The sequence below is a fragment of the Asparagus officinalis genome, chromosome 7 (assembly GCF_001876935.1).
Source record: "Asparagus officinalis chromosome 7, Aspof.V1, whole genome shotgun sequence".
Lineage (NCBI taxonomy): Eukaryota > Viridiplantae > Streptophyta > Magnoliopsida > Asparagales > Asparagaceae > Asparagus > Asparagus officinalis.
Window position 1 is genome coordinate 27,408,210 of NC_033800.1, and position 72,089 is coordinate 27,480,298.

Here is a 72,089-nt window from a genome sequence, read left to right on the forward strand (position 1 = left end):
CAGCCTGCTTGACATAATACTCAACTCCATGTTTCTCAGTGACCTTGGGAATCTGATAGGTATGAGTCCGCTGCAGGGAATAATGCGACTCTGACATAGGCAATGAAGCAAACACAAAGAAAAGAATTATCGGCAATATCTGAAGCAAGACGATCCAATTAACCCCTACTTGCTGAACATTATGTTCCCTTTGCTGACCAGCTGTTCCTCTTGCCCTATATACTCTCTGATTTCTAAAGACATTATCCTGAGTGCCATAGAAAAAGGACCTAAATATCTCATCCGGGTCAAACTCCTCTTCGAAAAAATCATTTCTAGTAGCCCGTCTTCTCCGTCTCCTCGCATGAGTGTGATGATGCTCAAACTCATAATCATCAGCAAAACCCATTTGATCGTATTGCCGTCTGCTCTCATCCTCACTCAAACACTTAAAAGCCTTGCTAACAATCTTAAAAGCCTCATCGGCCCCCGGGGCTTTGTTCTTGTCAGGGTGAACCTTAAGAGACAGCTTCCTATACGCCTTTCGAATCTCTTCACCTGAGCAACTCTTCTCCACGCCAAGAATCTCATAATAATCTTTACTCCTCTTAATCTCTCGAATCAATTTCACATTCTCCTCGGTATAATTTCTACCCCCATTTGACGATTCTGACGCATTAGAGCACGTCGGGACTTCACGAACCCTATTTACTTGAGATTGGGACTTAGAACTATCAAGATTCTCACAGGCGCTCAAAAGGGCGTCGAGTTGAATCGATGGATCCAATCTCTTCGCTATTCTAATGAATTTCAAAGCTTTTTCCTTGTTTTTTGCAGCGAGAGCTGCTTCTGCGAGCTCGAGGCATCTCAGTGCTTCGTCTTTGTTACCATCCATCGATCTAATTCGAAAAATCAAGATGTAAGATCAGAACTGAGTCTGAAATTGTAAAAAAAAAACCCTAAAAAGAACTGAGTGCATGATCGAGTTAGGGTTTTGTACCGGTCGATGAAAAGGAACGAGAAGAGCGCCGCTGTAAGTGGGAGGAAATCGATCGCGGAGATCGAGCGAAATGACGACGAGAGAAATTTCTGAGACGACGAAAAAAAAAAGGGATTGTAATCGGGGGCCGTCTTGGCAAAGTGAAAGACGACGCGAGAGTGATGAATGAGAAATTCAATATTGTACGGGGTGCGAAACGTGAAAAACAAATTCGTTAGGGTCTTCGTTTGGCAGTTTCGTGAATGGTGTTGGCCAAAAATAAAATGTTACGGGTGGCATCGTATCGGTGATTATAGACATCCGATGCTGGTTTGGCGTTTTCCCCACTTGAAAAAAAAAAAAAAAATAGGCCTGGTTGGAGTTCAATATCTTATAGTTTTTTTAGAACAAATTTTCAAAGCAGCCCTAAACTTTTTTTATTTTTTAAAATCGACCCATTTTTTTTATTTACCAAAATCGACCCGGTTTTTGCCACGTGAGTTTAATGACGTTCCTAAACAGTCGGGGTTGACAACCCCGACTGTTTAGGAGGGTGTTAAACCCCAATTAATGTCCTTAAACCCGAAATTTGCATGTCCTAAGCAGTTTAGGAACGTCATTAAGCCCACGTGGCAAAAACCGGGTCGATTTTGGTAAATAAAAAAAACCGGGTCAGTTTTAAAAAATAAAAATCTTTTTTGGCCTGTTTTGAAAATTTGTTCTTTTTTCTACTTGGCGCTTATATATAATGGTTTATTTTTAGTTGCACTTGTATTGACTAAAGTTTTTAAAATTTGTATTTTAATATCTCAGTTACGTAAACGGGAGAATTTTTTTTCTTGATAATTCTCGTTTGAATAGCACATGCTAATTTTAGTATTTTTTATTCTTATTTTTTGTTAAATTTATTGTGAAAACTATCATAATTTTATTTTAAACTCACCATAAGTCTAGTTTAGAATAGGATTTTGGTAGGTTAAACAAATTTAGACAAAGTTAAGAATTAAAATATTATGTAATAAGCCTATGAATTTCACATGGGAATTTTCAGTTTTTTTTTGTTGGCATAACTCAAAGCATTAAAACTCGTATTTTAAAAACTTTATGATATTTAAGTGAAATAAAAAACCAAATGATGCTGTGGAAGGCGAAACTACAGGGTATGAATGTGCAATTAAGCCAAAAAAAATAATCACGTCAATGGAATTTAGTTAAAAAATAACATACCATCAAATATGGCTATGCCATTCACACATGGCTTAACTTGGTGAAGATAAATCTATTGTAAAAAATTTTGAATTCGTATGTAAAGTCTATAATTATGATTATTTTGAGTTTGAACCGATGAAACTGATATCTACACTCAAAATGTGTTTGTTCAGTTTTATAAAATATTTTCGATTCCTTTGATTTAAAAATAATCTAAATTTTCAATTTTTTCTTCCTAGTGAATCACCAAATTTATTCTCACGTTTTTTTCATTTTAATTATTTTCTTAATTGACTCCTTAATTCACATTTCTTTTCTTTGGTGAGATAGTTTATGTTATGATGTTTTCAGTCAACAAATTATGATCCCTTGTCAACAACAGACAAATATCCCCCATTACGCCCAATTCAGTTAACTTGACCATTTGGGACTGCCAGGGTCCTGATCTAGCCAACTAGCCGAGTCGACATCTCGCTATGCCGTCTCGAATGACGACACTTGTCGGTCCTCTCGTCAAAGACGACTCGCCACAAGTCTACTCAACTAGTTAATTAGCCGGCATCTCATGGGAACAAACTCGAGAGGCGGTACTTCTCGACACCACTAATACAAGTCAAAAAGCGGCTTTACCTCGAACCCCCGCTGACAGCGCTTCGACATCACATTAAAAGCTTAGCAGACACCATCATTTCTCTATCCCCAACACTATTTACGACACATCGGACCACGTCGGCTTCATACGCCGCCTATCCCATCTTATAAATGCCGAAGTGACCGCGCTCATTTTATGACCACTCCACATTCGACACCTGTAAAGTCAACGCTGACTCAACCGCCAGCTCGGACTCGACCAAAAAAGACCAAAATGTCCCTCCCACATGACTATAAAAGAGAAAAGTATTCCCAATGCGATGATAAGCAATTTCTTTGCATTTTCTCCATTCCACCGCACTCAAGAACTGTAACAGTTCGCTATTTTCCCCCACTCCAGTACCTTGCTAACTTGATCGTCGGAGGAACAATGGGGGAATCAGACCTTGCCCTCTTACGAGTTGCTACACATGTGGTGAAGAACACCTCAACTCCAAACCAGATATTCGGAGAAGTTAGCAACCGCTAATCAACCTAATTACCATCAGTTTAACTGTGATTATATAACATCAACAGTTTACTTCTAAACAAGAGGGGCCCAAGCCTAAACTGAATAGATCTAACCTAATGTTTTAGGCCAATTTGGTTTTCTAATCTAAGATGGTTCAGTTTGGTTTGAAAAAAAAAATCTCATAAAACTAGTCAAAAGCGACTGTTTGCTTGCCAATTTCGAGAGCTTGTGAAATTTAGTGATTATGGCTACGAATTCTTTGTAATCACTAATTTAATCGACTATTTTCTAAATCACCAATAACATGTTCTGAATGTGCACGTTAATCTATACTACATATAAGAGGATTACATTGTCAAAACTTTTGATTTTCATGTTTACCCTTTTCAAGTTTGATAATTCTCAAGTATGTTATTAATTATAATTAATCATTCACTAATTATGTATAACCTCTTATTAATTATACATTTCCTCTCTTTTTCAAAACCTTTGGGCACACTATTATTTTATTATTTAATTATGTTATTTAATAAAAAGTTTGAAATTTATCTCTAATTTATCTTCACATAATATTTAAAATTCTAGAAAAATTAAAAATAACAAAAATTCATTAGGCTTATGATTCTAGAAAAATTAAAAATAACAAAAATTCATTAGGCTTATGCCTTACAACTTTGGGTTTCACCTCTTATGGAGGACTACCTGTTACCTTACATAAATTCATTAGGCTTATGCCTTACAACTTTGGGTTTCACCTCTTATGGAGGACTACCTGTTACCTTACATATTATTAGCCTTTCAAAAATATGATTATAGCATGCAAAACAATTTACATTTATTATAATTGTAATAGTTTTAATAGTGTTAATGATTTTAATAGTATATTTGAATTAATAAATTACGTTGGAATTTAATAGTTATACAATTTAGTAAAATATTTACTTATAGTGTAATAAACTTATTATTAAATTAAAATGTAGTTACTAATAGTATTATAATTATGCCAAGTATAATAATTATTATATTTAAAGGAGAAAAAACTATTTTATATATTATAATTATTTTAATAAATTATGAATAAATTACAATAATTATCCAAACTATAATTGATCATATTATCATAAAATTTATTCATTTACATAAAATTGTAATTGTTCAGAATTATATTGCTATACAAGTAATTTCATTTTTTTAGCTAATAAAAAAGTAAAAAAACATAAAATAAAGCAAGGATGCTCTCGTGCAAAGCACGTGCACTATATTAGTAATATGAAAGCTCTAATAAATCCAACGTTTTATGGGTGGACACGTCTCATAAATTCTACATTAAATTATTTATACTGCATAAATTGTTAAACATCAATGAATTTATAAATTAAAAGCTTGGATAATCAACAACGTATTTCTAAATTTCTAAAAACTTTGTTTGTTGATGGTTATATAAAGGCTGAATAGCACTTATAACCCCTAACGTTTCACCTACTTATCACTCATATACTCTTACTTGTACCTTACTTGTACTAGGTGGAATGCACGTGCAATGCACGTGGTCAGATACCATGATTAATTTTTTTTAATTTTTTTTCCTAACTAAAATTTGTTCATCGGTTCCACTTTAATAGTTTGTGCTTACTTTTGTCTTTAAAATTTAACATTGCGATTATTTATTTTCTTTGACGTTTGTTTAAATGAGCTATATCTAACTTAAATTTTCATGTTGATATTTTAATTGATAGAAAAAAAAATCTGAAGCTAATTTAAATTTTCATATTACTTAGACTGACATAAAACCAAGCTTTACTTGAGAAAGTATAGTGTTGTGAAAGTAAAAAATATTGAAACAATGTTATACAAGAAAAGTAAATATTTAAAACTAATAAGGCAAGGTGATTGATTAAAAGTATGCTAAAATGAAACAAAAGATAATATAAAATTTATTCCTAATCATTAATAGACTTCATAAAAATTATAAACTAAATATTAATGCTAACTCTAGTATACTTTTATATGATAAAATCATCTACATAAGCATATAAAAGTACTGAAAAAATTCATGAACTCCCTTCTAAAGATTCCTAGTTTCACTCAAAACAATTAAACTATTCTATAAAATAATCTAAAAATATTATCTTTTATTCCTTCTATTTTATTTTATTTTTGGGCTAAATACCCATATTGTTATTTTAATTCCACCCCATTTACCAAGAAGTTATTTTAATTAGGCAAACATACTTTAAGACATTTTAATTGATTCAACTTACCAACAAGACCATTTTTCTCGTCGGCGACCAGTTTTCCGGCGAGAACTCGTCACGTGCGTGGTACATGATGATTTAAACTGTTTTTTAGCTGCTGATGTGACACGGATTTTCTGACGTGGCAGTGTTTAATGGTAGGAATTAACCCTCTAAAAATCCTAATTCACCCAAAATAGGATAGATCCGTGCCACATCAGCAGCTAAAAAAATAGTTTAAGTCATCATGTGTCACACACGTGACGAGTTCAAATCGAAAAACTGATCGCCGATGAGAAAAATGGCCTTGTTGGTAAGTTGAATCAATTAAAATGCCTTAAAGCAGGTTTGCCTAATTAAAATACCTTCTTGATAAATGGGGTGGAATTAAAATACCAATATGGGTATTTAGTCTTTTTTATTGAGTTAAGATCAATCATTCTTCACATTTATATTTTTTCTGGGCAATTCTATAATAGTGTCTTCATCATCTATATCAATTGTGACATCAGGCTGGAGTTTGTATTTTTTGCACTATTATTTTTCCTAGCCTCGTTATTCTTTGATTTTTTTCGTTTAACTTCACAAAGATGTTGGATGTATTTATAATGTTCAACACAAACTTCTTGAAATATAGACTTTGATTTTTCTTATTTTAATGAGAATAAATTTTAATTTCAAATACATATATAATTATTTGTGTTCCAAATTTATTACTTAAATAAGATTAAGAGTTACCTCTTTTTCATCAACAATGAATTCTTCTGATATGTATCCAATAAGAGTTTCTACTATGTCAATTATATTACTTTTGCTCTATCTCTATCATTTTTCACAAAGATCTGAACTAAATACATGCATTTTTCATAACCAATTTGTCTTAGATTATAGTATTAATATTTAATTTCTTTAGTATTTGAAAAACGAAGTATAAAATTTATGAATACTTACTAATTTTTTTTATCTTCCATAGAGAATTCTTCTTTGATTGATATAAAGTTGTTAAATTATTCTTCAATAAAACTCAGTCTGTGTTTTTTTGATTTATTTCAGTCGCTTTATCATTTACAATGGAAATATTTTAATTCTTTTGAATGATATATTCGAACATTCTAAAAGTTTCTCCATATGTAATTCATTGTATTATTTTACCTTATAAATATTACTAACATCATAGATTAATGTTTCTAAATTATAATCAATCGATGCTAAGCTATCATTTTTATGGATTTAAACATCTATCAATTAAATGTTACTAATGTGTTTTTGCTACTCCAACTTATTAGTATATTAATGAAAGAATACCAAATATTTACACATTTCTTTACCAAGTTTTAAATTTTAAACCCTTTTTTTGTTTTGAACTTTAAGGGTGTGATTTGTAATTTTTAAAACTTTGGGAGTGTTTTTAAAAAAAATACTTTTAAGTTTGGCAGTTGTAACTTCTATGTTTTATGTGTCGGTAGTAATTTTTAAATATCAGAATATTTCCTACAACTCTAAAATTTAAACATTCATTTTGTAATTATTAAAATTGTAGATTAATTTTTGAAAAACTCAAATATCATCAGTTTGTAATAATTTCCAGATTTAATGTGTACTTGTTAGAAATTTTGAAATTTTAGAGTTTTTTCGATTTTTAAATTTTGAAGATGACTTTTGTTGTAATTTTTTATAACTTTAAGGTTAATTTTGGTAAATTTTAAATTTTTAGGTGCATGAAGGTAATCTCTTGAATTCATCTTTTGTTGTTTACAGATTTTAAAATTTTAGAATTTATTGGTGGTTTTTTATAATTTGAACTTTGAGGGTATTTCTATAATTTTTGAGACATTGAAGGTGTTAATTGGAAATTTTAAAGTTTTCAAAGGTGGTTGTTAATTTCTTAATGTTGTGTTTGTTATTCTAAGTTTGAAATGTTAAAAATTTTCAGGTGCAGGTGGTTGTTAATTTCTTAATGTTGTGTTTGTTATTCTAAGTTTGAAATGTTAAAAATTTTCAGGTGCATCATGGTAATCCCTTGAATTCATTTATGTTGTTTGAAAATTTTGAAATTTTAGAATTTTAGGGTGCTTATTTGTAATTTAAACTTTTGAGGGTGTTTCTATGATTTTTTTTTTTGACATTCAAGTGTTAACTGTAAATTTTAGATTCTTCATAGACTGCTATTAATATCTTGATTAATATTTGTTGTTTTAAGTTATGAAATGTTAGGATATTTTTTATAATTTTAAACTTTTCAGGGTATTGTGTAATTTTAAAATTTTAGGTTTTTTTTGTAATACTTCATGTATTATAGTATATTAGCTACATATAATTTCTTTATCTTAACAAACTAATACCGTAAAGCTATTTTATATATTTTATTAATATTTTTTAAATTGTTGAGCTATAGATAGTTCTCATATGATTGGGATATGATATAATTATAATTAGGATAGATTTAAGATATAAATAAATATTCAAAATAATGAAGGGCAATATTGATCATGAAAAGATTTTTCCGAATTTGTGCTTTTAAAGGGAGTGTGACTAAGTAGAATGCACGTGCACTACACGTGGTACGTGCCTACACGTGGTCAAATATTATAATTATTTACTTTACGTTTATTTATTTACTATAACATGGTTGTACAAAACTTTATAATTATTATAATATATTAATTTTTTTTGGATATTTTCATGTGTGACTTTAACATTTTGTGTTCCAGAAAAATAGTGATGTTTAAAGCCTTAAAATATTAATAATTTAAGATTAAATAGTAATTTCAATGTATAGTTTCAAAATATTAATGATGTAATGGACCAATATGGAAAAACCTATTATTATTAATAAAAAATAAATTCTTGAGTTCATTAAGGAAAATGGTAGGTTTTATCTAGTCATTAAGGATTTTGTTTAGTTATAAAAAAATCACTTTCACCTGTTGTTTACTTTCACTTGTTGTTTATCTGGCGATCGAGTATTATAAATATTCAAGAATTTTTTTCCAAAAATTTCTAAGTTAGAATGTGCAAATTCAATCAATAAAGAAAATATAAATTATGTGATCAATTCCAAAATCTGATGTTGTTTTTATATATTCCCAAATACTAATTGATCTATCAAAATGATTACTCTCTGGTTTCAAAAAATTATAAAATATAGTCTGAGAATGATTTGTACATATTATGCACTCATATTGATTGAATTTTAATAAAATAATTTATATCTATCCAATGTCAAACAACATTCAAAAATCTAGCATAAGGAGTTAGAAGAATACAATATTTGCAATAGTAGTTATATCCAAGCTATGAGCTTCAAAAACTTATAAGAATATGAGCAATATAAAATGACAACTTAATATACTTTGTCAAATAATTTATTATAAATTATGAAAGACAAGGGGAATCAGAACGATCATATACCCATCCTAAATAAATATTAAATTTCTCTTAGAGATTCTTATAGCAAAAGATTTTTAGAGTTGATGTGTAGGATAAATTTAATGATAGGTGTAAGGACCATGAATTTTTAATACTAATTAAAATAATTTTCTGATATTAAAATATTTAATTATTATATTTTAAAAGAGTATTTGTATTTTCTCGATTTTCTATAATTTTCTATGATTTAAAAATCTGATTATATATTTATTTAAATGATTTTGATATTTATAAATTTATAGAAATATTTTTATTATTAATTATTCTTGTTTAATTATACAATATGGGTATATTTTGACTATTTCGTATTAACTGTTATATTAGCACAACATGTACGTTTTAATTGTAGATAATTATTCTGTAATTAGTTTAATTTTTAAGTACACGTAATTATTTATTTTAATTATTTTTGGTTGAATTTCCTAACTCTAAACCCTAATATCCTGCATATATATATAATTTCCCCCCTCTCTCTCTTCGTTTTTCATTTTCACGTCGCCTCCCTATTTCTCTCTCTCCTCCATCGTTCTCTCTCTTCCAACTGCACCCAACCCACGTTCTCCTCCTCCGACGCCCCGCACGCCCGCACTCCTCCTCCGCTACCTCTACCACGTCCCCGTCGGCGCGCCTGCTCCCAGCACTCAACCCGAACTGCTGCAACGCCACTCACCGCTATCAACAAGCTGTCATCCAGGGCGCCCTTCTCCTGCCGAGCCGAGCACCTCACCACTGCTGCCTCCCTTGCGCCGCAACCGGCATTGCCTCGGCCGCCATTGGGCCTTACTCCGCGACGGCAGCGACCTACCTCCTCCCCTGTCCTCAGCCTGCCGTTTCCACCTCAGGCCGCCATCCCGCCCCCCCACCCCCCAGCCTCAGGTCACGCTTCCGCTCTTCCCCGCTGCGCCACCTCCTCCACATCCGAACCTGACCGCCGCCTTGGCCTGCAGCCGCCCCTACCCGCCGCCGCTCGCCTCCAGCAACCTACAGCTCGACCTCAGCCGTCGCCTTGGTTATCGACGCCGACGAACTCGCCTCCGGCCTCCTCCCCGATGACCCCCCTGCGCTGCCACACCTCTCGAGTCGTCGTCGCCACGCCAAGCCAGCAGCCCATCGTTCCTACGCGCGCTCAGATCAGATCCATCGTTAGCGTCGATACGTTCGACGAACCCCGAGGCAAGATCCCGCTCTCCTGTTTCGTAGTTTGATTATTTGTATTTATTACGAACCATTTACGTAGTTTAATTGTGACGTATTTATCTGTGTGGGATTGTTTGATGAATAATATTAGATAAATCATGATAATATGATACATAGCATTTTCAGAATATTTATGATGAGTTAAAAGAATTTATTTTGGCAGCGGAATCACTTTTGGATAATTATATTTATTAAAAAGAAATTATCTTGAGAACGGAATCATTTTAGGAAATTTATAATAATTTAAAAGGAATTATCTTGGAAAAGAATCATTTTAGAATAACTATAAATAAATTAACGGAATTTATTTTGGAAAAAGAATTATTTTCTGAATTTCATAGTTGTTGTTCCTGATTTATAATTCTAAATTTGGATTATTCGATATGCTATGATATTATTGCACATGATTAGTTGCATTGATTGTCTATGTTGTGTTGAGAACCCTTAGTAGTTCATGACTTAGTGGCCTCGTGCGTCATGAACAGACTTAGTGACATGTGTGAGTGTGTTGATTGAGTTTAGGTGGTGAACCCGAGTTTTAATGAGGATTATGGTTGATTTAGAAAAACGAGAAGAGTTGGGATGGGGAAGTTAATGTTCATGTGATCGGATAAGGCTGTTGATGTATCTTCCAGGCTCGCTCCCGTGGTTGGTGTCGCCACCGGGGTTGGTTTGTAGGGCTAAAGTGAAGTGTGTACATCACTTTAGTCAGTGAAATCGTTTCGTCACCCGAGTTCTGTTTGAAGTTCGAACCAGGCAGAAAACGGTTTATGTGTAGTCCTCTAGGCCGCATGTGTAGCAGGATTGGATGCACGTAGGGGATTTATGAACAGTCACTTGGAGATGCGCCAGAGCCGGAGGATTCTCAACAAGAGTGCCTTGTAGACGGAGCAGAAGAAGGAGTCGAAGCTTATTCTTTGATGGTTCCAGTTTACTTTGTAGTTCTTTCTTTTTTCATTGATCGATGTATTTTTGTATCTCTCCTATATTCATTTGTTCATTTTTATATAAGGGCATGTTGACCTATATCATTATGTCTCGGATGTTATCTCATTTGCGATATGATATTTTTATTCTGAGTTTGTCTATTATGTTCTTGCTGATTGTGATCGGGGACCTGTGACTTCGCATTGTATTTATTTCCAGACGCTTAGCATATTAGATTGAGAAGACGGGGTTTAGCACTTATCTCTTCTCAGTCTAATACGTCGCGAGCTTGTTCACGTTCTGATTCCCCGGTATTTTGGGAAGCGGGGCGTGACAATAGGTAACCCAAACTAATTCATTGAATGATAGACTTGCTATAAACTCAACTCTTATAAAATTGATATCACATGTGTCTTAAGTTGTGCTTTTGTTTAAGAGTTAGTTTTAGAAAACTCCCCCTCAACTATGGAGAGCATGACAACCCTAACCCCCCCCCACCCCATCGGGGAAAACTATTTAAGACTGAGTAAATCTCTGCCAAGTTTTGTAGATAATCTATCTCAACTTAAAAAATTTTGATTTAACCTCAGTGAACTTTTCTCACTTAAACCTAACCTCTCAAAACTAACATCATAAAATATTATCTATTATGTGATAAGTAATTGACTTGGAAAGACCAAAATATCAATCAATCATAAAAGAATTACATTGGCTTTTGCCAGATAAAAGAGGTGATATAGAGGAAAAAAATTATAAATTGGTTGTGATCCTTTTATTGTCGGTTGATGGTTTCTATTTAACTAAAATTGCTTTCTTCAAGAGGGTATTTTTTCCAAATCATATATCGAAGTAACTATGTTAAGGGGGTTTGTTGATAGAAATGTAAAAGATTAGGGAAGTTTTTATGAGATACGCTATAGTTGAGAGATATTTTCTAAAATTACATCAAAATTGAAAGGGTTATTTATAACACCTCACATAATGAGGGGGTTTTGTCAAATTGAATCAGTTGAGTGGGTTTTTTAAGACAATCCTCATAGTTGAGAGGGTTTTTTAAAAATTAACACTTCTTTTAATATGGCTTATTTATAATTTGACCCTCAAATTTTTAATAATTTAATATTAGTCCTTAAAATTATGAGCAATTTTAAAAATTTGTGGGAATAACATAGAATCATTAGATATTTAAAATCAAGGAACTAATATCTAAATAAACTTTACATATTTGCTCTTATAGGCAATTTATTAAATATTGACCAATATATTGCTATATCGGCCAATATATCGGGTTAAAGACTTTATCTTACTAATATTTTATATTAGTTTCTTTTGTTTGTTGACTTTTTTGATAAATCGACCGTTATAAAAAATATGACCGATATATCCCTTTGAAGATATCGAGAAAATCATGTCATTTTTCAATTTGATTGTGGGCTGGGGTTTGGATCGTGTTTGGGAAATAAAATTAGAACCTGCAAAACCCACAAATGCCACAATTCTCCTCCCAAATCTCTCCACTCTAGGCTCTCCCAAATCTTAAACATATATCTTGATGCAAATTCTTATGTTTAAACTTCATAAATAAGTTAGATTGTATATTACAATGTCATGTTATGTATGAATATTTACTCATATGACACCCTGTCTTACATACATATCCCTAATTTTTGCTACCCGATATCATGGAATTTAGTTTTTCAATATTTATTTGATGCCAAACACTTTGTAGTAATCCTTCAAAAGTCTCTTCTAAAGTTTTCTAAGCGAAGTATATAATTTCAAGAAATAATTCAAAATCTTGAGACTCATTCAAAATATGATGCTTTAATGTTTCAAATAGGAACATATACCATCGTTTATAAATATAAGCTAAGCATCTGGCCTCATATTGTATGATAAATATTATTTGTCAATAGGAACATATACTATCGTTTATAGATAACAAATGTTTCAAATATTTTCTAGGCTTAACTGAACTTAAATACCTTGTAGTTTATCAAATTTATATTTATATACCTCCACTTGTATCTTGCTACACTTTTTTTAAAATTTTAGATAATGTATCTTGATGCGCTTAAATGTCCTAATGTTTTCTAAAATTTAATGATTGTACCTTTTGTCTTGTTACCTAAATATAAGAATGCTCTTTGTAATTTTCCTATATGAGTTTCATGGTATAATTTTAGGAGAATTCTATGTTTTCTATTATTTCCATAACTACTTTATTGACATGCAATTATCTATTAATATATTATTATACATTACTAATAATTAATATGATGTAGAGTTTTATAATAACGTTGGAAGTTCTGAAGACCAAATTATGCAAACTTAAAATTATGTAAACTTAAAGTGACATATAATATAATTAATTAACAATAATAATTAATTAAGTTTAGTTAGTATTAGAATGTAATATCAAAAGAGAATAGGGGTAATATAGTCCTTCGAAAGTTTTTTTCACAACTCCCTCTTTTAAATGGAGTATGATATGATTTAGCTAATAAATCCAACGTTTTATGGGTGGACACGTCTCATAAATTCTACATTAAATTATTTATACTGCATAAATTGTTAAACATCAATGAATTTATAAATTAAAAGCTTGGATAATCAACAACGTATTTCTAAATTTCTAAAAACTCTGTTTGTTGATGGTTATATAAAGGCTGAATAGCACTTATAACCCCTAATGTTTCACCTACTTATCACTCATATACTCTTACTTGTATTTGATAGTGAAAATATACCATAAAGTTAAAAAAGTTGCACTTATATAACCTAATTTTTTGGGGCACTTAAATACCCTAAGGCCCCGTTTGGCAAAGGGTTAATGAAGAGGGGTTAAAGAGAATGATTAATGTACTTAGTCCATTTGATAATCCGAAGGACTAAATTATTAACCTGTTAAATAAGTTTTATTTTAGCCCTTATGATCAGTTTTAGTGTTTGGGAATAACAATAATTTTGACTATTTTCTTTATAATTAGAAGTGTTAACTCTTATTCCATCTAAATAGGAGTATTAGTAAACCCCTCATTTTGAGGGGTTAACTCATTTTAACACCTCTAGAGGGGTTAACTTAACCATTCTATATTTTTTATGTTTGGCAAATTATGGAGGGTTAACTCACTTTAACCCTTATATAGATTTGTTGTGTTTGGCAGGTTAAGAAGGGGTTAAGTCTCCTTAACCCCTCACTTAACCCTTTGCCAAAAAGTACCTAAAGTTTTTATGACTAGCACTTAAATATCTTAAAGTTCTTAAAATTTGCACTTAAAAATCCTTAGTTATGCAAACTTAAGGGTATTTAAGTACAAGTTTTAAAAACTTTAGGGTGTTTAAATACCGGTTTTAAAAACTTTGAGGTACTAAAGTGCAAGTTTTAATAACTTTTGGCCATATAGATGCTATAAAAATAAATAAGTGAGGGCATATATAAGTACAAAATTATAAAAATTTATTGTATTTTCTAGCTATCAAATATAAGTGAGAATATATAAATAAGAAATAGATGAAGCTGTAGGGCTATAAGTGCTATACAGCCTTGTATAAATATGGATGCTTTCATAAAGTGATCGTATGCCTTACTTGGCTACTTGGCGAGAGCAATTCCATTTATTACCATACATATGCGAGATCTCAGAGATTTACAAATAAAACCTGGTAAAGGGGCTGGCAAGCAAAATTTATCTTTGGGATTTTTTTAAAAAAGATATTTTTTGTTAAATAATTAGCAAAATCGACCATTTTGCTAATTATTTAGCAAAATCAGGCTGATCGAAACATACGAGACTAGTAGTCCCGTATGTTCTAAAACCACAACCAAAACATACAAGACTATTAGTCCCGTATGTTTCTGCTTACAAATCACAACCAAAATATCGGCTGCCTGAACTGGAAACGAAGGCCCAAAAGAGATCCTTCACGCAGTCCGAGAGCTCGTAGGACTGATAAAAAGAGTAGTCAGCCAGTCTCCTGGTCCAAGGATGCTCCTTTGGCCGCAACACGAACCTTGCAAGGAAAAGGGAAGAGGCAGCAATCATGGACGGAGGGTACTGTAACATGTGGTACTAAAGAAGAGAGACCTCCGCGATGAAATCGGCGAGGAACTCGAGCTTAGGCGGCCCGCGAGCGACGTTGACGAGGCCGCTCAAGCAGCACATGGGCGTGGGAGCAGTTAGTTTGAAATTAAGGAGGCTCAAGACCTGTGATTCCATCTGAAGAGCCTCCTCCTTGGTGTAATTCTCCTCCATCAGAAGGAGGAGCTTCTGAACCTGAGGAACGTGCCTCTCTTCGTGATTGGATATGATGAGCAAGAAGACGGAGGCGAGGAGCTAGAGCCAGTGGCAGTTGAGGTCCCTGCACGGGAGGCAGCGATCCATGTAATTGACGGCGAGATACAGTGCCTCTGGTGAGTCGACGCAGAGCTCCTCCAAGAGATGAGCGACCCAGTCGACGGTGGAAGCCCTCATATCAGCGGTGATGTCGTTCTGAGCCCACATATTTTAAAATCAGTCCGCCCAAAGCATACGTGACTAGTTGTCCCGTATGTTTTGGTTGTGGTTTTAGAACATACGGTACTACCAGTCCCGTAGGTTTCGAGCATACTATTTTTTAAAATTAAACTCTTTTTGGCATGTTGTTTAAAATCACATTTTGTTAGCCAAAAAGAGGTAGATTTTGCTAAATAATTAGCAAAATTAGTAAAATGGTCGATTTTGCTAGTTATTTAGCATAGAAGGTCCTTTTAAAAAAAATCCCTTTTATCTTTCTAGAATCCTCCTATGCAACGTGTCAGTAAATAACAAGCGACAACATTAACACCGTCATATTACGATCGTGCTACTACGGTCATCGTTATAAACACCTACTATTCTCCGATTCGCTTCTTATCATTTCCAGAAATCGAGGGTTCCTGTTTTCTTCGGTGAAGCCCAATCATCGCCCTTTAAGACGGTAAGCACGCTCGAACCCTGGAAAACCTAGGGAAAAATATCCAAATAATTCGTCAAATTTTTTCTGTAATTTATTGTAGAGTATTGTTCCTTTTGTTTAATCTCTCATAAATTTCTTCTCTAGTGCTCGAAATCAAAGCCCTAGGTTTTGGTTTAGTCCCCCCTCCCCCACACCCCCCCGAATTTGCGTCTAGTTTCGATTTCTTATCCTGTAGTTCTTGCTCAATTTCTATTTTTTTTAAAATTTGTAATTTTCTAATATTTAACTGGAACTATTTTCTTGTTCGATGATGCTATCTTTCTATGATTTGTTATGATATCTAGTTATGCATATTTTCTCCTTTATTAGCAGGTCGCCTTGAGTTTTTAGGTGGTTGAAGGCTGCTTGATTTTCCCAGTTTGTGGTGATTCTTATGAACAATGAGTTCTTTGACTGCATAGCCCCATTTGGGCGCTGTTTAGCGTTCTTTTCATTTCTGCTCTCCATGAAGTTTACTTTTTTAGTTGATATTTTGCTAGTGTCATATCTTCACGGATAAATCTTTCATATTGTTGGCTTAGAGATAATTTAATCGAGATTGAATATAATTCATGTATAGAGGAACCCAAACCCGTGGCGTAGGGCTTTGTTATCATCGTTGTTCTTTGTTGTTGGTTTATAGATATTTGGGGAAGATTATTGCGTCTTTGTGTGTGCTGCCCTCTAAAATAAAATGTTTTGGTTGTGTGTGCAGATAAGATGAGCCGCAGTTCACGTGCCAGTCGAACCATCTATGTTGGCAACCTTCCTGGTGATATTCGGGAGAGGGAGGTGGAAGATCTATTTTATAAGGTAGTCCTTTGGCGCAATATTTAGATGCTTAATTTCACACTCGAAAGCAGGAATCATTATTACTGGGTTTGATATTATCCTGTGTGGAATTTTCCGATTCTGTTTGTGTTCAATTACTGGGGTAAGAATTTAACTATAGTTATCTATACTGTCTATTCTATTATATTAAAAACTTAGTGGGGTTACCAAAATTTTTGAATGACATTTGACATCTCAATAGAAATGCAAGGGCTATATAGGTAATTTTCCCTCCCTTTATTTTATTTTCTCTTTTCTTTTTCTAGAACAATTTAAACCGTAACATGAATATACAATTAGAGCTTACTAATTAAAAATCTATTACAGTATGTGCTTTAAGATATTACAAATATAAAATGATAGGGCTCTTTTCTAAAACAAATTAGTACATATGAATGAATATAAATACAATAATTGAAATTTCCATATGTTTAAATCTAAATATTATCGAAAGTCTATATCTACATACTTGGGTTAAAAATAATTTAATATAATATTTTGATGATAAAATATGAAACATACTCTTCTTATCAACGTTATTTAAAGTGCTCTTTGGTTGATATGTTGAAAATAATCCACCAAATTACTATGCACCCTATTTTCTTTCGTGAAAATCACATTACTAGTGAAAATGAAATACATGTTATGCCAAATTTCAAATAAGGTAACATAAAATACTCATCTCCAATGAAAAAAATATCATAAAAATATTTTATAAAGCTCGATGAATTTTACTGTAACTTCCCTTTTATATAAAAATTTGGGATGGTTAAGTTTTCACATCTGTTGCACGTGCATTATAGTGCTAGTGCTTTATAATTGGCCTTGTGGTTTCCTTTTGTACTATTGATTGAAGTAACATTCAAGAGCAATAGCGTGACTATGAAGCCACCTGATAGAATTGACTCTTTAACTAGCTGTATTCAACTGTAAGGAGGATGTTTATATCTTTTAGAATTTCTAGAAATTTAAATTTAAAATAGTGAAAAATGTGACATCATGTTTAAGACGGCGTCAAGTCATCATGACTATCTCCTGTTATCCAGTGTGCTATCTGTGGTGCATATGTGCCTCAAAATTGAACTTCCATTATAATGTTCACTGTAAAAAATAGTCTATTCAGTTGTACCTGTGAAGCCTCTGCCTTATTCCAAGGTGCCGTCCATCCTTTGCGTATATTCATTTTGATGTGAATGAAAATGCTCTGATTTTATCTTTGCAGACACATGCCAATTGGAATCATTACAATATATTCTCATTACCAAGGTCATTGGTAAATGAGGAACTGTGCTGATTACTCTGAGCTGTCTGATCTTAAACTGCCTTAATGCTTTTAGATGTGTGAAGTGGATTGATACAATTGTTTTAACATTCTATTAAGATCCATCAATTATCCATTTATCTTATAGTGTTTGTAGAGATGTTCCTGTTTTCTAGGACCTGACTATATTATGTTGGGTTGCAAAGTATAGATGTGTGCTGCTGCATTGTTGCGTTGGAATTTGTACTGTTACATTTCCCTTGAACCTCTCTCGATGCCGAAGCAAATTTTGGCAGGATTTTTTAGTTAGATGTTCTCAGCTCACATCATGCAGCGAAGGCATGCATAGCATGCATCAAATCGTGTGTTCTTGACTCTGTGCAAGCTGTGATTGTATCATGCATCTTGTAGACGGTCAAGATAATCTCTTGCTGGTGGTAATGGAGCTACCAAGTCTGCATCTTTTATGCTGCAGCGTTGTGTGTGCGCGTTTTTTATTTTCAGTTTGAAATGCTAACCTGTGCTCCATCAGAATTGCATATCTGGGTTGTTTTTATGGGTGATCTTGTAGTCATCCAGCAATTAATTTATCTATATGCATTTAATGCTTCAAGGATGTCAATAATGGGGCATGCCATTCCCTAAAAATAGTGAATTTGGGGGAAAAACCTTGTGGATTTTACTTATTAATTTAAGGCCCCCTTTCCCTCTCCTGTGGCAGTGCATAATTGATCTTAATTTATTTTATCGGATCAGATCTTTCTTTTCTTGGGGCCTTCTTGGCTACAATTATATTTCTACTTGTTACTGATTGTCATCTTATGCTTTTTTTTTTCTTTGCTGTGCAGTATGGACCCATTATTGATATTGATTTGAAGATTCCCCCTAGACCTCCTGGTTATGCTTTCGTTGAGGTAATACCATTATCGTTTTTCTTGATACTTGATACCTACATACAAGTCTTAAATTTGACCTTTCTGTAAATAGTAGTTAGTACTCAATCTTCACATAAATGCTTCCGGTTGAGCAATGTGATGGCTCACTTCTGTGAGTTTCTTTTTGTTTCATCTTGCAGTTTGAAGATCCAAGGGATGCTGAAGATGCTATTATTGGCCGCGATGGATGTAATTTTGATGGGTATAGGTTACGGGTGGGTATTTTACCTTGATATTTGTTGTTCTAGTTGTGTTTGTCTTCTCAAATTTTATGGTTATTATATAATCTTCCAAACTTATATGAAGGTTGAGCTTGCACATGGTGGGAGAGGACGGTCCTCATCATATGACCGGTATAGCAGTTACAGTAGTGGTGGGGGTCGTGGTGGTGTCTCTAGGCGCTCAGACTACCGTGGTATGTTCTTGCCTAAAAATTTATTACTGTCCCCTGCCTTCTTATCTGGGTAATGATTGAGTTCTCTGATGTTCTGCTATGCAGTCTTGGTCACTGGTTTACCTTCATCAGCTTCATGGCAAGACCTGAAGGTAACCTCTAAAAGTTCCTGGTTTCTTTTGTGGTGCTAAAATTTTTATTCAATATCTATTTCTCTGTTCAAATGCATTAGTTGTTGTTGTCTGATAGGACCACATGCGGCGGGCTGGTGATGTTTGTTTCTCGCAAGTGTTCCGTGATGACAGAGGTGAACGGTTCTCATTTAATTTACTTGAATGATTTTTTGCTTTTCATTCTTGATCATATTAATATGACATATGGACGCCATAAGGTAGAAATATGGTTTGCATATAACTGAAAGATTCACTTTGAAATACTGGATAGTTTGTTTGATGTTCATTGTTATACAAAGTACAAACGAGAATTGATTCTGAAACACTTGAAAAATTAACATGATAAAGTTGGTTTATTTTATGTTTACTGTTATGCAAACAAAACTCAGTTTTTTGGAAACTTGATGCTCGAAAGGTTTTATTTTTTTATTTATTCTTGTTTCTCATAGTTGACCATCTTAAATATGGCATATGGACCCGTAAGAAGCGTTGCCTGGATGCTTCACTTGAAATATGTTTTATGTTTACTATTATACACAAACAGAAAGCTGAGATTGAAGCACTTGAAAAACATGTTAATTAGTTTTATGTCTACTCATGCAAACAAAAGTAAATTCGCAAACTGAATATGTGGAGCTTTGGATTTTATATCACTTTTTGTGATGCACATCCTTCATCTGCATGGGTTCTTCTGTTTGTTCCCCTAACCAGTATAGATCACAGACCAATAATTTTACTCCTGTACGGTTTTGAGAATTCTTTTATACAAGCTTCTTATATTTTTTCTTTTTCTTAGCCTGTATTGTTTCATCTGATAGTGCAATTATCTATACCAAGTTTCTCATCTTCCCTTGCTGTGTAAGGATAATGTTTCTTGCATCGACTCTTGGTTGCATCTTGCGTGAGCTTGAAATTTGGGACAAACAAAGAAGTGTATCCACCTATTATGTAGTTTTCTATGTTTTTTGCGTCTAGGCTATCTGGTCCATAGTTGACATAATTATCGTTCCAACTACAAGAAGGTTGAGAATTGGGGTCAGGTTGAGAGGTGGTTGGGAAGAAATCTTTTCATGCAGCTTTAAATTGTATAAGCGCAGGGATTGATGATATATTTCCCTCTATTGGATGCTATCAATGCATTCATTTCTTTTCGCACCATATTCTGGTCACCGAAGTTGACTATATTGTTTTGGGTGCTTAGATGAGGAGCTTGTTAACAAGATTTGAGTGCAAATTGTTTTTTGTAAAGTGCATGAATGTATTAGCCTTCTTAAGTACTTTGTTGAATTGTTGCAAGTTGGAAATACTTGGGACACCAGGTCTCTTTTCCATTCTGAGCCCAGTCTTTTTCTGTAGTTATTCGCTATTTGTTCTGTTTTCAGTTCCTTGTGATGACAACAGTGTCATGTTCGTACTACCAAAAACCTCATATCAATGCAATTGTTTAATTTAGCAGGTCTGTATATGAAGATTGTTATTAGAGGACTTATGAAAATTGTCATGTTCATACTACCAAAAACCTCATCAATGCAATTGTTTATTTGTAGAATGTCGGATCACATTGTAAGCTCTGTTCGCATTGTCATGGCCTCCATACAGCTCTCATAGGAATGTTCACAACGCCTTCTCCCAAATGAAACACCAAATAAAACTGAAAACAAAATCGAAAGTAATTTAATTCCTTATTATGTAATTAGGATTCCAATTCCTTATATACTTTGGACTTGGATTAGTATTCTTTTATAAATAAAGGTAAACAGGAGGGGAAAATCATCTCTCTTTTCTGTTTCTAATTACTAATTCTACAAAAGTTAAAGCCAAAATAACCTTTATTGCTTTGATTCAAATATGATGCTTCCCAAATAGTACAATGCAAACAATGTTACTTTTAGTTGGGTCTTTATGTAAAATTGACCTGACTACAAGTAGTAATGTAAATTATGTGTTGTGAACTTAAATTGTAAACTTAACTAATATAATATAAAACGTGGAATGTCTATTTTGGAAATTAATTACCAATTGGTAGCTCACACAATTATATCTAAGATCTGAATATCACACGCATGCGGATAGTCCAGTGAGGAGCCATATCTGAATTTTGGTTTCCTTATTGGGGTCTATGATTTGTGTTTTACATGAATCTCATCAGAAGAGCATAGCAATAGTGCGTACTTTTTACGCTTCCCAGTTTTTTTAATTATACGCAGTTCTGTAGCTGACTGAATCATCTGATAATGAAGCCTCTAGTTTCTTACTTCTGAGGAACTGGGCATAGCTAGATTACTCATGACGTAACGTCTGGATGTTTGCAGGGACAACTGGAATTGTTGACTATACAAACTATGACGACATGAAATATGCAGTAAGTGTTTGATCTTTTTTTTGTCAATAATTTGTTTCATCTTCAGCTCTTGTAACTGTTCATAATTTGAATGATTTATTTGGTGGTTGCTTGCATCTCTGATGGTTCCCCTGATGTTGATTCTCCCTGCCGCAGATAAGGAAACTTGATGACTCTGAGTTCCGCAATGCATTTTCACGAGCATATATAAGGGTGGGCCTCTGTTGTTTTAATAGATTAATGTATCGTTTGGCTCAACTTGCATCAACATATATGGAATTTTTTTAGGTAAATTAATTTTCTGAGCTCCTTCTGCAGGTGAAGGAGTATGATTCAAGGAGGAGCTTATCTCGGAGCAGAAGTCCTAGCTACTCGAGGAGCCGTAGCATTAGTCGTGGTCCTAGTTACAGCCGTAGCAGGAGCCGTAGTCAAAGGTTTGGCTTTTGATGTCTTTATATTTTAAACTGCGTGATGGTTTGACTTAGACAAACTTCTTGTGCAGCATTTCACCAAGGGTTAAGGCATCACGGCGTTATTTATCTAGATCTGCATCCCCTCGTTCCCGTTCAGTGTCAAATGGGCTGTCTGTATCAAGGTGCGCATATTCTTGTTTGTTTCTAAGTCAAATATGTGAATCTTGCTGTTTACTGAGTTTTACCCATTGGCTGGTCTCAAATATATCGGTTGTGAATTTCTTTGCCTGTGTTGCTTTTTTTTCTTGTAAGGTGAATTGGAATTAATTTCTTCTACTGCCTTTCCAGTGAATTATTAGAGTAAATAGTCTTTGGTTGAGTCGATAGTAAGCTTATTTTGATATAAAAACTGTTATAATTTATCAACCTTTTGAGACCTAAGAACAGTTTGTTGTGAGGGCCATGACATGTGAAGTTATCTTTTCCCGAAGTGGAATGTGTATATTGGTTTAAACTTGGTTTGTGGATGTCTTTGGGATGTTCTAGATTAACCCAAGAATTTCTTTAAAATCAAATTATGACTGGAGACTTGGAAGAGGTTTCACTTTGTCAGGGATATGTGATTTGTCCTTTCGTTATTTTCCCTCTTCAGTTTCCTTTTCTTTCTGTGTTCTCTGGTGAAGTATTTTGCAAGCTAGGAACTGCATTATATGAAATTGCTGAGATGTTGTAACATGCTATTCTTTTAGCAAATTTTGATTGCCTTGAAAGTTTTGGCCTCGTTAAACCTTGTAACCCTGTTCTATATGCCATTCAATAATTCTTTTTCCCTCCATCTATTTCAGGCGGGAAGTTCATTTGTTGGATATTGTTCTTTTTTAGAACTCATGCATAATTGCCAATCACGGTTTTACGGATTAAAAAAAAGAGGAAGTTATGATCTTATAGAAACTGGAAATCAAATGCCATTGGGCACATCTGCTTTATATTTTCTTGTTTGTGGTTTTTTTTATTAATTTTGACGCCCTTGAGAGTTCTGGCCTCATTAAACCTGATAATCCTGTTCCCGGTGCAGCTCAACAATTTTTTATCCCTCCATCTATTTTAAGCGGAAAGTTTATTCACTGGACACTGTTCTCTTTCAAAACTCTAATGCATAATTCCCGATCCGGTTTACGGATTTAAATTTGGGAAGTTAGGATCTCATAGGAACTCTCTGTTTTGTATTTCCATGTTTTGCGGAATTTTCAAGCTGGTTGCAAATTTTTGAGCTTTTCTTCACAACCATTTGTTTGTCTAACTTCTCTGCCCGTCTCCGTTCCTCATATTTCCATCATGCTTATTCTTTCTTCCCTTGCCCGATCTTTTTAAAATATTATTTGAGTGAAGCTTCTTGAAATATGTTAGTGTTTATCAGAATCAGACCATCAAAGGTATTAATGACCACTCTTTGTATTCATGTGCACAATGTTTGTGTTCTCATCTGTATGTTGGTGAACCGACTTGTTACATATCATAAAGATGCAGGAGTTATATGGTTCCATATTAAGTGAAGGAAACATGTGGAAAATTGTTACAATTCGAGGATCTGAATTTAATAATCTAGTCCATTTAGCTTAGCACATTAAGTACACCCGACTAGTGTCTCAGTAGGGATGTTGCTCAATGTGCGTGACATTGTATTGCATGTATTTGGTGGTCGCGGGCGATGGTGGGAAGGATGTAAATTTTTGCGATGGTGATGCTGGTTCTATGATAGTGCATACGTATTACCTCCCACAGAGTTATCAGGATAAAAAAAGTATTGAACTAGATAAAACATTCAAATTTTAATGCATAAGCTATCATATTAGTGGTTCTATCTATGTAGTCACTGAAAACTACACCCGTAACTTACTCTGACAGTGTACGAACCAAATTTCTACGGTGACCGGAGCTCAAATATGTATCCGAGGTTTAAAACAATAAGAAATGGAAATTTATGAGATGTCCCCTGGTGCTATCCTATATTCTCTATGAATCTGATTTCTGTGGCAGGCAGAAGGCATTTAGGTGAGTTAAGGGCCTTAAGGCTATAGATACACCTTTCAGTGTCAGTGGTGGGTAAAAGGTCTAGTGGTGGTTTTTTGAATGATGAAAAGGTAGACAATTCTTGTTCTCTCCCTTATGGGGAGAAAATTCTCAAGGAACTGCTACTTTCATTCTAGGTCTGTGACCACTGGTATTGCAGGGGTGTGGTTTACCTATAATCGTGATCGCACTGCTGTATGATGAATTCTAACACACGTGTGTGTGCGCGCGCATTGACTGGGCTGGTTTTTTAAGAGGCATTGTCTTCTGAGCGGTGACTCACCTTGAGAGATCCCTCTGTTTAGTTTCTCAAACCAGCTACTATTGTAAGGAGAGAAATTTTCTCTCTCCATGTAAATCTGTGGTCCTTGGTTTCCGCTATGATCCAATTTTGAAATTATTGTTTTCACTATTATCTTTTTCAGCACTGCATGTTTCAGGCAACTTGATTTCTAGATTATTGAGTGATTGGGTATCATGTTTTTTTGCATTTTTTATAAACTAGAATGTCACAAGAAGGCACTTCTATATTTTAACAAGTCAGTTGTGTGAGGGAACGTGTCTCTGTAAACACGTAGAGAGTTACTTCATGATTCCCTTTCTTTGCAGTGTTTTCCAAGCTGACAGTTTTCCTTAGCGCGACTTAAGCGTCTTGCATGAAAAGAACATATCAGGCTGCAGTTTTCTCGTCTTTGCATATTTGAAAGTAATCTTGTTTGTTTTCTAGATAAGGGCCTTTTTGCGGCGTTCAGGGGATTGGATACTGTTATGGTTGTGAGGTATGCTCTCTAATAAATGAGCAGCTTTGAAAAAAAAAAATTATTGATCTTTATATCTTATGATTTATAGCTGACACCCATCGGGAGCGGAGTGGGGAATAAAGGATGGGTTGGCATTTTAGAGCTGGATTATCATGGACTTATTAGTGGGGACTTGGACCGGACAACCAGCCGTAGAATCAAAGCTGAGGAATCTGGATGTGGATTGTTGTGGTATCATCCAAGAAAAATCTCTGATTGGCCTCTTATAAATTTCAATCTCCAAACCGCTTACCGTTTTTTACCAGCAGTTCTCTGCTGTCATTTTCTTTTCTATTGCAATTCTTTTGCAGATGCTTTCCATGTCACAAAAGATTTTATATAAAATTTTTATCCTCTCGTATATGGTAATATTATGTGGAAGAGGACCTTGAGGTTTTTCAGACAATCTTGAATAAAGCTTATTGAAGCCCATGCTATGATTATTGAATTCGACTTGTGGTAACTTTTTTGCAGGTCCAGGTCGAGATCCCCCTATGATTCTGTAAGTTTTACCTGTACTGTTTGTTCTTGGTTCTTGTTGCTCCTGTATTGGCTTATCTAATCATTTACAATCTGCAGCCTCCACGTAAGAAACGAGTGAGCCAAAACCCGGTTTCAAGGAAACGTAGCCCTTCTCCTTACTATGTAAGACATAACATGTCGTCTGTCTGTTTTAAGCACTTGCACTACATATGAATTCTGATATCTTTTCTTTTATTTGTTGACAGTCTGATCGTAGCATGGACTGAATGCCCTCGAATGGTAGCACTCGTATCTGTTGGAGGTTACTAGTTCTTTTGCACTCGTTATTCATGGATGCTGTAAAACTTGTTAAGAGCTTTTAGACTTTATATGAACGGAGTCTAAAGAACTGATATAAAAATTAAACTGGTGGTGGTGATGATATTCTCATGATGTTCTATGTAGGATACTGGTGGTACCCAACATTGCATGATTAAACCATCTGTGTGCGAGCAGCGTTCTCTTGCTGCTTACTGTGTTTGGTTTTATTTTTGTTGTGAAAGTGGGTTGTGTTTTTCACGGGGTATTTTATTGAGTGCTATAAGTTTTGGGCTATTGCTGTGCTTTTCAACGTTCCTTATTGAAGTGTTGGTGCAGCTGAAGGCTTTGAATCCTCGTTCCCGTTTCTGAGAAAACCTGATTCATGGCTTTTGTGCTGCATGCCGCTAGGATGATGTACTTTGTTGGTGCGGCTTGGATGATGTGGGGCTGGAAATGAACCGAATACCATGATATTCATATTCGTATTTGGCTACTTTTCACGAATTCAAAGTCGAACTTGAATGTGTCTAATAGAGAAAGCGCGTTCAAATTTGGTTTGCTAATTAGATGGATATTTGTAAAAATGTTCATGAATATCAATAGCACACTTGTTAAGTGACGAGATCTTTAACCACGAGTTGTTGACCTCGAACTATATATGTTTGAAGAATTTTCTTATTTAATACTTATACCGTTATTCTTAATTGTTATTATAATATTTCAATATAAGAATTATTATAGTGTACGTTTATAAATTATAAAACATAATACTTATAAATAGTAATATTTATAAAATTATGTATATGTAAAAGATAATACAATATAATAATCTGGAAGTAGCCATTTCGGGGGGAAAAAATTTGGAAGTAGAAAAATATAGATGAATATTTAATGATTAAATAATTTGATTATACCTTCGGTTCACTTCTATTCGTTTATGTATCGAATACTAAAATATATTTATTTGCTATTAAATGAAGAATTGAATTGAATATGATCAAATATCTGGATCAATAATAATTGAATTATTTATTGACAATCTATGTAATATACTAAATCTCTTATACCATTAAAACCACCACTTGGTATTTCCCATTATTTAATTACTTAAAAAAAATGCCACTTTGCATTCTTTTTATAATTTAATCACTTTTCAATAAATCCAACTTAATATTATTTCCGTTATTTATTACACTTTATCATTAACAACTTTTATTATTTAATCACTTTTCAACAAATCCCACTTAATATTATTTCCGTTAATTAATCACATCTTATCATTAACAACTTAATAAGTGTTGTAAATATAAATACAATGAATGTGGATATTATTAGAAGAAGACTCTTCACCTACTTGTGACTTTTAGTATTCTCTTCCACATTTATATAATGTAATCCATGGAAGACAAAATGTATTGAGGAGAAATGAAGATGAATAAAATGAGATGATCACTTTCTCCCTATCTCTTTTCTTGTTTATTTACTTTTACATTTCATGTTCGATTCTTACTTTTGATATGTGATGTATGTAGATATAACAATAAGATTACAATACGTTATCAGCACGATTGTTCTAGCCGGTTTGTGATCGGTTCAGCTTCGAGAGCTTTTTGGAGCATTTGTTTGAGGAAATGAATAGGCTGAAGGGTGTTCACTGTTTCCTTGGGTTAATATCTTGGAGATGCTATCCTCAGGTGAAGTGAAAGGGGCTAGTGAACCAAATTTGTCCGATCCTACTAAAAAGGCTGTACGAGGTGGGGTAAGTCACAAGCCCACATGTTTCTTTTATATGCATGAAGCTTATTCTCATACTGATTTGCTTCTTATTTTTTACTCTGCATGATTCTCTTACGAGTCTCTTTATCATGTTTAACATATTACATGTTGATATCATATCTGTAGGAAAATAATAAATATTACTAGAATTTATTGGAATTATGATATTTGAGCTGTAATATCCATTCTATATGAAGTATGATCTAGTACAGCATGTCCTTAATATGCTAGTTCATCCAGGTGACTCTGTTCTCTTAAAATATTGATTATTCCAGTTAATTTGACAGTGTATTCAACTACTGTCCGCTATTTACTTTTGTCATGCATCTAGTATACAATTTTGTCATTCATATCTGCTGAAAATACTACAGATTAAATATGTCTCTCATATGATTAATAAGCAGAAGCAATTACCTAAAAAATAAAAAAAAAATCAGATATGGTAATTGCAAGTATAAACAGGTCCTGTAGATATTATCATTTGCTATGCCTATGACAACAATGGAGCAAGTGGATATTCACATGTTTAAATGAAATACATTTAAAACAAAATCAGATATGGTCCAAACAAGATAATTTCTTTGAACCTTGAAGCAATTTATTCCATGAACATCATGTCTTGTAATGAAGTTTAGAAATGCAACATTTTAAATGTAGTGTCAAAATCTAGCACAGTTTGAAGCTTTGCCATCAGACTATATTCGCAATTTCCCATCTTAGACCTTAATGTCGCTGTAACTTCAATATCCTAACATTGACAGAACATCAATCATGAAAAATTATCATGATATATCAATTTAATGCTATATTAGTTTCTATCCAAAATTAATATAGCAATATTAGTTTCTATCCAAAATTACCTTGGCAATGTTTTGAATCTGGCAACCTTAAGTTTAGAAGAAATGATAGCACAAACTGGTTATGTCTTTGTTTAATTTCTTCTTGCTTGATTTTGTGATGGTCATTGATCCTTTGAGCATTAAAAATTTTGTGTTAATTTTAATATCAGACTAGTTTGCCAGAAGCAAACATTTCGAAAGATAATCTTTATGAAGATCTTAGAAAAAGGAGCTTAATGATTTTGATGATTATGTGTGATCTTATTAAAATGTGATGTTGAATACTATCAATGCAAGCAACGGTTAAAGGATGTCAAATCTTTAATAAGTTTGAGATAGAGTCTCTCTTCTGGGTATACAAGTGTTATAGAACACGTGAATATTTTTGTACATGTGAATATTTCTAATTTCTCATGCACTAATCTTTCGTCCCCATGATTAGTGCACTGTGATATATGATAGTAATTATTACTTGGCATCGAACGTTCATTTTTTTTACTGGACACACCTTGTGATTTTTGCACGATTATATCTCTTGATTCTTTAAGTATCTTTGTCCAGAAGGCAAACACTTTAAATTTTCTCTCTATCAATTAAGACGTGAAAAATTAAATGCATCAGTGAAAAAGTATTCACTTTTCTGGGCAATCCCTGAAGGATCGCTTTGATCTATGGAAGCCAATAATTTGATCAAAAAAAAAAAATTCTTTTCCCTATTCCACGTAAATAATATTGTACTCCAGCAGCAGTACATGACCAAGAATTGCACTGGGCATTCTGAATTGATTAGTAGTCGTAGATAAGCATAATCAATTGATGATTAGAAATCATAATGTCAGACTAGTTGGCTTACGAGTTGTGTTTGTAGCACATGCTACAATTCAGAAAATTACTTATATGCGTGGACAAGGGGGAGGCTATGAACATAGTAGGAGATCTTATCCTGTAGTCATTTTTGGATTTTAAACCCTCGACTGAATACAATTCAACAAGTAACCTTGTACTCTTACAATAGTACAACTAAAAGCATTATGTACTAATCCTTGCATTAGTAGTTGTTAAAAACACAACCAGCTGTTGTGAGAAACCATAATGCAAATTTAATTGGTTCAGTCATAGTGCCTGAAGCACATATCATAATTCAAACTAATATTCATAAACTTGGACGAGGGAAGGTAGTGGACATTGAAGTGGATCTTATCGAGTAGTAGATCTTATTGAGGTGGTCAAGGTAAACTATTTGGTTTTTCTATATTTGGATTATATGCATTTGTCAGACAATTTTAATTTATCTTGATTTTTGCTTTAAACTCTTATAAACTTATGTGGTTTTTATTCATATGTGTATATTTTAGAATTTGTCTGACCTAAAATACACCATGTTGCGATAAGTTTGAGATTTAGGGACCCAAATTCTTTTAAATTCTGGCACGAGCGATTGGGTCATCTTGGGCAAAATATGATTTGTCGGATTTCCTTAAATTAAATGGGGCATTCAAACCAAATCCGACCAACTGCATATCACAATTTCCCACCTTTATCTAATACGTGGTGAAGAAGCGAAACATTTCCCATCTGCGTGTTCTTTATTTGCAATCCATGTTTCTATATCACCACTATAGCGTACATCTATGGCACCTCGGTGAAGGTACATACATTATTTATGAAACTCCGTCAATAATTTAGTACCTATGGCCCATGTTAGGGGATCAATTTACAATTTGGTACGCTAACTGTATTTTTATTAAAGATCAATTCTCGACATTAGGGGGAGATTAGTGCCCAAAATACAAAACAATGTCAAGAAATTCTATTGGTGAAAAAGATCTTCAATATTTATATCCACGTAATAGTCAAACTGAACCAGAAGTTCACATGATAATCTGCCAAGAAAAGAGTGACTAAGCCCCATATTCATGTTGAATATATCATTGATGATTTGGTATGCCAGAAGCATATTGTGCCAGAAGCATATAAAACATGTTAGTGTAAAAGATAAAAGTCCGCAGCAAACTAAATTATATATAGAAAGACAACCACTCACATAACCTCCGGAAGAGGCTTGTCCTGAAGACGAAATCTCCAGTAAATTACACGTGCACTTGATAATCATAATATTGGAGATGCGGAACGGCCAAATCCAATTGTTAAGGGAAATGACGAGGATTTGGTTAACATAAAATAAGAATTAAAGTGGCCACGAATTTGTGAAAAAGGAGAAATATATAATATAAATATAAAAGTTGTCGACAACATAGTTGCCTCTACATTTGCTCTTACTATCTCCGAAAATAATCTGGATCCAGAACCTAAGTCGGTAGTAGAGTGCTTGAAGCATTCGGACTAGGTGAGATGGAAAGTGGCAATTGAGGCTGAGCTGAACTCGCTAAAGTATTTTGAACCTGTAGTTCATATATCCCTGCAGGATATAATGAGTCTTCGTAAGAAAAATAAATGAGAATTGTAGGGTAGTGAGATATAAAGCGAGATTCATAGCTCCATGGGTTCACGTAGAGACCCGACATCGATTTAGATGTAAAATATTCTCCTATTAGTGATTGTATTACGTTCCGCAAGTTAATACATATGGCAGATATATGCAGTATATGTACGTCATGACCACATTTTTATATGAGTCATTAGACACTAATATTTTTATATGAAAGTCCCTGATGGACTTAAAATTCCTGAATTAAGAGAAAACAAGAATCGCAACATGTATAGCATTAAATTGCAAAGGTCGTTATACGACTTGAAACAGTCGGGTAGAATGTGGTATAACCGACTGAGTGAGTTCCTCCTGAAGAGGAGATATGCAAATAATGATGTATGCCCTTGTGTGTTTATAAAGAAATTCGAAAATGGATTCTTTATTATATCAATCTATATTAATGATATAAATGTTATTGGAACGCACAAGGAGCTTACAGAAGCTAGCTCATGCCTAAAGACGGAGTTTGAAATGAAAGACTTGGGAAAAACCAAGTTTTGTCTCGACCTGCAGATCGAGCATTTTCCCAGAAGGAATTTTTCTACACCAGTCAACCTATGTGAAAAAGGTTTTGGAAAGATTTTATATGGATGAATCTCATCCACTTAGCACACCAATGGTCATTCGATCCCTCGAAGTGGATAAAGACCCATTTAAACCCAAAGAAGATAATGAAGAAATATTAGGGCCAGAAGTTCCCTATCTGAGCACCATTGGAGCACTTCTTTATTTCGCAAATTACACCAGGCCTGATATTGCATTTGCGGTGAACTTGCTAGCAAGGTATAGTGCTTATCATACAAGAAGACAATGGAATGTCGTTAAACATTTCATTCGCTATCTTCAAGGTACAAAAGATCTTGGACTATTCTATAAAAAAAAAACCAAGATATGACATTGGTTGGCTATTAGAACGCTGGCTACATATATGATCCCCATAACGCTAGATCCTAGACTGGTTATGTTTTTTTCTCTGTGGTGGTACTGTCGTTTCTTAGAGGTCTGTTAAGCAGACTATGATGACTACTTCTTATAACCACTCAGAGATTATCGCTTTATATGAGGCCTCACGAGAATGTGTATGATTAAGATCGTTGATACGACATATTTGTGGCTCGTGTGGTCTAGCGAAAGATGATATTCCATCCAATGTCCTTTATGAGGACAATGCAACTTGTGTTGTACAAATGATCAGTGGATATGTAAATGGAACAATGAGAAAACATATTGCATCAAATTTCTTTTATCCACATGAGCTCCAAAAGAATAGCGAAATCACCATCGAAAAAGTTCGCTCAAGTGACAATCTTGCAGATTTGTTCACTAAGTCTCTGCCTACATCAACGTATGAGAAATATGTTCACAATATGCACAGACTTGAAAGACTATCTTCTTCAGGGGGAGCAAATTCTTATAGAACAATCCTGAAGATTGGGCCCTAAATGTCTATTATCATAATTTGCTCCTTTTCACTAAGTTTTGTCCCACTGGGTTTTTCTTAGCATAGACTCAGAAGATTGTCATCATCAGAGGAGCGAATTTTCAACGCAATCCCGAAGATTGTACCTTGAAGGACTATAGTTGTACTCTTTTTTCCTTTTGCCAAGTTTTGTCCCACAGAGTTTTCTTAGCTAAAGGTTTTTAATGAGGCAACTAATGCAACACAAGTTTGGATCCCGAAGATCTATAGTTGTACTCTTTTTCCCTTTACTAAGTTTTGTCCCACAGGGTTTTCTTAGTTAAAGGTTTTTAATGAGACAACTAATGTAACAAGAATCTACTAATGTCGTGTACTCTTTTTCTCGACTAGTTTTTATCCCATTGGGTTTTTCTAGCGAGGTTTTTAACGAGGCATTGACATCAGGTAGTAATGTCCAAGGGGAGTGTTGTAAATATAAATACAATGAATGTGGACATTACTAGAAGAAGACTCTTCACCTACTTGTGACTTTTAGTACTCTCTTCCACATCTATATAATGTAATCCATGGAAGACAAAATGTATTGAGGAGAAATGAAGATGAATAAAATGAGATGATCACTTTCACCCTATCTCTTTTCTTGTTTATTTACTTTTATATTTCATGTTCGATTCTTACTTTTGATATGTGATGTATGTAGATATAACAACAAGATTACAACAATAAGAAATTTAAATTGGCTCCATGTTATCTATCTTTCTCCCAAAGCATAGTTTTTTTCCCCTCTGCCTCTATCTCCGAGTATTGTTTCTCTTATCACCCTCTTGTCTGCCTACTTCTCTCCCTCTCAAAATAATCTACTTTCTAGATCAAAACAACCAATTGGTCCGCCTAGCGTTGCGCCCGCCATCGAGGGGCTCGATGGCATGATCGTCCAATGCTTATTCAAACTCCAACATTTCTTTTATGGGGATTTTTGGTTATTTTTTGATTTTTTTAGGATTTTAAAGCATGTCTTTTTTTTTCCTTTTTCTTTTTCTTTTTTCTGACTAATATTCTTGGGGCGATGATGCATATGAGTAACTTGGACATGTGCAATCTGAGGAAGGTGGATATTGCGCGCGATGAACAGTTGTTCTTATGAAATATTTTTTTTCAGTAAGTTAGCTTTTTTTTCCTACTTATTAATTGAAGAATTTCTAGTGAGGATCTATAATCATGTTCTTCTTTTTTATGTTTTCAGGACAATTAATAATACACATGCTTTTCTAAGGAGCAAATTTTTACTGGTTTTCAATTTATTTCATCACTTAGTAATGTGGAACACAACTTGAGGAGTAAACGATAGACTCAGCCTAATCCTCTTTGCGTCTCTAAACAAGATTCGGAGGATATGATACTATGATGAACCTCCACTGAAGTGTGAATCTAGGACTACAAGTTTGATAAGATCCTAAAAGTATATATTCATTTTCCTTTTCTTTTCTTTTATTCTTTTTCCAATGGAATGTGGTGTTATATGAATTTCTTGCTATTGCCTATTTATTTCCTTTTTATGGAATAAAGTGATTGAATAGTCTCTACCATGAATATGATATATCCTCTGAGAATGTTATCTCTAAAAAAGTGCATGTACTGAAAGAATAAATGCTATTATCCATAAAAAATGAAAGATTTAATGTTAATTGTGTGCGAGTAATTTGATACTAGCTGCAAATATTTTCTATTGCTCGAATCTTTTTAATTTTGTTTGTGGTTTTGAAGACTTGTCCAATTTCCAATAAAAGCATGTTATCCAACAAGAGTAACTAAACAATGCTTAACTATTCACTAATTTACTCTTTACGTGATACATTTCAAATTTGAACTGGAATTTGTTACTTTCATGAATAATTTTTAACAAATTCTGATGTATGTATCGTTTGCTGAAAGCGAGAAACCCTTTGGTTTTCACTGGCTTACTTTTTTTTAAGCTCTAAAAAATACCACTCTATTTTTATAAAAATATGTTGGCTAGGACTTCAGTTGCAGGCCACACATTTTGCTGTTCTTCCCTTCTCTATGTCATCAACATTGTTTCCAAGAAAGTTGTACGGTCGTAACAATTTTTTTTTTTTTAAAATATGTCTCTTATCTGTAGCCTGACTGAAATGCCAAGGTTTAAATATGAAGACGTATACAAGCTGCTCCTACGGTGGACGAACCTCCAACCACATATTAATTGTAGATGCAATTTGTAGGTACTGTTGATCATATTTTAGCTCCTATGGACAACTTCCTGCTCAGTACGTTGCTTCCACTTTTTATCAAAATAGAATTATCGAGAAAATAAAAAGTGCATGCTAATTACTAAAATATATTGTTATTTTCAGAGAATTTTACGTTTGCGGAGGTGAATTTTCATTTCCGCAAGGGATGGGCGATAGAGGGGTGGGAGCAAAAGGAATGGAAACCTTTTTGGGTTGCTTCGTGTTTCCTCTGCTACTCTTTACAAGTTTGCTTCTTTGATTAAATATTTAAGTTGCACAGCTTTTGCTTGTAATGATTTATGGGGTTTTCTTGATGAGACATTTTGATATAGGTTTTTATTGGTATCAAAGTCAGACTAGATAATTGTTGCCTCATCCTGCATATTAAAAAAAACAACTAAGATTAGCCCAAGAACGGGGCATATGTATAGAATAGGTTATCTGCTTTTCAGAAAGACGCCAGTTGACTCCAAATACATTGATTCTCAAGTCCTAATTTTGACCAATCTCATTTCATGTGATCACTATGGCCCCAAAACGTCGTCCCCCTACTATAGTTGGGCCTGAGGGACAACAACTTGATCAGGCTGATCTTGCAGAAGCGATTAGGGAGTTAGTAGCTCATAATCGTCAGAGGATGGGCAACAGCATGTTGCAAGGTCTGGTAATGTGTTCGATTTTTAAAAGTTTAACCTGCAACACTTTGCTGGGACTGAAGGTGGATATGAGGCCGAAACGTGGTTGCAGATGATGAACCGCCTGTTGAGAGCATCAAAAATCTTGGACGAAGATAGAGTCGATATTGTACAGCTGTAGCTCTCAAATGTAGCTAGAACCTGGTGGCATGTAAAAGAGGAGAAGCTTCCTAAGCCGATTTCATGGGAGACGTTCCGGGAGAGCTTCCTAGCGACATTTTCTGTAATGACCGTAAAATTTTGATACTAGTTAAAATAATTTTTTAGTATTTTAAAATATTTAGTTATGATTTTTAAAAGAGTATTTGTATTTTTCTCGATCTTCTAGAAATTTTCTATGATTTTAAAGTCTAAGTTTTATATTTATTTAAATGGTTTTGATATTTATAAATTAATTTAGTGCAATGAAAATTTCTGGGATTTATCCGTTGTGTTACTGATACTATTATGTATTATTTTAAAATAATACGTCGTATTATTATTACTATTACGTATTAATTCTTGTATTATGTTGAATTATTAATTACGTATTATTTGTGTAAATTATTGTATTATTTTAATTATTACGTATCAGCTGTCGTATTAGCATAACTGGTATGTTTTATCGTGTAGATAATTGTCACATAATTATTTGATTTTAAATGTAAGTAAATATATTTTTATTATTATTTATTCTCGTTTAATTATACAATATGTGTATATTTTGACTATTTCGTATCAACGGTTATATTAGCATAACATGTACGTTTTTATTTATAGATAATTATTCTGTAATTAGTTTAATTTTTTTATACTCGTAACTATTTATTTAATTATTTTCGTTTAAATACCTGAAACCATTTGAAAATAATCCAAGCTGTTGCTCCCCGTCAAACCCCCAACAACCATCCCCTCATCACGTTTTCTCTCTCCTTTTTTTTCTAAGAAAACAGCTATCCACGCGCATCCTCCGTCAATATTTTATTTTATTTTAATTTTTTATTCAAAATGTTTTTCTATTTAAACCATGCCCCAACACTCCTCTCGAACACACCTCTCTCTCTCTCCTCCATTTCCCAATCTTAACCCAGTTCCCTGCTCTCTGCTCTCTCTCTCTACTCTCTCTCGTCTCGTTCTCTCTCTCTCTCTCTCCTCGTCTCATCGTCGAGTTCTGCTTGAGCTCTGGATCGTCGCTCTCCATCTGACACGTCAGGCCCTTCGCGTCCAACTTCTCGCGACCAACGCCCAGCGCGCACAGCGCGCTCCCATACTGACCCCTCCTCTCTCGCGATCCTCCGCCACCGGCAAGCCGCAAGTCCACACCGCGCCACAATACCGCTTCCCAGCCACCTGTTGCCTTCCCCCCCTTGCCGGCAGCTTGGAGCCACCCTCCGCCTCCCCTCGGCCGTTAACTTCGCAGCCGCTTCATCTCCGCCCGCAGGAGCCGCCCTTGCCGCCCTGAGCTCCGTCGGCGCTTTCCTCGCTGCCGTTGCTGCGCCTAGGCCGCCGTGAGCAGCCTGACTGCTGCTCCCTCCGACGAAGCCTCAGCAGCGCCCGTCGCTCGCCAACAGCGACCTCCGACCAGGGCTGCTGGCTTCCTGCCGGACTATCGTCCCCGACGTCGTCTATCAACCCTTCCCACGTCGTCGTCCTCACCAACCCCACCGAACCCGAGCTCCTCCCTCGCTACAGTTCTCAGACCCGCCCGAACCCTCGCTCCCGAGCTTGACCAGCGACCCGCAGCCTTGGGCCCGACCGCGCTGTTGACGAGCCACCCCCTTGCACGTCAGCGTCGATCCGTGCGACGAAATACCAAGGCAAGATCCCTATTCTTGCTCAGTACAATTTTAGATTGATCACAAATTAATTACGAATAAGAACTCGTTACCCGAATAATTACTCGTTACAAATATAGAACTGTCGTGAATATATTGAACTGAGAACTATAACGTATAGAACTGTTGTGAACGAAATAGACTATGAACAATAACGTATGACCATTCACATTGTAATACATATACTGTGATGACCTGCATGGATTTATTTGACGAATGATATTAAAAAGTACTAAAAATAATATTTTGATAATAGATACTGTAAAGATAAAATAAAATAAAATTATTTTAGATTAATTTATAATTTTAAAGAATTTATTGACAAAATAATCAATTTAAAATAATTACTATTTTGGTAAAAAATCATTTTTGAGTAATTATAATAAATTAATAGAATTTATTTGACAAAAGAATTATTTTAGAACAATTATAAATAATTTAAAAGAATTTATTTTAGAATAAGTATCAATTTAGAATAATTTCAATAATTTAAGAAAGTTTTATAAAAGAAATTATTTTAGAACAACTATAAATATTTTTAAAAGATTTATTTTAGAAAAAAGGGATTATTATGAATTTTTCATGATTTATGTTTCTTAATTTTAATTATGTGATATGCTATGATCTTGTTGTATATGATTAGTTGCATTTATTACTCTTTTTTATGCTTGAGATCCTTTAGAAATTCATGACTAGTGTGGCCTGATGTGTCCTGTTTAAGACTTAGAAACCTGTGTGTATGAAACTTAGAAAAACAAGAGAGTTGGGATGAGAAAGTCATAGTTCATGTGATCGGATAAGACTGTTGATGTATCTTCCAGGCTCGCGCCAGTGGTTGGTGTCGTCACTGGGGTTGGTTTGTAGGGCTAAAGTGAAGTGTGTACATCACTTTGGTCAGTGGGAATTTATTTCGTCACCCGAGTTCTGTTTGAAGTTCGGACCAGGCAGAAATGGATTACGTGCAGTCCTCTAGGCCGTATGTGTAACGGGATTGGATGCACGTAGAGGATTTGTGAACAGTCAGTTATCCGATGACAGGAGCGTTGACTCTGTGTGAGATGTGACCAGTGACCTGTTATAGAATGGCTAGTTACATGACCTTGTTTCTTGGCTATGTATGAATTCTTGTGAGATACGGACCAGTTATGTTTCTTTTCATACATAGATTAGGATTAATATTTAATTATCTATAATTTAAGACATATGGTATATACATGAGGGTTTCCTTGTTTGGATTATTTCGCTCGACGTACTATGTCTCGAGTTGTAGATTTTAAGTATTAATTCCATCTAGTGTATGACTCTGTACTTGGATGATTATTCTGATTGCTAGCTGCATGATCGACTTGTTACTTGGTTGATTTTCTTAGATTTATTCTGATTATTCTAATTTATAGTAGTAAATCATTTTAGATTATTAGTATTTCAGTTGCATCTTTCCATTGTTATTACCATTATTGCATTGGTCGCACGACCGTTCTATTCTTCCTTTTGTGATCTTGCCGTGTGCCATACACGCTGACGTACACCTGTTTCCTCTGATGTACGTCAGATTTATATGACGATCAGCTTCAGTTCGGAGTCGTACATGAGCCAGAGGATTTCCCGCAGGAGTGCTCTGCAGACCGAGCAAAAGAAGTCGAAGCTTAGTTATTAGTCCTCCATTTACTTTTGTAGCACCTTGCATTCTGTTGATCGATGCATTTTATATTTTCTATCATTTCTTTCAGATAGTCTTGTATAAGGGCATGTTGACCCGAATATTATGCTTGTGATGATATTCAGTTGTGATATGTATATTTTCTGTTCTGAGTTGTTTATTATATTAGCGATACTATGATCGGGAACCTGTGCCTTCGTTTGTATTTCTTGACGCTTAGCGTATTAGATTGAGAAGACGGGGTCTAGCACTTATCTCTCCTCAGTCTAATACGTCGCGGGCTTGCTCGTGTCCCGATTTCCTGGTATTTTGGGAAGCGGGGCGTGACAGGTTTTAGTGGTAGCCCACGCAGGTCACAGTCCCGGTCACGATCCTGATTTCCTACCAGTGAGAATATAATGAATAATTTGGACGCATATCATATTTCATCCGTAAGAGTATACCTTAGCCCTTATCCTAGTATCTTGACCAATCTTGTATTAGTCCCTACCTTATCACTTTTTGACTCCGGAATTTCCCACTGTTTCTTGTCTCGTCACTTCCCGATTACACTCTTTTCGTATAACTTCTCTTTCCTCGTACCAGTCATTATTTTATACACTATGTTTTCTTTGATTTGACTTGTGTATCGTTTGATTGTATTAATTTCTACATTATTTATTACACTATTTTATGTATCACACGCAATTTATATTGCATATTTTTAAATATATATATATATATAGTTGTTAATTATTTATTAATATTATTATTCTGAATATCTTACAAATATATGCCATAATCTTCTCCCTCTTAATTTCCTCTAATTTGAATTCCTTCCAAATTCTTTTTCCCAATCAGCCATAATCACTTCCAATCAATTCCCTAATCACCATTTAACTATTTCCTATTTACTCCCGTAATTCTCTCTCATACTTTCCTTTTTCTCTCTCCCTCTCATAATTCGACAGCTCAACCTCCTCCTGTTCATTTTTAATTCCCTGCTCTCTCTCTCTCCAATTATTCTCTTCATCTCTAAGAACTGTTGGACCCTAGAGGGGGGGTGATTAGGGTCTTATGCTAATCTAATCCGATTTTATGCCAATTAATATATTAACAAGTTATATTCTTGCAAGATAGATATACAAAGAGTTAAGTGCAAGAATATGCAATATACACAAGGTGATATATCCTAGCAAAGAGGTATACTATATGATATATGCAAGGATATATAAACTAACACAAGGGTAAACAATATGAACTAGATAGTGGATCATATAAATAATGAGCTAATGACAATGGCGACAAGAATTATAAACACAAGTATAAATAAACGCCAAAGCACACTCAAACACAAGATATGATCACGGAGTTCGGACCTTCCGTCCTACGTCTCCGCTCCCCACTCCCGGGGAGAAATCCACTATCAACCGGGTTTTCTACGTTCACCCGAATAACGTTTACACCTCACAGTATCGGTTTTCAACGCTCACCGATCAACGTCACTCCTCACACTCGGTTTCTAGCTCACCGAAAACCTCACTACACACTCGGTTTCTAGCTCACCGAAAACCTTACAACACTCACAATGTAACAAATATAAATTTGTTCTCTACAATAGATGAGAACACAATGAAAGCACAACTCAAAGTTACAATCTCTCACCACCCAACTATACTATGTATGAAAGATACAATAAGCTCAATGTGGGTGTGTGTGTAACAATGAGTAAATAAGATCAAATCAACTAAACTCAAGTATGAAATCTAGCTTAAGAACAATGATAATCAATCAAGTATATAAATGTAAAGCTAGAGTTTGAGTTTAGAAAACTTCTCAATTTGATAACAAGAGATGGAGGGATGATAGTTGGAAGCTCAAACTTCAATAGATAATCTCCTCAAGCTCTTGTGGAATTTTGTTCACCAAAACAAACTCTCAATTTGCTTAAAAGCTTTTTAAACACACTTAAACCAAACTAAAACCCTTGTTAAAAGCTTTATTAAACTTGATTAAAAACTCTCTTGGTTTTTCTGAAAAGACATCAGCAATGGGGTATATATAGGAAGAGGAAATATCAGCAAAAACCCCAAAACAGAAAGACCAAAATGCCCCAGAAGAGTCAGCTCAGAAATAGCCGTTAGAAGTCCAACGGATCTATTGTCGGTCGACCGAAAATTCCGTCGGTCGACCGATGAGAGCAAAAACACGAAGAAAACTTTCTGGACCATCGTCGGTCGACCGGAAATTCTGTCGGTCGACCGATTTGAGCTCTCGGTCGACCGGACCGGTCGACCGATGACTCTCTGGAAAAATACTGACGAATGGTCAATTGACCGGTCGACCGTACCGGTCGACCGAAAACTGACATTCCAGAAAAAATCGGTTTTAGAGCTGATTTTAAAACCCTGTTTAAAAATATCAAATAAATTCCAAAAAATGTAAAACTTTGGGGAATGATTGTAGACATGATAATAAACATGCTACAACGACTGGTTTCGAAAAAGGACTTCCCAAATGAAAAATATCATCATTTTACAAAATAGTCCAAAACATGAAAATATGAGATACTTGAATTTTGATGTTTTGACATAAACCAACATTTTGAAACTTTGTGAAATGTTTTATAGACTTAGTAAAACATGTATAAACTGATATTAAAGTCTACAAACTAAGAATACAATATTTTCACAAATACAATAGAAAATGAAACCTATGAGTATGTATATGAAAATATATTTGTTTCATATCTATGTAGATAAACCAAATCACAATAAACAATATGAAACATGTAATTTCATATTTATAAACATGAAAACTAAAACTTGTGTTGTATATATATGTGACTACATATATATACAAGGAAACCAATAAAATGTGTGTGTATAGATAATTGAGCTTAGAGTACTTAACACACATAATATAAATCCTAAACTACATTACCCAAGCAATCTTGATCTTCAATTAAGCTTGACTTGGTACACGTTGCCACAATTCCGCCAACCTCCTCTTGATATGATCGTGTAGGCTTAATCCATCCAACCTCCAACAACGTTGTTTGCCTAGAATAAATACGAAAACACAAATACTAGACAAACAACATTAGAAGTAAATTGTTTGTTAAACATCATCAAAACAAGAAGGCCAACAATCTCCCCCTTTTTGATGATGACAAACAATTTACAAAAAGGATATATGCATGAAAGGAAATGAATATATACTGTATAATATATCATGCATATAAACAAGAAAGAATATAAACAAGAAAGAATATACTCACAATATTTCTCCCCCTTTGACAACATCAAAAAGGGGACAAAGGAATAAGAGAGCGAAAGCTCCCCCTATCAATAAGCACGGGTGAGTATCAAACATAAAAAGATATAGGGATTGCTCCCCCTATCAAAATACCATATAGAATATATGAAATGAAGATCATGGCATACATATGTGAGTAAGCATAAATGCTAAACACAACTCACATACAAAAGATACATATGTGAGCAAGCATAGGTGCTAAAAAATAACTCACATACAAAACGATAATGAGAACATAAAAGCCGATGTATAAAATAGATTTATGAAATCAAAAGAAGAGAAACATGAGATTCATGTAAAAAGTTTTCAAATGAAAACAAATCAACCAATTGAAATCATAAATCAAAGTTTAAATCATGAAACCAAATCATCATTGATTTTCAAAAATCAAGAGAGGCAACTCTATCTAGCTCTTGAGCTAGTATTAGCCCATATGAACATTTTAGCATCCGGTAAACATAATTTGGGAATAAATACCCAATAAATCCGGAGGGTTATATAAACGTAGTCCTCTCATGAAAGCAAATTAAATAATCAAGAAAACAAAAGATTTTAACCAATAAAAGGAATTGTTTTCATAAAAGTTTAAAATATATTTTTCGAAACCAAGAAAAAGAAAAAATACTAAAATTCTTGGATTTAAAAATTATTTTGGCACCCGAGTATTCTTGGTGCCGGTTTGTTTAGGGACATGACCCCTATCATTAAAGCTCAAAGTCCTAGGGTTATGAACCCTCTTGGACATATATGGTGCACGGGATCGGTCATAGCAATAATTACTTAAATGACCCTTCCGATTGTAATATGTACAATGGAAAGGAAGCATTTGCTTATGTTGACCATTAAAAGGTGCACGTGGAACATTAGAAATATTTGCAAACATGGATGATCTTTTAAAATTGTTTTGCAAATGTGAAACTCTCTTTAAATCAAAACAAAATTTGGCCAAGTGACCAAATCGACCACAAAAATCACATTTGTACACATGGACATGTTTATGATGATCTATATGTGTGTGTACATATGAATGTGATGAAGGTATCTTTTGAGATGCACAATAAGGATTAATATTCTTATGTTTCTGTGCATCATAGCAAAATTTACCTAAGTGTCCTTTACGGCCGCAAATAGAGCATTTATAAATTTTGCTATACATGTGTGCATAGTGAGTGTTTGATTTGGAAGTGTTAGCATGGGACTTTGCACACAAGTCCATAAGCTTATCATTTTTCACAATGCATGCTTTTAAGCTCTACTTCTTATGACAATGCACACATATCTCATGATGAATTGAATGATAGAACTTCATTTCTAATAGACTCTACTTCTAGCATGTCATTTTCTTTTTCATGAGTTAAAATAGCAAAGTTTGAAAGCAATGAATCATGATCCGAAGTTAATTTATCATTCTTTTCTTTGAGGATCACATTCTCATTAGAAATATTATCAAACTTAGAAATCAACAACTCATGATCGGATTCTAAATTATCATGCTTGCATTTTAAATTAATAAAATTATTATGCAACTTAGTGTAGGCATGCATTAACCTATCATATGCACAAGCAAGTTTATCATTAGATAAATTATTTATAGATTCGAACTCGCAAACCTCACTAGGGCTATCGCCTAGTGCACGTGTGCATGACGCTCCACATGAACTTGAAGCCGGATCCGCCAAAACTTGTTGGATCGCCTCCAAGTCCCCTTGATGTGCTTTAATTAATTTCCATAAGGTGTAAGCACTATCAACATGAACAAACTTGTTCGACATAGATGAGTTAAAAGCATTTAGTAAATATTCTAACAAAATGTTGTTCATAGTAAACATACAATGATCATTTTTATTCCACTTGGATTTCTCCATAGTGGGCACAATATAGGCATCATCTATAATTTCTCATAAATCAAAGTGTTTAGATTGAACAAAAAGTTTAAATCTAACACACCATTGGGCATAAGGGAAATTATCTAACCTAGGAGCAATATTAATGGCATAACCTAAACCATGCATATCCATAATATAAAAAGCAAGCAAGATACAAATAAAAGCTCAAAATTAGATTAGCACAATAAGCTAACTTGGATCTTTAACTCAAGGCGATTAGACCTTAAATCAAAGAGCACCAAGCTCTGATACCAATTGTTAGACCCTAGAGGGGGGGTGATTAGGGTCTTATGCTAATCTAATCTGATTTTATGCTAATTAAAAATAATTAACAAATATATTCTTGCAAATAAGATATGTAACAAATATCCTAGCAATGATATATACTATGAGATATATGCAAGGATATATGAGCTAACACAAGATGATATATCCTATCAAAGAGATATACAATATGATATATGTATAGGATATGTAAACTAACACAAGGGGTAAACAATCTAAACAAGATAGTGGATGATATAGATAATGAGCTAATGACAATGGCGATATAAGATATGAACATAAATATGAATGAACGCCAAAGCACACTCAAACAAGCAATATGATCACGGAGTTCGGACCTTCCGTCCTACGTCTCCGCTCCCCACTCCCGGGGAGAAATCCACTATCAACCGGGTTTTCTACGTTCACCCGAATAACGTTTACACCTCACAGTATCGGTTTTCAACGCTCACCGATCAACGTCACTCCTCACACTCGGTTTCTAGCTCACCGAAAACCTCACTACACACTCGGTTTCTAGCTCACCGAAAACCTAACAATCTCACAATGTAACAAATATAAATTGTTCTCTAATATGGATGAGAACACAATAAAAGCCCACACTCAATGTTACAACTCTCACAACCCTAATATATTATGAATGCAAATACAATAAGCTCAAGTGGGTGTGTGTAAACAATGAGTGAAATCAAAATCAAAACTAAACTCAATTAAAATCTAGCATATAGAAATTATAAACAAAATAATAAATAGCTAGAAATGAGTTTAGAGATTCTTCTCTGAATAACAAGATGGAGAGATGGAGATTGAAGCCCAAACAAGAAGATGATCTCCTCCACTTGTGAAAACTTCTTCACAAACAAAACAAACCCTTAAACACACTTTAAACCCTTGTTTAAAACTTATTTTAAAAACTTCTTAGATACTTGAAAAGAGATCAGCAATTGGGTATTTATACCCACTCAAGATCTCAAAAAACTGACATACTCAAAACCTGATTTTAAAAGAGAATTTTTGACTTTTGGAAAATTGTTAAAAATAACAAATAAAGTCCAAAAATTATGAAACTTTGGGAAATGTATATAAACATGAAAACAAACATGTTACAAAAAGAATTTTCCAAATTGCATTTCCCATTTGTGAAAAATCATCATTTTGCAAAATAGTTCAAAACACGAAAATGGAAACATGTGAATTTTGACATTTTGGCTAAACCATGTTTTGAAACTTTGCACAATGATTATATACACTTAATAAAATATGTATATGCTTATTGTAATGTTTTATAGACTTAGTAAAACATGTATAAACTGATATTAAAGTCTACAAACTAAGAATACAATATTTTTACAAATACAATAGAAAATGAAACCTATGAGTATTTATATGAAAATATATTTGTTTCATATCTAAGTAGATAAACCAAATCACAATATGAAACATGTAATTTCATATTTATAAACATGAAAACTAAAACTTGTGTTGTATATATATGTGACTACATATATATACAAGGAAACCAATAAAATGTGTGTGTATAGATAATTGAGCTTAGAGTACTTAACACACATAATATAAATCCTAAAGTACATTACCCAAGCAATCTTGATCTTCAATTAAGCTTGACTTGGTACACGTTGCGGATGAAGCTTGAACTTGATCTTTAACTTGAATTGTACGATGCTTCACTCCACAATTCCGCCAACCTCCTCTTGATATGATCGTGTATGCTTAATCCATCCAACCTCCAACAACGTTGTTTGCGTAGAATAAATACGAAAACACAAATACTAGACAAACAACATTAGAAGTAAATTATTTGTTAAACATCATCAAAACAAGAAGGCCAACATACTTATCATCTGTCATTTACCTATATTCTAGATTATTATATATTGATCGTATTTTTAGTGGTATACATTAATAAGTTCATGATTTTAATATTCTATATACGCATTACATTCTTATTCTTTATTTTATTCAACTCAATATATTCGGTACATAGTTCTCTTATCAGTTTTGTCTTACTTAGGTTGTTTTAGTATGTTCATATTGGTTTTGTTATTTTAAGAGCAATGTATTTCTATTTTGATATTCAAACATTTATTCATATTGTTAGGTTTGGAGTTGAGCTACTAATTATATAGTTTTGTTACATTATATCATATCATTAGTTATTATTTTTATATAAAAGATAACCCTAAACAGCGTTGTGGGTATGTATAATATTTACTCATGAGTTGTTATAGCACAATTACCTATTATAGTTGTTTGCTTTGTTTCCGATATGTATTATTATTTCATTTGTGACTATATACATTGTATACACATATTATTTTCAGTATTTATTTTATAGTGTTTTTTTAGATTTTTTTTCTGTGACGTTGTTTGTTGTTCATTCTCTATTTCATTATTTTGTTTACTTTGTGTTGTGTTTTACTTTTCATTCTTTTATACATACTATTCATTTTTCATTATAGTGTATTCATGTATACTATTATATTTACGATATATATTTTATTAATTTATAGTCATTCATCATTTTAGTATCAACTTTGTCTAATCGTGTTCTGTTTTATGTATTATCAATGTGTATGTTCACATGTCCATCAATCATTCATGATATATTTATCTACAATATATCAGTGTTTTTATTATATGAATTTATGCTCATCTTATGTTTTTATTTGTTTATAAATCTATTTTATTTTTCATAATTCATGTTTTATGTATTATACAACTTTATTTATGAATACTTATATTGATTGTATTTATGTGATTTTGATTACTATGCCATATATTGCTACATCTGGATTGATTTTATACAGTAATGATTATTAATATTATATCTTGCTTATATTTATTATTTACCTTATGGATATTACTAATATTTTTGATTTATTATATTGTTTGTCGAATACATATATAATTATTTCCTTATTATGCTTTATATAATATGATTATTTTGAATCACTTGTTTACTCTTATGTCTATTTTATCATATAATATTTTGTGACTACTTCCATCATAATTTATCTCGTTAGCATGACTAGTACTATGAGTATTCACACTTTTATGTGCTTATTATTATGTATATGTTTTCATTTTAATGCTTATTATACATGATGATTTATTGTTGTACACATCATATGGTTCTGAATCTTGTTTATCTTTTTGCTTGATATCTTTTGTCTTTATGCTTTAAGTTTATTTGTGTTTCTTTGAACCTGTCTATGATTTCGTATTATTTACTTTATGCTATATAATTGTTGTATGCTAATAATTATTGTGTATCATTTCATTATGCTATTGATTATTATTATGATTTGCCTTTGTTTGTTTGTCTATATGTATTGATGTGTTTTTATCTTTTGTTTGTTTGTCTATATGTATTGATGTGTTTTTATCTATGTTTATTTCTTTTACTTAATACTATTTTGAATTGTGATTATGTGTGCTGTGTATACATTATTATAATATTTATTGTCCTTTTGTCTGATTTATTATGCATTTTTGTCTTATATCTTGTGCTTTCTAGTAATATTACATGATACATTTGTTTATGACTCTTTGAATATTGATATTTATTTATTTGTATATCTCTATTTTGTACTTTCGCTGTTATCATTATCATGTTCTATCTTTACTATTTACTATATTTGATTATTATATCTATGCTTCCTTACGTGCGTTTATGTTTCTAACTGCTTTAGACATGTGTTGCTATAATATTATCTTTAAACTTTTTAACATAATTATAATTTCTTAATTTCGATACTTGTGCGTTATACGTCTTATTTGGTTGAATGCGATTTGCTGATTACATCATGTGTTTTGTTGTAACTATACTTTTGTATATCTTGAATGTTTATTCTACTAACTGATTGTATGACATTGCTATTGTAATTTGATATATTTTATTATTTTCATGTCTCTTATGTTGTACATTATGTTTATCTAAACTATATATACGTTGATTCTTTGCTACTTTGTTTTGCTTATATAATCTTCAAGTGTTCTTTTTTGCTTTTGCTTGTATATGGTTCACCTGTTATTTGTATTGTATTTTCATGTTTTTGTGTTTTAGTATGTGTATTATCTGATTTCGTATAAGCAATTTATATTTTGTTGAGATCCTTTTGTCATTTATCTTCTTTATGCTTTTATTATTTATATTGTTGAGTTGATATGCTTTATCATATATTCTAGCTTCTTTATGCTTTTATTATTTATATTGTTGAGTTGATATGCTTTATCATATATTCTAGTGATTAACAATTTTTGAATCATGTATTTATATCATATATCACATTTTGTATGTTATATGTTTGTTATATTTTGCTAATCCTGTGTTATTGATTATGTTTTAACACCGTGATATATTGTCTTATGATACTATATTAATAATATCATGTTGATCTTATATTTTTCTGTAATTGTATATTGTTATTGACTTTTTACTGTTATGCTATGTTGACTAATACTTATATTTTTGCCTATGCCTAGATGCTGTGTTATATTATAATTTGATACGTATTAACTATTTATTTACAATATACATGCTTCTTTATGCATGTGCAATCTCTTTCAATTATATGTTCACTCTTTTTATGTTATACTTATCTCATTCTTATTATTCATACTACATATCGGACTTTATTATGACCTTGATTTGCTTTATAAATTTGCATTGACTATTCACTTTGATTCTTTCAAATTATTCTCTATCGTGTTTTGTATAACTTATAATATACACATCCAGTTTCTCATTCAACATTTGCCCACATATTTGTCATGATGTGCTATGACCTTATTTCAATATTTCTATCATTAGGTTCTTTATACATCACCATTATTTTAATTCCGAGAACGGAATTTTTTTTAAGGAGGGTATAATGTAATAACCGTAAAATTTGATACTAGTTAAAATAATTTTTTGGTATTTTAAAATATTTAATTATGATTTTTAAAAGAGTATTTGTATTTTTCTCGATCTTCTAGAAATTTTCTATGATTTAAAGTCTAAGTTTTATATTTATTTAAATGGTTTTGATATTTATAAATTAATTTAGTGCAATGAAAATTTCTAGGATTTATCCGTTGTGTTAGTGATACTATTACGTATTATTTTAAAATAATACGTCATATTATTATTACTATTACGTATTAATTCTTGTATTATGTTAAATTATTAATTACGTATTATTTGTGTAAATTATTGTATTATTTTAATTATTATGTATCAGCTGTCGTATTAGCATAACTGATACGTTTTATCATGTAGATAATTGTCACATAATTATTTAATTTTAAATGTAAGTAAATATATTATTATTATTATTTATTCTCGTTTAATTATACAATATGTGTTTATTTTGACTATTTCGTATCAACTGTTGTATTAGCACAACATGTACGCTTTTATTTATAGATAATTATTCTGTAATTGGTTTAATTTTTTTTATACCTGTAACTATTTATTTAATTATTTTCGTTTAAATACCTGAAACCATTTGAAAATAATCCAAGCTGTTGCTCCCCGTCAAACCCCCAACAACCATCCCCTTATCACGTTTTCTCTCTCCTTTTTTTCCAAGAAAATGGCTGTCCACGTGCATCCTCCCTCAATATTTTATTTTATTTTAAGTTTTTATTCAAAATGTTTTTCTATTTAAACCTTTCCCCAACACTCCTCTCGTACACACCTCTCTCTCTCCTCCATTTCCCAAAACCTTAACCCAGTTCACTCTCTCTCTCTCTCTCTCTCTCTCTCTCTCTCTCTCTCTCTCGTCGAGCTTGCCGACCGCTTCGGTCCGACCTCGCCCTTCGCTGCTACTCTCCGACCAACCGCCGCGCGCCACAGCCGCGTCCCCCACCTGACCCTCCTCTCTTCGACTCGCCACATACAGCCCCCAACCCACGCGCCGCCAAGCGTTCCGCCAGTGCGCCCGCCCCCGCTGCTTACCCCGCTGCCGCAGCTTCCAGCCACCTCACAGCCTCCCTCCACAAAGAGGCGTCAACGTCCAGCCCTTCAATCTCCGCCACAGCCAGCCTTCGCCGCTGAGGTCCGCGCGCTTCCCTCCCCCCGTTGCTGCGCCGCAGGCCGCCGCGAGCAGGCCTGACTGCTGCTGATCCCGCCTCCCGAAGTCAGCCCTCACTCGCCAGCAGCGACCTCGACCAGGCGCGGTGCCTGCCGCATTGTCGCCGATGCGTCTATCGAACCTTTCCCATGTCGTCGTCCTCACAACCCACAAACCCGGAGCTCCTCGCCTCGAACAAGTTCTCAGAACCCCCGAACCTCGCTCCCTCGAGCTCGACCAGCGACCCGCAACCTTAGGCCCGACCGCGCTGCTGACGAGCCACCCCCTCGCACGTCAGCGTCGATCCATGCGACGAAATACCGAGGCAAGATCCCTATTCTTGCTCAGTGCAATTTTAGATTGATCACAAAGTAATTATGAATAAGAACTCGTTACCCGAATAATTACTCGTTACAAATATAGAACTGTCGTGAACATATTAAACTGAGAACTATAACGTATAGAACTGTTGTGAACGAAATGGACTGTGAATAATAACGTATGACCATTCACATTGTAATACATATACTGTGATGACCTGCACGGATTTATTTAACGAATGATATTGAAAAGTACTAAAAATAATATTTTGATAATAGATACTGTAAAGATAAAATAAAATAAAATTATTTTAGATTAACTTATAATTTTAAAGAATTTATTGACAAAATAATCAATTTAAAATAATTACTATTTTGGTTAAAAATCATTTTTGAGTAATTATAATAAATTAATAGAATTTATTTGACAAAAGATTTATTTTAGAACAATTATAAATAATTTAAAAGAATTTATTTTAGAATAAGTATCAATTTAGAATAATTTCAATAATTTAAGAAAGTTTTATAAAAGAAATTATTTTAGAACAATTATAAATATTTTTAAAAGATTTATTTTAGAAAAAAGGGATTATTATGAATTTTTTATGATTTATGTTTCTTAATTTTAATTTTGTGATATGCTATGATCTTGTTGTATATGATTAGTTGTATTTATTACTCTTTGTTATGCTTGAGAACCTTTAGAAATTCATGACTAGTGTTCATGACTAGTGTGGCCTGGTGTGTCCTGTTTAAGACTTAGAAACCTGTGTGTATGAAACTTAGAAAAACAAGAGAGTTGGGATGGGAAAGTCATGGTTCATGTGATCGGATAAATCTGTTGATGTATCTTCCAGGCTCACACCAGTGATTGGTGTCGCCACTGGGGTTGGTTTATAGGGATAAGTGAAGTGTGTACATACTTTGGTCAGTGGGAATTTATTTCGTCACTCGAGTTCTGTTTGAAGTTCGTACCAGGCAGAAAAGAATTGCGTACAGTCCTCTAGGCCGCATGTGTAGCGGGATTGGATGCACGTAGAGGATTTATGAACAGTCAGTTATCCGATGACAGGAGCGCTGACTCTGTGTGAGATGTGACCAGTGACCTGTTATAGAATGGCTAGTTACATTACCTTGTTTCTTGGCTATGTATGAATTCTTGTGAGATACGGATCAGTTATGTTTCTTTTCATACATAGATTAGGATTAATATTTAATTATCTACAATTTAAGACATATTGTATATACATGAGGGTTTCATTGTTTGGATTATTTCGCTTGACGTACTACGTCTCAAGTTGTAGATTTTTAAGTATTAATTCCATCTAGTGTATGACTCTGTACTTAGATGATTATTCTGATCGCTAGGTACATGATCGACTTGTTACTTGGTTGATTTTCTTAGATTATTCTGATTATTCTAATTTATAGTAGTAAATCATTTTAAATTATTAGTATTTCAGTTGCATCTTTCCATTGTTATTACCATTATTGCATTGGTCGCACGACCGTTCTATTCTTCCTTTTGGGATCTTGCCGTGTGCCATACACGCTGACGTACACCTGTTTCCTCTGGTGTACGTCAGATTTATATGACGATCAGCTTCAGTTCGGAGTCGTACTGGAGCCAGAGGATTCCCCGTAGGAGTGCTTTGCAGACCGAGCAGAAGAAGCCGAAGCTTAGTTATTGGTCCTCTATTTACTTTTGTAGCACCTTCCATTCTGTTGATCGATGTATGTTATATTTTCTATCATTTCTTTCAGATAGTCTTGTATAAGGGCATGTTGACCAGAATATTATGCTTGCGATGATATTCAGTTGTGATATGTATATTTTATGTTCTGAGTTGTTTATTATATTCTCGCTACTGTGATCGGGGGACCTGTGCCTTCGTTTGTATTTCTTGACGCTTAGCGTATTAGATTGAGAAGACGGGGTCTAGCACTTATCTCTCCTCAGTCTAATACGTCGCGGGCTTGCTCGCGTCCCGATTTCCTGGTATTTTGGGAAGCGGGGCGTGGCATTTTCCCTTAAGACAACTTGCCTTGAGATGTAGAGGTAGTTTGTTATGCTAAGACATAGAACTAATACTGTAGATGGGTATGCAATAGAATTTGCCAAGATCAGTAGGTTTGCCCCAAGGATGGTATCGAATGAGGTGGATAAGGGAAAAAAATTCATGCATGGTCTAAATTTTGAGATCCAGACACAAATTTATAGTCAGAAGGGGATTGAGACTTATGCTGATGTCCTAGAGGTAGTTAGAAAAGCAGATCAACCGATTGGGATCATGAACTCAGTGAAGAGAGGAGCTAACAAGCGCCCTGCAGGACAGACATCAGAAGGTAACTAGCTGAAGCCTCAAACGGGATGAGCACCATCCAAGCGCTAGCAGACAGGGACTCTGAGACCAGCTCCACAGCCAACCAAAATGATATGGCATTTTTACAGCAAGCCGGGATACTTGATGAAGGATTGCAGGAGAGCTAACAGATTGTGCCTAGCATGCAGATTGACTGATTATCAGATTACCACTTGTCCTAGTAGAGGAGTTTCAGGAGGAGTTTTAGGTGGAGGGATATTACCAACAGGCCATGCTAGACAAGGTGGACAACAGTGGCAACCATCACTTCCTACTCAGCAACAGATGTTTCGAGGACATCAGAGAGGACAATAATTTTGAGGCCAGTGGGGAGGTTCCCAGTTCCAACACCCATACCAGCCGGAGTATCAGCAGAGGTGCCTAGGGTAATATGGTCAGAAAAATTAGTAGCAATAGAGACATGGTTAGGTTTTAACACTCACCTCTGAGCAGACAGACGCAGGCAGTGATGTAGTCACATGTACCATTTGGTTTATTCAGTCCCTGGGTTTACCTTATTTGATCCTGGGGGCATCGTACTGTTTCATATCCATTCAGTTCATTACACGACACACTATACCCTGCGATAGTTTAGATGCAAGATGAAATATCCATATAGGTAGCAAGGTGTTAATGTCTAGTAGGGAGTGTAAGAAATTCTCAGTGGTAGTTTGTGGTAGGGAGCTATTTGCAGACTTGTTGATGATTGACACTAACGGGTTCGATGTTATTTTGAGGATGGATTTTCTCTACAACTTCCATGCGATTATCGACTGCCGATGCAGAAGCGTGGTGCTCAAGATACCAGATCACCCAGAGTTTGAATTCATGAGAAGTAGCAAAGTGATGGAGTAGCCAGAGTATCGAGCAGGCTTGGATGGAGTATTAACTTAGATAGAGGTAGAGGAGAATCCCATACCAAAAATTGTTGAGGAGTTCCTTGATGTTTTTCCTGATGAGTTATCGGGTCTGCCATCAGATAGAGATATAGAGTTCGTCATCGATCTAATTCTAGGGGTTATACCTATCTCAAAACTACCTTACCGGATGCCGGTAGTAGATTTAGAGGAGTTACGAAAGCATGTCCAGGAGTATCTTGATAAGAAATTTATTAGACTTAGTACTTCACCTTGGGGAGCACCAATGATGTTAGTGCTAAAGTCGGACAATAGCTGAAGGATGTGTATTGACTACAGGGAGTTGAATCGGGTTACTATCAAAAATAAATATCCAATTCTCAAGATTGATGACCATTTTAATCAGCTCAGAGAAGCTAGAGTATTTTCTAAGCTGGATCTCAGGTCAGGTTATACCTATCTCAAAACTACCTTACCGGATGCCGATAGTAGATTTAGAGGAGTTACGAAAGCATGTCCAGGAGTATCTTGATAAGAAATTTATTAGACTTAGTATAGTAGATTTAGAGGAGTTACGAAAGCATGTCCAGGAGTATCTTGATAAGAAATTTATTAGACTTAGTACTTCACCTTGGGGAGCACCAATGATGTTAGTGCTAAAGTCAGACGGTAGCTGAAGGATGTGTATTGACTACAGGGAGTTGAATCGGGTTACTATCAAAAATAAATATCCAATTCTCAAGATTGATGACCATTTTTATCAGCTCAGAGAAGCTAGAGTATTTTCTAAGCTGGATCTCAGGTCAGGTTATACCTATCTCAAAACTACCTTACCGGATGCCGGTAGTAGATTTAGAGGAGTTACGAAAGCATGTCCAGGAGTATCTTGATAATAAATTTATTAGACTTAGTACTTCACCTTGGGGAGCACCAATGATGTTAGTGCTAAAGTTGGACGGTAGCTGAAGGATGTGTATTGACTATAGGGAGTTGAATCGGGTTACTATCAAAAATAAATATCCAATTCTCAAGATTGATGACCATTTTTATCAGCTCAGAGAAGCTAGAGTATTTTCTAAGCTGGATCTCAGGTCATGCTATCATTAGCTGAAGGTGAGGAGAGAAGACATATCGAAGACCGCATTCCGTACATGGTATGGGCACTATAAGTTTTTAGTGATGCCGTTCGGAGTGACAAATGCTCCATCTACATTTATAAGCTCGAAGAACAAGGTGTTTTCCTAGTATCTTAACCAGTTTGTGGTTGTGTTCATCGATGACATTCTTGTATACTCCAAGACCAAGAAAGATCATGCAGAGCATCTATGGACGGTGTTGGAAATCCTGCAGAAGGAGAAGCTCTATGCAAAATTGAACAAGTGTGAGTTTTGGCTAGAGCAAGTGTCCTTCCTGGGGCATGTAATTTCAGGAGCATGTATCTCTGTGGACCTGAAAAAGGTTGATGCGATGTTGAGGTTGGATCTGCCTACATCTGTGACAGAAGTACAAAGTTTTTTGGGGATTACTGGATACTATAGAAATATCATAAAGGATTTTGCTAAGATTGCAGGACCACTTACTAGGCTGACTCGGAAGGAGGTCAAGTTTGTGTGGGCTCAAGAGTGTCAAGCAGCATTTGAGAATTTGAAGAACAAGTTGACGACAACACCAATTTTGACAATGCCGAATGAGTCAGGAGGATTTGTAGTGCACACAGATGCTTCTTGTTTGGGTTTAGGTTGTGTTCTGATGCAACATGGGAAGGTAGTGAAAGTACCCTATAGGGAGGGGGTGAATAGGATATTTGCTAATCTAATCCGATATTGATGTCAAATTAAAACTAATTAACTAATATCCTAGCAATATGATGTATAATGAGATATATACAAGGATAAACAATATAACACAACAGGCGATATAAACATGCACATGATATAACAATGATAATAGTGTGCCAAGACAATCGCAAACACAAAGAAAATGATCACGGAGTTCGGTCAACCCTCAACCTACGTCTCCGCTCCTCACCTTGAGGAGATTTCTCTACTATCTTAAATAACTACACAATCGGTTTTTAAAACTCACCGAAAACTTTTACAATACACATGTTGACAATCACACAATACACTCATCTAAGTGTTGGCCTACCCGTGTCACATTCCTCAAGTGCTTACAATTACCACCTCTACCTCTCCCTAGACTTTTACAACCAAGCCACTCCTCTTGGAATTGACCCCGATCTCTCCTAACCTCTCCCTAGACTTTTACAACCAAGCCACTCCTCTTGGAATTGACCCCGATCTCTCCTAACCACTCTTCTAAGTGTCATTATGTATTACAACGTGTTATCATAATTAAGTGCAAATAAAAAGGATTTGTTTTCTAAACAAGGATGAGAATGAATTTTAAGCTCACTCTCAAAGATACATTCTCACAACCCAAGTATACTATATGTGAAATACTTAAGCTCAAGTGGTTGTGTGTGAATATCAATGAGCAAAAATAAAATTAAACTCAAGTAAATCTAGCTTGTATATATATATATATTAAAATGAAGATTAATCTAGAGAATGAGTTTATAAAACTTCTCCAAAGAAAGCAAAGAGATGTAGATGAAGATTTGAGGTTGAATGCCTCAAAACTGAAGTTAAGATCTTCTCTTTGTGAAACTTTCTTCACATAAACAAATACACAAGAACTTATAATTAAACTGGTGTAAACACTCTTGAAAACCTTGTAAAAACTCTTTATAAAAAACCAAGTATTGAGGCCTATTTATAGCCTCAAACACAAACAGCAGAAAACTAGCCGTTATGCATCAGATCGTTGATCAGTCGACTGATGCAAGGGATCGGTCGACTGATTTTGACTGAAAAATAAACACTAAAAAAATGCTCTAATCGGTCGACTGATGGACTCACATCAGTCAACTGATGAAAGGTGATCGGTCGATTAATTTTAAAAATCGGTCGACTGATAACATGCACAACATATTCTAAAATTTTGAGAAGCTGGTTTTCTAAATTCAATTTGAAATGGCAAATCGACTCTAAAAATAGTAAAAATTTGGGAAACATTTTTACATATGAAGTAGAGAAGAAATTTCTAAGATATCACTTCGAATTTATGAAAACTCACTGACCGAAAATAAATATTCCAGTTTCTAAAATTTCTTGAAGAGTTGATTTTGTAAATTTGATTTAAAATAGTAAATCAACTCCAAAAATAATAAAACTTTGAGAAATGTTTATATATATGAAAATAAATATATTATAAAAGAAATTTCTAAAATATCATTTCCCAAGAGTAAATTTCACTATTTTGCAAAACGGTCAAAAAGACAAAATCGTGAATGCTTGATTTTGATGAAATCTTCTCAAACAAGTTTTGAGATTCTTTTTAATAGATTAATAGACTTTAGAAAAGATGTAAATTAGAATCATTAAGTCTTTAATCCATAAACATGTTATTTTCCTAAAAACGTATAATACGATAAATCAAATTAATGTGTGTGTATGGTTTGAGCTTTAAGCATACCACATAAAGTATAAATCTAAACTAATATACCCAAGATAAAAATTTTCGTTTAGCTCAATCTTGATAGCGAGGATGAAGTGATGATGTCGTTGACTTGAATCGCGCCAGCTTCATTCCGATTTCCTTCCTCCCTCTAATGAATATGATCATATAGGCGCAAGTCCAACCAACCTCCAACAGAGGATCTTTGTGTGGGATACCTAAACCTAACAATCAAATGCAAACTCTCGACAAATGATGTCAGGAATTATTTATTAATTATCAAATCCAGATTAGATGGTAGACTCATAAACATAATACCTAACAGGTAGTAGCTTATGCATCTAGACAACTGAAGGACACATGAGAGAAACTACCTGGCTCATGATATGGAATTGGCGATGGTTAGTTTTACATTGAAGCTATGGCGACACTATCTTTTAGGGCAGAGAATGGAGGTGTATACAAATCATAAAAGTTTAAAGTATATCTTCACTCAAAAGGAGCTCAACATGAGGCAGCGGAGGTAATTAGAGCTTATGGCAGATTACGATCTTGATTTACAATATTACCTAGGACGAGTTAATATGATGCCAAATTATTTAAGCAGGGAGCCTGTAGTGATGAGACTCACCAGACAATAGGAGTTGCTAGCTGAGTTCTGGAGGATGAACATGGAGATTATATTGCCTGGAGCAGGGAGACAGTTGATGAGTTTGCATTTATAGTCAACTCTAGTGGACCGGATTAAAACTACCCAGTTCGAGGATGCTTGGTACCAAAAATTTAAGAAACAAGTGGAGTTTGGGGAGAGAACTAATCTACAGATACATGAGGATGGATCCTTGCGATTCCGTGGTAGGTTGTGTGTGTGCCTAAGGACGATGTTAGAAGAGAGCTGCTATAGGAGGCGCACAGTTCAGTGCTTTCTATTCATCTAGGAGGCATAAAGATGTATCGAGACTTAAGAGAGTATTACCGGTGGCTAGGAATAAAGATGGAGATAGCCCGATTTGTGTCAAAATACCTAATATGTCACCAGGTGAAGGCTGACCATCAGAGGACAACCATGTTATTGCAGTGCCTTCCTATTCCTGAGTGGAAGTGAGAACATGTTACAATGGACTTTGTCAGCCAGAGAGCCAGAATGGAAATAACGATATATGGGTAGTAGTAGACCGACTAACTAAGTCGGCTCACTTCATACCATTTCGAGTTGGACAGAAGACGGAGAGTCTAGTAGAGTTGTACATGAGAGAGATAGTACGCTTACATGGGGTACCGGTTAGCATTGTGTCTGATAGAGACACACGATTTTTATCACACTTTTGGAGGAGTTTGTAGCAGTGTCTTGGGACGAGACTTAGTTACAGCACGACTCATCACCCTCAGAGAGATGGACAATCAGAGAGGACTATACAGATTCTAGAGGACATGTTGCGGGAATCCATGCTAGATTTCAAGAGCTCTTGGGAAGACACTTGCACTTGGTGGAGTTTTCTTATAATAATAGTTATTAGGCCAGCATCTAGATGACACCTTATAAGGCATTATATGGAAGAAAATGTATATCTCATACCTGTTGGGATGACTTGGGAGAGCGACGTCTGCTAGGTCTTGAGATGATAATGCAAACAATAGACAAGATAAAGACAATACGGGAGTACCTTAGGCCAGCTCAAGATAGGCAGAAGAGCTAGGCTGATGCTAAGAGGAGACCTCTATAGTTTAGGTTAGAGAGCATGTTTTCTAGAGGATATCCCCAACCAGAGGAGGTATTAGATTTGACAGCCGCGGGAAGCTTAGTCCACGTTTCATTGGTCCTTTTGAGATATTAGAGAGAGTAGGAGATGTGGCATACCGACTACCTTTGCCTCTGTTGCTGGAGGGAGTTCATGATGTGTTTCACATATCACAGCTTTGACAATATGTACGAGATGAGACCCACGTCCTAGACATCGCAGAGCTTCAGATTGGGACAAATCTATCATATGAGGAGCGACCAATGGAGATTTTGGACAGACAGGAGAAGGTCCTCAAGAATAGGATTATCCTTCTAGTATTGGTATCTTGGGGACACTAGGGACCTGGAGAGGCAACATGGGAGTGAGAGGATGAGATTCATCATCGCTACCCACATCTCTTTGCTATGGGTAACATTGGTTTCTTTTCATTCTTAATTTTAAAATTTTGAGGATAATTTTTTTAGGTGGGTCAGATGTAATACCCAAGCCTATTTAAGCTAAGGCCCACAATCACATTTCTTATGGCAAGCTTTGTTCAAGGCCTAACTTACTTTTGAATTTTATTTTTTCCAAGGCTCAATTCACCTTATAGCCCAATATACTACAATTTGTATGCAACCAAAGCGCTTGAACAAGTTTAAACTCATCTACACCTATTTTCCCTATGATATCTTCGGTTTCTTTAAGAGAGAGAGAGAGAGAGAGAGAGAGAGAGAGAGAGAGAGAGAGAGAGAGAGAGAGAGAGAGAGAGAATAAGAAAACTGATTTTTTTTCTTTTTGCCATGATACCACGTTTGAAAAAAAATCAAATTTGAAATCTCAACAACAAAATCCCTCATATCCTACAAAATCTCTAACCACCAAATCTATCCTCAACAAGCATATATCCTTTAAACCTTTTTCTTTTCTTTACCATCTAAAAACCTCATGAAAACAAACAAACAAGAGAAGAAAAGAGGGGCAACGACTGCATCTTAGGAGGCGAGTGAATGATCTTTGCTTGGAGTTCTTTTTCGACACAAATCGACAAGCATATTTTCCTTTTTTTCCTTTCCCTTTTCTTTTCAAAAAGTTTCATCTTCATAAATCCTTTCATAGCTTATGAAAATATAGATGTTTGGTAGATAAGGCTAGCATGCTATGCTTCTAGTTAATTAGAATCTTTTTATATTGATGATGGTTTAAGTATATGTTTAATTCATGAGACTACTTGGTTATAGCATGAGAATTATTTTTCCCCAACAACAAATTTAAATTTCTCAAACTTTAAATTTGTGATTTATAATATTTAGGGAATTTCTCTTAATGTTTAGTTTCCTCCACGTGTATCAATTCATGTGGATATGGCTTGTTATAGGGCATCCTAGTTATACTTTCCTTAGGTGTCCATACATGGTTAAAATGCTTGTAATTATGTTATGCATTTCTGTTAAATTTTCTTTTTTGGGTAATAAACTTATCATTATTATTATTTTTGGCCACAATAGAGTATTTAAGTTTTATAAATCCTTTTACTTATCTTTTTAATATGTAGAATTATAGTTAATTGAGACTATATGTAAATAATTCTTGCAGTAGTCCTAAAACAGAGGACCCTTGGGTATAGTCGTTAAGGGGCTTGGTTATTAGCTCTTAGGTCTTGCGTTTGAATCAGTTGCCCTTCATTTTTTTCAAAAGCTATTTAGGTATGTTATGAACTCAAACCCGACCTAGTTAGGATCCATTATCAGATTTCCGACCCGTTTAGGTTTATAATTCAAATTATAGACCTGTTTGACCCAGTTAGGACCCAATATAAAATTCCAGACCCGTTTTGAATTTATGACTCAAATTTCAGATTTGTTTAGACCTTTTACTCACTAAAATCAAACTTGTCAATTCTTTAAGCCATTAAACCAAACCCGTTGACTTTTTCTGACACTAAATAATTATGTTAATTATTTATCTTTCCCTTTTTGATATGTAAAGATGTCATTTGATGATGAATACCTGATGTCATGTTTGATTACCTAGTGACATTTAATAGGGTTGATTGTGCATGAAAACGACTTCTATCAAAATATGATTCATAAAGCATGCTATTATAGCATGGCTATGCCCTCGACATTGATATCCCGGTATGAGGAGTTTTCGCTTGATTATTACTATTATATAATAGCGTCAATTAGACGATGTATCCATCTTGATTGGGCTGTTGGCCTTCTTATTTTGATGATGTTTAACAAACAATTTATTACTAATGTTGTTTGTCTAGTGCTTGTGTTATCTATTTATTGTAGACAAGCAACGTTGTTGGAGGATGGATGGAATAGAGCTCCAACGATGATATCCAATGGAGGTTGGCAGAATGTCGGTGAAGCCTTGCCATTCAATGTTCAAGATCCAAGTTCAAGCTTCATCCGCGAGATTACCAAGTCAAGCTTATTGAAGATCAAGATCATTGCTTGGGTAATTTAGTTTAGGAATTTATATTATGTGTGTTAGTACTTTAAGCTCAATCATATACACACATACACGTTTTGGATTTTGTATATATATAGTTATATATATACATATATGTTTTGGTTTGATAGTTTTCAAGTTTTACTATGAAACAAATGAATAGAATTGGAAAATACTATTTTGTTTCATGTTTATATGCCTATATATGATTTCACCTTTAACAAGCTTATATTTAATGAAATTATATTTAGTGTTTTGAATATATTGCATAGAATATGCAATTTTATGAAAATATTGTATTTCTAGGTTATAGACTTCATAACAACATATTATATCTTTTATCAAGTCTATACAATCATTTCATAAAGTTTCAAAATGTTGTTTAAGTCAAAATATCAAAATATCAATTTTCAGGTTTTCATGTTTTTGAACTATTTTGTAAAATGATGATATTTTTCATTTGGGAGGTCCTTTCTGATCTACAATCATTCCCCAAAGTTTTACATTTTTTAGAATTTATTTGATATTTTTAAACAGAGTTTTAAAATCAGGTTTTGCAGAGTATCAGTATTCGGTCGACCGCACCGGTCGACCGAACCTGAGGTCAAAAGTTTTCATTATTGATTTTCATATTCTTATTATTGCTAGTTTGTTAATTGAGTTAGATTTTATTTTACTCATTGTTACACACACCCACATTGAGCTTATTGTATCTTTCATACATAGTATAGTTGGGTGGTGAGAGATTGTAACTTTGAGTTGTGCTTTCATTGTGTTCTCATCTATTGTAGAAAACAAATTTATATTTGTTATATTGTGAGTGTGTAGTGAGGTTTTCGGTGAGCTAGAAACCGAGTGTGAGGAGTGACGTTGATCGGTAAGCGTTGAAAACCGACACTGTGAGGTGTAAACGTTTTCGGTTAGCTAGAAAACCGAGTGTGTAGAAGAAGTTCCGGCTTCCAAACCGGATTGTGTTAGTGGATTTCTCCCCGGGAGTGGGGAGCGGAGACGTAGGACGGAAGGTCCGAACTCCGTGATCATATTACTTGTTTGAGTTTGGTTTAGCACATTTATATTTGTTCATGTTTATAGCCTTTCTCTCATTGTTTATTTCATCCACTATATCATTTGTTTATGTTACCCTTGTGTTTGCATATCCTTGCATATATCATATAGTATACCTCTTTGCTAGGATATATCACCTTGTGTATATTGCATATTCTTGCACTTAACTCTTTGTATATCTATCTTGCAAGAATATAACTTTATTAATTAATTTTAATTGGCATTTAATTGGATTAGATTAGCATAAGACCCTAATCACCCCCCCTCTAGGGTCTAACAATTGGTATCAGAGCTTGGTGCTCTTTGATTTAAGGTCTAATCGCCTTGAGTTAAAGATCCAAGTTATCTTTTTGTGCTAATCTTGTTTTGATTGCATTTGTATCGTGCCTGCATATTTTTTTATAATTTATGGATATGAATGATGCATCTTGTTTAGGCTATGATTCTAGTGTTGCTCCTAGATTAGATAATTTCCCCTATGCCCAATGGTGTGTTAGATTTAAGCTATTTGTTAGATCTAAACATTTTTATTTATGGGAAATTATAGATGATGCTTATATTGTGCCCATTTTGGAGAAATCCAAGTGGGATAAGAATGAAACATTTTGTTAGAATATTTGTTAAATGCTTTTAACTCATCTATGTCTAACAAGTTTGTTCATTTTGATAGTGCTTACAAACTTTGGAAATTTATAGAAGCACATCAAGGAGACTTGGAAGCGATCCAACAAGCTTTGGAGGATCTAACTTCAAGTTCATACGGAGCAACATGCACACGGCCACTAGGCGATAGCCCAAGTGAGGTTTGCGAGTTCGAACCCGATAATGATTTATCTAGTGATGAACTTGCTTGTGCTAGTGAAAAATTGTTGCATGCCTATAACTTATTGCATAAAAATTTTAAATGATTTTAATGATTTAAAAAGCAAGCATGATGTTTTAAAATCCGATCATGAGAAGCTAGCTTCCAATTTTGATATCATTTCTCAAGAAAATATTGCTCTTAAAGAAAATAATGATATGTTAAAATTGGAAAATGAGAAATTATCATCATCCATTTCTAGCTTATCTCATGCTAAGATTGATGCCATGTTAGAAGTAGAGAACATAAAAAATAACACTGCTTCATTTATAAATGACTATTTATGTTCTACTTCTAAAAATGCATATGTGCCTAAAAATGAAGATTTGAATCTTATGAAAAATAGTATTTCATCTTTAGATTCAACTTTGAAAATATGCATTAATAACCATAAGAAGCTTATGAACATTTGTGCCAAGACCAAATCAAAATCATCCACTCATTATGCACACATGTATAGCAAAACTTATAAGTGCTCTATTTGCGGCCGTCAAGGTCATTTAGCTAAGTTTTGTTATGATGCACACAAACATAAAGATGCTAATGTTCCTTGTGCATCTCATATAGCTTCTTCATCTTGTACACTTACACATTCACATGCTCATTCTCACAAAGTTCATCATAAGCATGCTAGTGTGTTCAAGTGTGATTATTGTGGTCGTTTTGGTCATTTGGCCAAATATTGCTTTGATTTGAAAAGAAAATCTCATTTGACAAATGCTTCCAATAGACCACATGTTTTTAAATGTGATGTTTGTGGTAGGTTTGGACATCTTGCTAAATTTTGTTTTGATATACAAAAAGCTTCTAAATTGCAATATGTTCCAAATAGACCATTGTTTAAGAATGTTTCTCATTTGCAAAATAATTTTAAAAGAAAATCTTTATTTGCAAATGATTCCCGTGCACGAGCTAATGGTCCACAAAAACAAATGGATCTCTTTCATTGCACAAATTGCAATCGGAAGGGTCATTTGAATGAATATTGTTTTGACCATGTTAGTGCACCATATGTGCCTAAGAGGGTTCATAACCCTAAGGCTTTGAGCTTTAATGATAGGGGTCATGTCCCTAAATCTTTTGGTACCAAGAGTTCTTGGGTACCAAAACAAATTTAAATTTTAAACCAAGAATTTTAGTATTCTTATTTTTCCTTTTTCTTGGTTATTTGAAAATTATGCTTTGAAACTTTTTATGAAAACAAATTTTCTTTGGTCAAATTCTTATGTTTTCATAATTCCTAGTTTTGATTTTGATGAGAGGTTTGTATTTATATAACCCTCCGGATTTATTGGGTGTTTATTCCCAAATCATGTTTACCGGATGCTAAAATGTTCATATGGGTTAATACTAACTCAAGAGCTAGATAGAGTTGCCTCTCTTGATTTTTATCTTTTTGTTATGAAAACAATTTTTCTTTTATCAAATCTTTTGTTTTCATAATTATTAGTCTTGATTTTGATGAGAGGTTTGTATTTATATAACCCTCCGGGTTTATTGGGTGTTTATTCCCAAATCAAGTTTACCGGATGCTAAAATGATTATATGGGTTGGAACAAGCTCAAGAGCTTGATATAAATGTTGCCTCTCTTAAAAATTGTGTTTTGATTTGTTGCTTTTGAATTCATTATAATTCACTTATATGATGATATTTATGTGTTTGTGCTATTGGATCATCTATTCGTGCTTTATAATGTATTCCATATGTGTTGCCTCTCTTGATTTTTGAAAATCAATGATGATTTGGTTTTATGATTTAAACTTTGATTTATGATTTCAATTGGTTGACTTGTTTTCATTTGAAAACTTTTTTACATGATTCTCATGTTTCTCTTCTTTTGATTTCATAAATCTATTTTATACATTGGTTTTTTGATATGAGACAATATGTTCATCTTGATATATTTATGTGTTCTCATTATCTTGTTTGAATGTGAGTGATTGTTAGCATATTTTTTATGCTTACTCACATGTTATGCCATGGTCTTTTATTGCTTATATCCTATATGGTTTTTTGATAGGGGGAGCAATCCCTATACTTGTTAGATACTCACCTATGCTTTAATCCTTTTGTCCCCTTTTTGATGTTGTCAAAGGGGGAGAAATATTATGAGTATACATTTATATGCATGTGTATTATCTTGTATATGTTCATTTCCTTCATGCATATATTCCTTTTTGTAAATTGTTTGTCATCATCAAAAAGGGGGAGATTGTTGGCCTTCTTATTTTGATGATATTTAACAAACAATTTATTACTAATGTTGTTTGTCTAGTGCTTGTGTTATCTATTTATTATAGACAAGCAACGTTGTTGGAGGATGGATGGAATAGAGCTCCAACGATGATATCCAATGGAGGTTGGCAGAATGTCGGTGAAGCCTTGCCATTCAATGTTCAAGATCCAAGTTCAAGCTTCATCCGCGAGATTACCAAGTCAAGCTTATTGAAGATCAAGATCATTGCTTGGGTAATTTAGTTTAGGAATTTATATTATGTGTGTTAGTACTTTAAGCTCAATCATATACACACATACACGTTTTGGATTTTGTATATATATAGTTATATATATACATATATGTTTTGGTTTGATAGTTTTCAAGTTTTACTATGAAACAAATGAATAGAATTGGAAAATACTATTTTGTTTCATGTTTATATGCCTATATTAGATTTCACCTTTAACAAGCTTATATTTAATGAAATTATATTTAGTGTTTTGAATATATTGCATAGAATATGCAATTTTATGAAAATATTGTATTTCTAGGTTATAGACTTCATAACAACATATTATATCTTTTATCAAGTCTATACAATCATTTCATAAGGTTTCAAAATGTTGTTTAAGTCAAAATATCAAAATATCAATTTTCAGGTTTTCATGTTTTGGACTATTTTGTAAAATGATGATATTTTTCATTTGGGAAGTCCTTTTTCGAAACCAGTCGTTGTAGCATGTTTATTATCATGTCTACAATCATTCCCCAAAGTTTTACATTTTTTGGAATTTATTTGATATTTTTAAACAGCATTTTAAAATCAGCTATACAGATTTTCATGTATCAGATTTCGGTCGACCGTGTTTAAGCTTGTTTTTGTTTGGTTTAAGTTTGTTTTGGTTTGCTGTTACAAAGAGGAGTTTACAATCAGCTATTGAAGAGTTCATCTTCAACATTTCATCATCCTCTCTTTGTGTTTATAGAGAAGTTTCCTTAACTCTATTTCCTAGCATTTTTACTATTGAATTTCATATCAATTCTTATTGCTAGTTCTTATTGAGTTAAGTTTTATTGAATCTCACTGTTACACACACCCACATTGAGCTTATTGTATCTTTCATACATAGTATAGTTGGGTGGTGAGAGATTGTAACTTTGAGTTGTGCTTTCATTGTGTTCTCATCTATTGTAGAAAACAAATTTATATTTGTTACATTGTGAGTGTGTAGTGAGGTTTTCGGTGAGCTAGAAACCGAGTGTGTAGTGAGGTTTTCGGTGAGCTAGAAACCGAGTGTGAGGAGTGACGTTGATCGGTGAGCGTTGAAAACCGACACTGTGAGGTGTAAACGTTATTCGGGTGAACGTAGAAAACCCGGTTGATAGTGGATTTCTCCCCGGGAGTGGGGAGCGGAGACGTAGGACGGAAGGTCCGAACTCCGTGATCATATCTTGTGTTTGAGTGTGCTTTGGCGTTTATTTATACTTGTGTTTATAATTCTTGTCGCCATTGTCATTAGCTCATTATTTATATGATCCACTATCTAGTTCATATTGTTTACCCTTGTGTTAGTTTCATATCCTTGCATATATCATAGGATATATCTCTTTGTTGTTCATATTGCTTATCCTAGCTTATATATAGTTGTTATATTTCATACTTGCTAGGATAACTTATTAATTAATTTTAATTGGCATTTAATTGGATTAGATTAGCATAAGACCCTAATCACCCCCCCTCTAGGGTCTAACATGGGCATGTTCTTGTCATGGTTATTTTTCATAGTTTTACAGAAGTCGTTCCATGAAAACTCTGTGGTTAGTGAATAATATTTCATGCACAACCACTTAAAATTAACAGATAAATGTGGGTTTTATAAAGGGGAATTGGAAAAAGAATATAACGCTTATATAAGTGGGCTCATGTGCATTCTCGATATCCTGAATTATATATTAGGACCAAGGGCCAATACTTGACTTGAAGCCGTGTTCCCGGGACGGTTTATAGGAACCCGATTTATGTACATGATACTATTCTCCTCTAATTCAAATGACATGTAAAATAATAATAATGTGTTTGTATGCATTGTGATAGACTTATTTTTAATATCTACAAGTAGCATTTCTTTAGTCACCTTTAATTTAGATTTCATCTCTTCTTTATATCTGCCATATACACTTACACATGTATAATTTCTTCATTTTACATGCTGTAGGCAATAAAAATTGCCTTTAAATCCTTATCAGAGAAGTTCAGAACAAAACTGCTAAAACCTCGCCCAAAATAGCAAAAAAGGGGAAAAAACACTGATAAAAAGGGGAAAACACAGATATCTCCCAACCCGTAAGGAATTTGGCAAAATGGAGGAAGCGAACCGAAGCCTTTGGCTCGGTTCGGATGGCTCCATTTCGTCGAGATAGGCAATTTTTATATATAATTCGTCCAATTCCGACTTACGGTTTGAAAGTTACAGCCTATTCTTCGATCCATGCTCAAGAGCTCGCTTGCAGCTCGAATTTCGCCTGCACGATCAAGACCCAAGCCTGCCTGCACACCTGAGCTCGCCTACAGACCCAGTTCGCCTGCAAGCTCGCCTGCAGTCCTAAGCTCGCCTGCAGACCCAAGCTGCAGACTTGCCAGCTCACTGTCAATTGCCCACTTGGAGTATGGGAACAGTTACATCAGTGGTCAAATCCCACAAATCAAGGGAGAGGGCACAGTACCCCAAGACCGTCAAACGGCTGCTCATAGTACGAATGACTGGGCAGGTGTCGAGTTGACCTGAACATTCATAAATACAGCTCACCTCGGCTGTCTGAGTCAAGAGCCGGATCCGCCAGCATCCGGCGAGCTGTCCAAACCCACCCGAGTACCAGGAACCCGCTTTCCCACCTCTCTCGACCTGAAGAGAGAAGACACGGTACTCCAGGCCCGCCGAATAGCCGCCCACAGTACAAGTGGTCAGACAAACGCCAAATCAACCTGCACCCTCATAAATGCGACTCACCTCACTTGTCCAAGCAAAGGGTGAGAGCCACCGGCGCTCGGTGTTTGGTCAGACCCACTCGAGTATCTGACAGCCGTTGTCACATGTACGAGGAGGGGCTTTCCCATTCCTATGTGATATGACATAAAGCACAATCCCTCGAATGACCATTCATATTGCTAGGGCGGCAGGCTCTCTCACCTCCATCAGTGGTCAAATCCCACGAATCAAGGGATGGATCAACTTCGATCGGATCGTCCAAGGGAAGCAGACTCGGCACGAGCACCGAGCGAGGCATCCTATCGCCACCTAAAGTCCCCACACAAAACAAAGAGGGCCTTCCCTCTGCTTCTGTTGTAAACATTTGATTTGTTAGTTTGTAATAAGCTTTCTTATAAATACAAACGAAACTCCTTTCTTCGGAAGAATCAAATTTTCACCCTACAGAAGATGGCGACCACAGTGGGAGAATCCGTTCATTCAGATGAATTGGTGGTGGCGCAGTCTGACGAAGTTGCTGCAGGGACTACTGTTGAGTCCCTTGTGATCAAATTCGAAGGGTACTTACAATCGTCCTCTTCTCGCAGCAATACATCTCGCGATGGTTGCAGAGTCGTGCGGGTGGCCCAGCCCCAAGAGGCTGAGGCAACCAAGCCTGAGGGATCTACCCAAGCCGAGGCAGGGGGTTCTTTTCCCCCCAAACCAGTTGAGGCCGAGCCGAGATTCGAGAATGCAGGTCTAGGGGCTGCTGAGTGGGTCGATGAACGATCCTCGCAGACCCCTATGCAAAAGGAATCAACCATTCGTGTCGACGTAGACTACGCCTCCGCCGTCGACATGAATGCTCCTCGTTCAAAAAGATCCAAACAGCGGCGAAGAAAAGCTCTCGCTCGTCTCGAGGCACAATCCCTCATCCCCCATGACAGCCTGAATTATTATTCAGGCTTGAGAGGAATCAACCTTTTGAGCCAGGTTCCTAGTTTCGGCGAACCGCTCAAATCGGGCGAGCCTAGCAATTTAGACGAGCCCCACTCTGTGAGCAAGGTGCTCAATTTTGGCGAACCAAGGGCACCTGGCGAACTCTACAGTTCAAGAGGGCTTCTTCAAATAAGCGGACTTTACCAAGCTCGCATGACGGTCCAAATTCGCCAGATAGGCGAAGTAATAGCTCGCCAGACAGGCACAGGCACATTGTACTAATCTCGCCTGACGGGTGAACCTCGCCAGCCTAAACCTCGCCAACATGCTCACGCCCAAATGGGGGTGGCCACCTCGTTTGCCTACACGGGTCTGACGTCCGTCTCTGACGACGACGACGACGACGATTGCTCAGCAGTGGCAATGTCGCAGACTTCAAGCTCAGTTCAGGGCAAGCACGCAAATGTGCACATGACCGATATCCCTGACGAGATATCCAGGAGACTCGATGAGCAACAAGCAACCATCGACTCCATAAAGGAGATGTTGGAGCAGCTCCTGAGCGAGAAGAAGAGGAAGAGAGAGAGAGGACTTTGCGGGCTTCGCATAAATCCTTGAAGCACAAAGAGCGGGTGCCTACTCCTTCTCACTCCTCATCTGAGTCATCTAGAGGAGCGTCCTCTTCGGGTCATAACCCAAGAGACAAGAGGTTTGACGATCTCCAAAGTCAACTCAACGCCTTGAAGCTCCAGAAGCATGTGAGCAAGCTGGGGGTTGTCAGACCGTATCCAATTGAATGGGATGCGGTCTCCTACCCGGCAAAGTTCGAGCCGCTAGACCTCCTGTAGTTTAATGGCAAGGGTTCTCCTACCCAGCACATCTACTACTTCCAGACGCAAACTGGACACATAGTGGGAAACGATCCCATTATGACTCGACTGTTCATTGGTACCATCAAGGGGGTCGCTTTTGAATGGTTTCGCAGATTGGAGCCTGGGTCCATCACCTGCTGGAAGGACATGAAAAGGCTCTTCATAGCCAGATTCTTCGACGATGACACAGAAGTATCTATGGCCACCCTGCTAACTGTGAAGCAGAGGAAGACAGAGTCTGTAAGAAACTTTGTCAAGAGATTCAGAAACCGATCGTTGCATTCCCGCGATCGAGTTTCCGAGGCCACACTCATCGAGATATGCCGGAACAATCTCTCCATCAGGGTTCTGTCCAATATGGGCGCTGTTGAAGCTCTCTCATGGAAAGACTTACTTCGCCAAGGAGAACAAGTCGAGAGCATGCTCAAGCATATGGGTGATGAAGACCCGCATGAATTTCGAGGAGATGATGACCAAGATGCCTTGGTAGTGGAGACCGATCCCTCATATCCTCCAAATTTCCCCCGTTGATCCTCTTCAAGGGTTCTGTCCAATATGGGCGCTGTTGAAGCTCTCTCATGGAAAGACTTACTTCGCCAAGGAGAACAAGTCGAGAGCATGCTCAAGCATATGGGTGATGAAGACCCGCATGAATTTCGAGGAGATGATGACCAAGATACCTTGGTAGTGGAAACCATTTCCTCATATCCTACGATTTCTCCCATTGATTCTCTTCAATAGGACGGTGGGCCCACAAAACTATCAAGTTAACTACTACCTCTGATAGTCATTTCTCCATCAGTCTCATTTAACTTGACGATGGATCTTTTAAAACTATCAAGTTAACTATTACCTGTGATAGTCTCCTCCAAATTTCCCCCGTTGATCCTCTTCAATAGGACGGCGAGCCCACAAAACTATTAAGTTAACTATTACCTCTGATAGTCTCCTCCAAATTTCCCCCGTTGATCCTCTTCAATAGGACGACGGGCCCACAAAACTATCAAGTTAACTATTACCTCTGATAGTCTCCTCCAAATTTCCCCCGTTAGTCCTCTTCAATAGGACGGCGGGCCCACAAAGCTATCACGTTAACAATCACCTCTGATAGTCCCCTTACACTCCGACAAGTACACGAGTATAAACTGCTTCTTCTGATCCTCTAACTGGTAACACTTCCACTTCTTGAGCCAGGTTCCCAGTACGGGCGAACTGCTCAAATCAGGCGAGCCTAACAGTTTAGGCGAGCTCTACTTCTTGAGCCAGGTTCTTATTTTTAGCGAACCGCTCAAATCAGGCGAGCCTAACAGTTTAGGCGATCTCATCTCTTTGAGCCAGGTTCCCAGTTTCGGCAAATCGCTCAAATCAGGTGAGCCAAACGGTTTAGGCGAGCCCCA

At 34.9% G+C, this 72,089-nt stretch overlaps 2 protein-coding genes and 1 long non-coding RNA gene across 6 annotated transcripts in view; 2 read left to right on the top strand and 1 right to left on the bottom strand.

Annotated features, from left to right (window-relative positions):
* Window positions 1-1,221, bottom strand: part of LOC109850497 (chaperone protein dnaJ 49) — a 3,312-nt gene extending 2,091 nt beyond the window's left edge. The window contains exons 1-2 of the mRNA XM_020420511.1: window positions 980-1,221; window positions 1-878 (exon numbers count right to left, since the gene is read on the bottom strand). The exon at window positions 1-878 is cut by the window's left edge and continues 191 nt beyond it. Coding sequence (XP_020276100.1) covers window positions 1-874 — 874 coding nt within the window. The 5' untranslated portion in view covers window positions 875-878; window positions 980-1,221. The remainder of the gene's footprint in view (window positions 879-979) is intronic.
* LOC109850636 (serine/arginine-rich splicing factor SR30-like) lies at window positions 15,908-26,292 on the top strand. 4 transcript variants are annotated; one of them, XR_002249480.1, is made up of 16 exons: window positions 15,908-16,015; window positions 16,749-16,846; window positions 18,974-19,039; window positions 19,201-19,275; window positions 19,367-19,475; window positions 19,560-19,606; window positions 19,704-19,761; window positions 21,940-21,989; window positions 22,125-22,181; window positions 22,287-22,402; window positions 22,471-22,563; window positions 25,061-25,230; window positions 25,301-25,443; window positions 25,521-25,753; window positions 25,831-25,896; window positions 25,980-26,292. XR_002249480.1 is itself a non-coding variant. In XM_020420690.1 (14 exons), the coding sequence occupies exons 2-14, from the start codon at window positions 16,754-16,756 to the stop codon at window positions 25,998-26,000; spliced, it is 879 nt and encodes a 292-aa protein (XP_020276279.1). In that variant the 5' UTR covers window positions 15,908-16,015; window positions 16,749-16,753; the 3' UTR covers window positions 26,001-26,292. The 4 variants fall into 4 exon arrangements, 1 of the variants encoding a protein (XP_020276279.1); XR_002249479.1 differs by having other exon boundaries at window positions 25,726-25,753; XR_002249481.1 differs by having other exon boundaries at window positions 25,179-25,230; window positions 25,726-25,753.
* LOC109849647 lies at window positions 33,350-35,462 on the top strand. Its single transcript, XR_002249189.1, has 3 exons — window positions 33,350-33,718; window positions 34,701-34,845; window positions 34,933-35,462. It is a non-coding gene; the product is annotated as an uncharacterized LOC109849647 (long non-coding RNA).

Excerpts from the sequence above, each read along its gene's own strand:
- LOC109850636 (XM_020420690.1), top strand. The coding sequence starts at position 16,754 with ATGAGCCGCAGTTCACGTGCCAGTCGAACCATCTATGTTGGCAACCTT. Across the intron at positions 19,040-19,200 it reads CTGGTTATGCTTTCGTTGAG|TTTGAAGATCCAAGGGATGC; the intron begins GTAATACCATTA and ends TTCATCTTGCAG. Across the intron at positions 19,607-19,703 it reads CTTCATGGCAAGACCTGAAG|GACCACATGCGGCGGGCTGG; the intron begins GTAACCTCTAAA and ends GTTGTCTGATAG.